At 32.4% G+C, this 72,089-nt stretch overlaps 3 protein-coding genes, 3 long non-coding RNA genes and 1 pseudogene across 11 annotated transcripts in view; 2 read left to right on the top strand and 5 right to left on the bottom strand.

Annotated features, from left to right (window-relative positions):
- LOC112791771 (uncharacterized) overlaps positions 1 to 726 on the bottom strand; it is a 2,733-nt gene extending 2,007 nt beyond the window's left edge. Inside the window, exon 1 of the long non-coding RNA XR_003197279.3 lies at positions 369 to 726. This is a non-coding gene — a long non-coding RNA (uncharacterized lncRNA). The remainder of the gene's footprint in view (positions 1 to 368) is intronic.
- Positions 727 to 15,411: 14,685 nt separating this feature from the next.
- On the top strand, positions 15,412 to 22,348 carry LOC112791749 (uncharacterized). Of its 2 annotated transcripts, XR_003197276.3 has the most exons (4): positions 15,741 to 16,359; positions 16,675 to 16,938; positions 18,863 to 19,027; positions 21,517 to 22,348. It is a non-coding gene; the product is annotated as an uncharacterized lncRNA (long non-coding RNA). The 2 variants fall into 2 exon arrangements; XR_003197277.3 differs by lacking the exon at positions 16,675 to 16,938 and having other exon boundaries at positions 15,412 to 16,359.
- Positions 22,349 to 22,907: 559 nt separating this feature from the next.
- Positions 22,908 to 28,762, bottom strand: LOC112791739 (neutral ceramidase 1). Its single transcript, XM_025834694.3, has 10 exons — positions 28,464 to 28,762; positions 27,723 to 28,147; positions 27,059 to 27,267; positions 26,552 to 26,896; positions 25,912 to 26,176; positions 25,539 to 25,806; positions 25,331 to 25,456; positions 24,081 to 24,144; positions 23,721 to 23,881; positions 22,908 to 23,584 (listed from the first exon to the last, which is right to left on the bottom strand). Exons 2-10 carry the CDS (start codon positions 28,070 to 28,072, stop codon positions 23,036 to 23,038), a joined length of 2,337 nt encoding a protein of 778 aa, XP_025690479.1. The 5' UTR covers positions 28,073 to 28,147; positions 28,464 to 28,762; the 3' UTR covers positions 22,908 to 23,035.
- A 2,200-nt stretch (positions 28,763 to 30,962) lies between these two features.
- Positions 30,963 to 31,977, bottom strand: LOC112791882 (glycine-rich RNA-binding, abscisic acid-inducible protein-like; annotated as a pseudogene).
- A 5,577-nt stretch (positions 31,978 to 37,554) lies between these two features.
- Positions 37,555 to 43,034, top strand: LOC112791717 (uncharacterized). Of its 4 annotated transcripts, none has more exons than XM_025834671.3 (9): positions 37,555 to 38,166; positions 38,726 to 39,445; positions 40,453 to 40,548; positions 40,627 to 40,710; positions 41,068 to 41,302; positions 41,383 to 41,535; positions 41,942 to 42,220; positions 42,301 to 42,481; positions 42,624 to 43,034. In XM_025834671.3, the coding sequence occupies exons 1-7, from the start codon at positions 37,843 to 37,845 to the stop codon at positions 41,968 to 41,970; spliced, it is 1,641 nt and encodes a 546-aa protein (XP_025690456.1). In that variant the 5' UTR covers positions 37,555 to 37,842; the 3' UTR covers positions 41,971 to 42,220; positions 42,301 to 42,481; positions 42,624 to 43,034. The 4 variants fall into 4 exon arrangements, with proteins under 4 accessions (XP_025690456.1, XP_025690439.1, XP_072092260.1 ...); XM_025834654.3 differs by having other exon boundaries at positions 41,383 to 41,543; XM_072236159.1 differs by having other exon boundaries at positions 37,561 to 38,166; positions 40,681 to 40,710.
- Positions 43,035 to 44,417: 1,383 nt separating this feature from the next.
- On the bottom strand, positions 44,418 to 49,480 carry LOC112791710 (chaperonin-like RbcX protein 2, chloroplastic). The gene is made up of 5 exons (XM_025834649.2): positions 48,878 to 49,480; positions 47,856 to 47,947; positions 45,679 to 45,736; positions 45,069 to 45,134; positions 44,418 to 44,795 (listed from the first exon to the last, which is right to left on the bottom strand). The coding sequence occupies exons 1-5, from the start codon at positions 49,166 to 49,168 to the stop codon at positions 44,673 to 44,675; spliced, it is 630 nt and encodes a 209-aa protein (XP_025690434.1). The 5' UTR covers positions 49,169 to 49,480; the 3' UTR covers positions 44,418 to 44,672.
- An 8,103-nt stretch (positions 49,481 to 57,583) lies between these two features.
- LOC112791699 (uncharacterized) lies at positions 57,584 to 62,237 on the bottom strand. Of its 2 annotated transcripts, none has more exons than XR_003197265.3 (7): positions 61,435 to 62,237; positions 60,702 to 61,059; positions 59,068 to 59,168; positions 58,801 to 58,853; positions 58,619 to 58,674; positions 58,475 to 58,541; positions 57,584 to 57,895 (listed from the first exon to the last, which is right to left on the bottom strand). It is a non-coding gene; the product is annotated as an uncharacterized lncRNA (long non-coding RNA). The 2 variants fall into 2 exon arrangements; XR_003197264.3 differs by having other exon boundaries at positions 60,702 to 60,970.
- Between the last annotated feature and the right edge of the window lie 9,852 nt (positions 62,238 to 72,089).

Here is a 72,089-nt window from a genome sequence, read left to right as displayed (position 1 = left end):
TAACTTACTATTCACTAGGTCTATAATAGTAAGTATTTTAGATATTATGAATTCTTAAAATCATCCTTGAACTAATCCCTCTTGGGGTTGGCAAAGCTTATGGAAGGGAAGGAAGGTTCTGAAAAAAAAAGTTAAATGGAGGGTTGGCAATGGGCAAACTATGAGGATATAGGAGGATTCTTGGATAAAAAATCAACCAGCTCTATCTGCCCAAATAGTTCCAGCCATTGACTCACAACTAATATGGGTTAATTAACTCATAACAGAAAACAAACAATGGAACCAACAACTCATAACATAACAGTTCAGTGCAAAATTTTGCAAGCCATTCTAAAGACTGAAATTGAAGAAGGAAATGATCTTGTTACCTGGCCACAGGAGAGAGGAGGAAGCTACACAGTGGCTTCAAAATATGCTTTGGCTCACTAGTTCTATCATCCTTCATTTGAACTGATTCCAATACAACGCCAACAAAAGAAGGTCTGAAAATCAATTTAAGGGTGAAATCTTCAATAGACATCGTGTTTTGGAATTGGCTAGGAAAAAGGATTCGGATTTTTAGAACTGCTGGAGATCTTAAAGAGCATTGCGAAGCAGATGGTGGAATAAAGAAGATGCTCAAAACTTTACTCTTTGCTCTTTCCTATTTTTGAAAATTTTCAATTTTTCCATTGTATGAGGTCAAATGTAGAACCAAAAATCCAATTTTCACTGAATGAAAGTCTACCTTTGTTAAAAACGATTATACTAATTAATTATTAACATGACTACAATTCAAAAAAATTAGTCTACCAATTATACTAATTATTACTAAACATAAATATGAAGTTCTATTTTAATTACTACAAAAACTTTTTTACTTTCGTACATATCATAATCATTTATGATGGCAATATATAAAACAGAAATTTTAGGCGTCCAAGCATTTTTTAAACTAAGCTTTTAACTAAGTGCTCGTGCGTTTTTTTTCTTTCGTACACGGCCAGAGGCTCTTCTTCATCTTTCTCATCCTTCGTTATCGTCTCCGTCGTCATATTCTTTTTCTTTTGCGCGCTTCTTTCTTCAATGTCGTTATCGTTGTCGTTGTCGCCATCGATATTGTTGTTGATTAATTTCTTCTTCTCTTTTCTTCCTCTCCATCCTCCTTTGTTATCATCATCTTCTTCTCTTATAAATATTCAAAAAATTAGAATACATAAATTTTAGTGTACAACATAAAAATTTTAGTATAAACACAAAAATTTTTTAAGAATCACATGTTCAAAGCATTGACACCGTGAAATATGCATAGCATATAAATTTTGGTGTACAACACAAAAATCTTGATGCATAGAACAGAAATTTTGATGTGGAGCATACAAATTTTTGGAGGATTACATACCTAAAATATTGACTCACCCAACTAGCAAAACATATTGGCAACAAAAATTTGTGTGCTATATGAAAAAATTTATGTGCTATATACAAAAATTTGCATACTGTACCAATGAAATACGCACAACATATAAATTTTGGTGTATAATACAAAAATTTTAGTGCATAACCTAGAAATTTTGATGTGCAATACAAAATTTTTTAGAGGATTATATACTTAGAACATTGCCTCAGCTAACTTACAAAATATATTTAAAATAAAATTTTGTGTGCTATGTACAAAAATTTATGTGTTATATGCAAATATTTATGTGCTATATGCAAAAAATTGTATTCTATATCATAAATTTATGTTAAGCGTAAAATTTTTTATGTTATGCTTCAAAAATTTATATGCTATATCAATAAATTTCTATATTCTCCAATAAAAATTTATGTGCTACAGAAAACACAAAAAAATGACGTATGTACATTTTTTTTTGCTAAATTTATATCAATTTAGTTGAATTTAATTACAAAAATATTCATACCGTCATACAGGGGCGGAGCTGGAGCTTAGTTAAGACAAGGAGGGCCATGACCCCCCAAACTTTTGTTAAAAAATTAGTAGTACTTCTTCAGAAAATTAGGTATTTTTTATTTATGTAATTTAATATTATTTTATATTTTACTGTTTATTTAATTTAATTTTTTATATGATAAAAATATTAGAATATTCAATAAGTATTGATATTATTGTCTTTGTATAAATTAAAAAAAATCAATAAATATTATAAATTTTAATATTTGTCTTTCTAACTTCTTTTTTAAGAAAGACTAATATTCAAGAAGGAGAATATATAACTTTTACAATATCAACACCTGGAGATAGTTTTTTTACTTTAATAAATCATGAAAAAAGTGAGATACAGCCTTCAAAAGTTCAAAGAGTTACATCTGATGAGTTTGATCTTAATTCTTTGGAACGAGATCCTAAAAAACGGCTTTAAATTTGGCAATATCACCCAAATCAGAGAGATGAGGTTAGACGAGCTTATCTTAAATGAGATTCATATCAAAAGCATCTTGACAATTATCTTATATCTGGCCTCCTAAAATTTTGTTTCAAGCTCCGCCGCTGCCGTCATACATATAATATCACTGTAGAATAAATGACCATTTGTACCCATGAGAGATGAAAACGCTGACATTTGTACCCATGAAAGCTCGAAACTAATCTTGTACCCATGATAGATGCTGTCCGTCGGACAAAAGTGCCATGGCTTGGATCTGAGCTTGGTTCGTGGGTTTCTGAACTTACGTGGCACTCCCCCCTCCCAAAAGCTCCCAGCAGCATCAGACAAGCCAAAATTTTTAAACAGCAGCATGAATCAAAACAGCAAAATTTTCAAACAGCAGCATGAATAAAAACAAATCTAAATTCACTATCCAGCTCAGATTATCTAACAACCTAAGCAACTAACATGCATTTCTAACTAACCAAATTAAGCAAAATGAACTAAAAGCAATACAATGAAAGAAACAGAACTCAACAAATGAAAATGGGAACTTGGAAAGCAGAGAATGAATAGGTGAAGGAAAGATGATGGCTGAATTGGCCGGGGCAGAAGCGACAGCCTGGTAGTGGCACTGCTTCAATTGCAGCAGCGGAGAGTGAACGCAGCCATGAAACAAAGGAAAACGGAGTGGATGGAAGACACAGGGGCTGTACCCTGTTCTGGTCGTTCCATGGGAGAACAGGAAACGGGGCTGGAATCGCGACGGTGTTAGGCTGGTTCGCGATGGTGAGACGGGATGACAAAGAAGGAAGAAGAAGAGGGGAAAGGGGCTCATCATCGGTGTCGCTGTGGCTCGTCGACAGTGCGGCGGTTCGGCCAGTGAGAGAGAGGGAGGAGAAGGTGGCCGGTTCGTTGGTGTGGCTGAGGAAGACAGAGAACACGCAAAGGGGAGAAAAGGGAAGAGGGTTGCGGTGGCTCGTAGAGGCCGACGGTGATGGTTGGCGGAGCTAGGGTTCGGACAGGGGAGTGGTGACGGGTTGGAATGCCGTAAGGACGCTGCGGAGAAGGTTGGGTGTTGCGGCTGTTTGGTGGCAGACGAGAGGAGACCCAGAAATGGAGAAGGTGGCCACTGCCGCTCTGGGCTTTGGTGGAGAGGAGGAGCTGGCGCTGTGATTTTTGGGCTCAGCGGAGGTGAGAAGAGGGGAAGAAGAAGAGAAAGGGGCGCGGCGGTGTGGGTTGTCGCCGGAGGTTGTGGTGAAGGGAGGTGGCTGTAGCGGTGCTGAAGTGATGGTGATGGAGGTTATGGTGGCTGGGAAGAGACAATGATGGATGGGAATGATGGTGAAGAAGATGAAGATGATTATGGTGAATGGTTGGCCGGAGGTTGTGGTGAAGGGAGGTGGCTATGGCAGTGCTGAGGTGATGGTGATGGAGGTTATGGTGGCTGGAAAGAGACAGTGATGAATGGGGATGATGGTAAAGAAGATGAAGATGATGATGGTGAATGGTTGGCTCAGATATGACTTTGGGGGGGTGTGGGAGTGTCACGTAGGTTTGGAAACCCACGAACCAAGTTCAGATCCAAACCAGGGCACTTTTGTCAGACGGACAGCATCTATCATGGGTACAAGATTATTTTCGAGCTTTCATGGATACAAATATCAACGTTTTCATCTCTCATGGGTACAAATGGTCATTTATTCTATCACTGTATATAAAAATCATACTAATCATGATGATTCTGATCTTAACATTTTGGAAGCAATAGAATTTAGATTTGGCATGTTCATTGATAATTTGATATGCTTGCAAAAGTTCCTTATTTATTCGCAACAAGGAAATTATATATAGCAAGTGCATTATAAGAATTTTTTTTCTCTATATATTAGAAAAAAATAAATGAAAATGATTTCTAATGTCCGAAAGTCATCATTCTTTTGTTTTTAACTCAGTCAAATAAATTTTCACAAAGGTCCCCACATAATCTTCTTATGAATATGAACTTACTTTACAAACAAATTGGATATTCTTTTAATGGGCCTGCTACACATACAAGCAATAAGGCCTTACAAGTGTTATAAGCCCCCAGCCCACAAACATTCCACACGCGCACTAATTATATTGAATGGAGCGTAACATTCACGCGCTCCCACTCAAACGGTTACGCTTCTCTTCGCGTAAACCGCCCCTTAATGGCAGACTCTTCCACTTCTTCCACTTCTCAAAGCCATTCAGAGAAAACGCAACCCTTCCATTTTCGCGCAACATTCGAAACTCAAGATATACAACTCATCGCTAACATTCGAAAACTCCATCAACACACCATAAAACTCTCGATCAAGAATCTTCAGAGAAAACAAAGCTATAATACTCAAGGTACGTTACATTACCATTCCTGTATATTTTCCAGATTTCGAACTAGGTTTTACTGTTCTTCTACGTTGTTGTACGTTTTACTGTTCTTCTTGCTCTACGTCTCATTTTACAGTTTATAATGTTCTAGGTTTTACTGTTATTCTTGCTTCTATGTTACACTATTCTTCTTCGTTCTTGTAGGTGTTACTGTTCTTGTTGTTCTAGTTCTTCTGGTAACTGATTTTTGGGGGTATATTCCGTAGTTTGGTGGGTGTATATGGAGTAATTTGTTGGGTGTATATGGCATAAAATGTTGGGTGTATATTTCTAAACTGATATACTATAATAGTCAGCACTTGCTTATATTTGCTTGTCCATGGGTGTATATTGCTTGACCTTGTAATGTTGCTTGATATTGATGCATGTTTGAGTGATACCTGACTGATATATATGGGTATATCTGAATCATATCTATGGGTGTATCTGACTGATATATATGGGTGTATCTGAATCATATCTATGGGTGTATCTTACTGTTATCAATGGGTGTATCTGACTCATATATATGGGTGTATCTTACTGATATATTTGGGTGTATTTTTCATTTCAGAGAAAATGACAGCGAGAAACCAACCTGGAAGAAATGTAAGAACAAATATATGTCTTACATGAAATCAGTTTTATATAATAGAAATATATCTGACTTTAATTTTATTTTTGTTTACAGCAAACCAAAGACCTTAAGTGTGCAACACATCTCTTAAGTGATAAATTCAGAAACATGAGTGAGGAGAAGAAAATAATTGTGAGGGATTTGGGATTCGGTGGCTTGATGCACATCCCACCACTAAGGGTGCATCACCAAGTGTTAAGGGAGCTGGCTAACAACTTCAAACTAGGGGAGAACAGACTGGAAACCGAATACAATTCTTTTAAAATAACACCAAGAAAAATAGGTCATACGCTTGGGTGATTGATACAACAAAGCGGAGATTTCATATACTTGACCCGCTACACAAGAAAGCTCCAAGCGATGAGAGAAAGCAGCTTAATAAATTTACTGTAAGTTGGCTCTGTGTTCTTTACTTTAATAGATAGGTGTATTTCAATTCAATATAAGGTGTATGTATGTTTTGCTTTGGGTCTAAGTATGTTCTCCTTTGGGTGTAATTTCTTTGTCGAATTAGGTGTATTTTGTTTATCAAGTTGGGTGTATTTCGTTTGTTGTGTTGGGTGTATATTATCCATTCAGTTGGTTGTATCTTGTGCATTCATTTGGGTGTATTTTATATCTTTAGTATGTTCTAAATAATGATTGTTTGCATTCATTTGGGTGTATTTCATTCGGGTGTATTACTGATTTGTTTTGGTATTTAAGGGATATGTAATTTCAAGAATGAGAGCATATGCCGGCGGGAAACCTCTGAAGAAAGACGAGAAGGAGAAGGAAATTAAAGCATCATACGTTAATATATCAGGCCAAAAATCAACGTATAAATTTGTGAATCTGAACATTAAACTTTCCTAAATGAGATTTGTAATTTATTTTCTTCATTTTCAGCTATGACTGCGGTATCTACGTTATGAAGTGGCTTGAGTTAATTGAGCCGGAAAACATTAAAAGGGGGAAGTATGAATGGGATAATTGGAAACAGGTAATTGTCTTTAGAACTATATAACTCTGTATTACTTTACTGAATTAATATTGCTGTTTAAACAGAATATACTTTTTAATTGTAGGACGAGGTGGACCACTATAGAGTGGAGTATGCTTCGCGGATACTATTCAGTGAAATGAATAAAGAGAGAGATCAAGCAATTAGAGCGAGTAATGCAATAAGACTGTCGAAGCCATCCTCCGTATTATTGAATCCGTTTTGTCAGATAAATTCTACTGATATAGAAATTGAGTAATCCAACTGCTAGCTAGTTTGTAAATTGAACAAATGCTGTAAAAAATTGCCATTTATAAACAACTTTTATTCAATGAAATTTTTTTCCATAGTTAAACTATATGTGCTGTTAAACTGTCTGTGCTATATTCAAAAGTTGTATTACAGGTGGTAAAATATGAAGGAGAACATCAAGGCAGATCTAAACACAAATTATAAACTTTTACACCCAACGGGAGTTTAATATACACCCAAGATTGCTTAAAATATACACCCAAACTGTCTGTTCTGTTAAACTATCTGTGCTATATTCAAAATGTATGAATTACAGGTACTAAAATATGAAGAAAAACATCAAATCAAATATACACCCATAACCTGCGATTTTTTACACCCAAATAAAGTTGAATATACACCCTGAAATCTATCCCCCCTGATGCTTTGAGACTAAAACCCTGAACCCTAAACACTTAAAACCTAAACCCTTACCCCTAACCTGTAAACCCTAAAACCCTAAACCCTAATATTATATATATGTATCTATATGTAAAATGTGAATTCACAAAAATACACCCAAAAGAACAGTGCTTTTACACCCATATTCTGTAAACTTGCAGCCTTGGCGTAGTTCCTGTAAAATTTTTCAGCATCTTCAAGGGTGGTAAAGGTCATTCCAACCTTCGGAACAAACTGGTCATCAACAACCGAGAGAGGCTGCAGAATACACCATGTCAAAAACTATAAATACACCCAATCATGTCTGATATGATACACCCGAACCGCAACAATTCAACTAAAATGACAATAAAAGCCATAAACTGTAAATACACAGGTTGCAGAATACACCATGTCAAAAACTAAAAACATATCCAATCATGTCTGATATAATACACCCGAACAACAACAACTCAGTTAAAATAACAGAAAAAGCAGTAAACTGTAAATACACCCACACTTCTAGCAAAAATACACCCAAAAAAGATCTGAGCTACACCTGAGCGTCTGCTATAAATTTCAGATAATTAATCAAAACTAATACATTGCATTTAATCCACAGATTTATCTTCATGCATTATTTTGACAATCAATGTTCACGAATTATTCACCTACACAATGCTATACAAATTACTGCAACAAAATTCATAGTAATCCTATGTAAATCAAACCTCAGGAACTTCGTTAGATTCAAATTCATAGTCCACTTCGCCTGGATTCAGTTGACAATCTGAGGTTGAATCATCCATTATCTTCAAAACGAGTTCAAACTTTGATTTCAGAAAACGAAAAATCAAATAGAAAACGAAGCTGGAGTTACAGAGAGAGGAACTAACGTAAATGACGAAGAAGAAACGAGTGAGAAAGGAGAGGAAAAGAACGATCGAAGAAACCAGGGGAAGCTTCGCGAGAAGAAGAACGAGCAAATCTGCAAATAACGAAAACGAAGAAGGAAACAAATCTTTTAAATTTGGTAGTTAGATATACGCGGGATCCCTATATAGCGCGTGTATACAACGTAACCCTTGGAGCGCGTTTTGGGGTTTTATTTGTTAATGAACTTGTAAACCATACAAGTCATTAGGGCTTGTATGCAGAGCTTTTCTGTTCTTTTAAAAAAAATATCTCACATAATCTAAAATCTTATCTAATCACATCAATTTTATTATTAATCTTAAATACATAAAAAAATTATTCTACATATTCTAACATTATAACTAATCACATAACCTTTTTATACTTAAACATATTAAAAAAATTACAACATTAATAACTAACATTTTAACTAAATTAAATTTTTAAACTATACTAATTAATATTAATAGACCAAACATAACTCTTTAAACAATATTAACCAACACTAATTAACACTAAAACTAATCATAACTAATATTAAAAAAATTACTTACATATATTAGATAATATAAAAATTTATAATATATTTTTCAGATTTAGTGAGATGACGTATCATCATTTTTATGTCTTCTTTTAATTTTTTGAGCTAGACCACAATGAAGGGAATTTTTTTTTTGTTAAACTAAGACATTAAAAATGAAAGTGAAACTTAGTTGAAGTTAAAAATGAATGAATAATTTTGTGGTTAAATTACACAGTTAGTCCCTACATTTTTAGTGAAATTACAAATTGGTCCCTACAGTTTAAAAGTTTGTAATTTGGTCCCTACCACCGTTTGATTTAACGGAATATTCGGCAGCATATTCACCCCCTTGAGCATGTGAGTTGCACGTGCAATAGCTGGAATGACAAATGACTCGTTATTTCTTTTTTCCAAATTTTGTAATGACAAAAAACCCCACTGAGACCCTTCATTATCTTCGTGCTTCATCTCTAGTAGAATATTTCTCTACTCATGCTTTCCTTCCATTGTTGGAATTGATTGTCGAGTGCGGTTCGAATTGTGTGGAGTTGCTGACTGATTGACATTGTTGACAGCTGACGAGTAAAATTTGCAAGAGAGCAACACTAAAACAGGTAAGAGTTCCTAACCCCCAGTCCATACACAGCTGTGAGTTGAATATTATGGTTTGACTCCTTTTTTTATTTTTATTTTTCCAGTGGAGGTTAGAGTATCTACTATATTTAGGATTTCTGTGATAAATCTTTTTTTTTGGTAGTGATGGGAGATTCTGTATTTACTGTTGATCTCTACCATGGTGGTCAGATGGTTAGTAGGAAAGGAGGGAAAGAATACCTTGGTGGAATGGTAGTGGAAGGGTTGCAGTTTGAGTTAGATGAGTGGTCGTTACAAGAAATTGTTGTAGCAGTGAAAGAAATTGGATACACAGGCAATGCTAAAATTTGGTGGAATGAACCTGGAGTTGCATTGAAGGATGGTCTTAGGGAGTTGAAGTCTGATGGAGATGCAATGAGAATGGGTAAGTTTGTAGTGGAACAAGAAGAAAGAGGTATCTTAGATATAATGAAGCTGACATGAGTGTTGATTATGAGTTTCAGTTGGGGACTGAGTTTAATTCTATTGCTGAGTTTAAGGAGGTTATTAAGGAACATGCATTGTTGAATGGAAGTGACATTAGACATGTTAAGAACGATCAGGTTAGATGCAGAGTCAAATGCAACAGTTTAGGAGGAGAGTGTCCATAGATGGCATTAGCAAGTGAAGTAGGAAAATCTAGTTGTGTTAGCTGAAGACATTGAAGAGCAAGCACACTTGTGGGAGGAATTACAGTGGCCGTCTTGCGTCCAGCAATTGGATTGCAAAAAAAATCACCAATAACTTAAGTAGAGGAGAAGATATGAAGCTGCGCACTGTAATTCAAACAATTCAAGATAAATACATGGCAAATATATCTGTATGGAAGGCTTATTGGGTAAGAAGAAAGGCAAGGAAAGTTGTGCATGGGAAGGTAGTGCAGCAATATGGGAGGATCAGAGACTACTGTGCAGAGGTACTGAGAGCAAACCCTGGATCGACATTGAAGCTGAAGTTGGATAGACCCTATCCAACAAAGGTTTGTGCGAATATACATGTGTCTCGATGCTGTGAAGAAAGGGTTCCTGGCTGCTTGTAGGCCTATTATAGGACTGGATGGTTGCCATCTGAAGGGTGATCATGGACAACAATTGTTGGTTGCTGTGGGTAGAGATCCTAATGATATCTACTTTCTCCTGGTAGTTGCAGTAGTAGAGGCAGAGACTAAGGATTCATGGGCCTAGTTCTTGGAGTTGCTACTTCAGGACATAGGCGACTTCACAAATAAGAAATGGGTCTTTATGTCAGACCAGCAAAAGGCAAGATAGCTAACTTTAGTTTTCTATGAATTTATTTTTATAATATTCTGTGAATTTCGTTCTTACTTCACTTGACCATTGATCTCTTGGCAGGGGCTGCTTTAAGTATTTCATGAAATGCTTCCGGGAGTGGAGCATCGGTTTTGCCTTCGACACCTATATGCCAACTGTAAGAAGGCTTTTGGGAGGGGGGTACACTTTTAAAGGACTTGATACTTTCTACTACTAAAGCGACTTATGTGGAGGAGTGAAATAGAATGATGGATCGTTTGAAAGAGGTAAATAGAGGGTGTTATGACAAGTTGGCAGCCCTGGATCCTAAGGTATGGACTAAATCTCACTTCATTCATTATGCCAAGAGTGATATGCTAATGAACAACATATCTGAGGCTTTTAATGGACGAATTTTGGAAGCTCACGACAAGCCCATTTTGACCATGTTTGAGTGGATTAGATGTTATTGAATGGGGATGTTTGCTGAAAAGAAGAAAAAGGGAGCTAAGTTCATAGGAAAAATACTGGCCAAGCCTATAAAGAGGTTAGATATCATATGTAGAAGGCCCATGAAATGGCAAGCTAGGTGGGCTGGGGATTTAAAGTATGAGGTTTCACATAAAAATAGGATGATTTAAGAGAGGTTTGTTGTAGATTTACTAGCTGGTTCATGTAGTTGTAGGTTCTGGGGACTGGCTGGCATGCCTTGTCAGCATGCTTGTTCTGTAATCTTCATGAAAGGAGACAACCCTGAGGACTACTGCAGTAACTATTACACACCAGCAGCATATCTGGCATGCTATGAGACAACACTCAATCCAATTAATGGTGAAAATATGTGGCCAAAGGTCGAACTTGACACAATTAGACCTCCAATTTTTAGGGTCAAGCCTGGAAGACCTAGGAGAGTAAGGATTAGAGAGCATGATGAGGATAGATCACAAACAAAACTGAGAAGGAGTAGAACATCAGTTACCTGCAGCAACTGTGGCCAATATGGACATAATAGTAGACATTGTCCCAATCCAGACATATTAGGTATTTGCCTTTAAATCTTGGCTTTTTCATTGTAGTTTTATACTTTATCACTTAGCCTATGTGCTCTTGTTTTTAGGAAACAACCCTGGATCTCTGAAAGTGTTGCTCTTCAGGGTAGTGCTCCTGAACCTACTCCTCATGGTAGTGCCCCTGCTCTTACTCCTGCTGAAATTTCCACTGCTCATTCTGCCACTATTAGCCAAAGAGGAAGGGGACGTGGCAGAGAAGGATCCAGATCTAGAAAGGCTAGATCTGCTACTCGTGCTGCTGCTGTTTCTCAGCTAACACCTGCACCACCTGCATTAGCTATAACAAGTTTCACAATTTCACCATTGCCTGCACCAGCTCCAAGAAGTTCCACAGCTCTACCACTACCTCTTCCAGCAGCTCCACATAACCTGCACTAGCTCCAACAAGGTCCACAGCTCCACCACTGCCTAAGACAAAAAATTTTGGTGTAAGACGCAGTGGAAGACTTAAGATAGGTGTGAGGAAGGCAAAAGCTGGACCAAGTGAAACCATAGACCTCACAGCAGATTAGTTTTTTTTTAAGTATTTAGGACTTAGTAGTATTAGTTTTTTGGCTGTGGCTGTGAACTTTATTATATCCTATGTCCATGTACTTTCAGTGGCTTATGAACCACTTTTGTCGAACACTATTTAGGATACTTGTTTTGTTTTATTGCTTTTGTTATGTTTGGCATGTGGCTTGCTGTCTTGGAGGGACCACTTTGACTATTATTTAATATGAATGTTAACTACTTTACTCTGTATTTTGTCTACTAGAACTTTTTGCAAAGGGATGATATGAATGCAAACAATTGTTCATAATCACTTATCATTGATAAAAAAAGATGATTACATCCAGTACTAAACACTATACAAATACACTGCAGATACACTTTTTTGCCTAACTCATCAAACTCAATTAAACCAATACACTGCAAATATTACCAACAACACACAAGTCAATATAATCTTCTGCAATTGTTTTTGCTTCTTCATGTCACTCTCCATTCTTCCAATTCGTTGTTGGAGCAATGTAAAATCAGAATACAATCTTCCTACACTTGCTTCCATGCCTTCTATCTCTATATTTAATCTATCTATCTTTCTTTCTTGTGCCTTTATTAGTGTGGCATTCATAGATTCATCCAACCTTACAAAATCTCTAGCATGTTTTGTTGCATTTAGATTGAGTCCCAGCCTTGTCTTCTTTATCAATTCATTCAAAAAACTTGCATTTTCTATTGGGACATGATATAAATCTTCTATTTGGATTCATCACAGTACTGAAGGTTCGAAGTGTCAGCAGATCTCCACAAAAGCAGTGAGTCCTTCTCTCCTTTCCCATCACCTTTTCCTCTCCATCAATCCACTCAAAAAAATTACACTTTGGTAATTTACAATAAGCAACAAATCTCCTACCTGGGCTGTTCATAGACGACGAGGAGAGCACCACCACCTCTTCCCCACAGAAGCATCGATGTCTTCTCTTGTTCATACTCCTGGATGTTGAGCTTCCTTCGGACAACTAGTTTGGGTCCATTATAGCTCGAAAAAATCCTTCAACCCTAACAAAGATACTGGACACAAATACTAGAGATACATTATGAGAGATTGTTATCTTCTCTTTCAAATTGACTCTTTAGAACATTGATTTGTAAGGGCATTTTGGTAAAAAAAAATAACATTTAACATTTCCATTCACGCTAAACGTTAATGGGGACCCAATTACAAATTTTAATTTTCTTCAGGGACCTAATTATAAACTTTTAAACTGTATGGACCAATTTGCAATTTCACTGAAAGTGTAGGGACTAACTGTGTAATTTAACCTAATTTCGTTGGTACGAAAGAGCCTCCACCCAAGATACGTGCATGATCGACACATGTTTGGACAGTTGAGAATTCGCCTCCAGTGCCTAACAACGCACCTCCTGCGCATTTGTTGTGATTTTATAAAAAAGCCTTTCTTCTTCTCCTTCCAATTACAGCGCTGTCTCCAGTTTTTTTCCTCCAAAATACGAAGTTGTCTCCACTTTATGGATTTGTTGGGTGGAGACAACCATTTTAGCCCAAACTTTTTTTTCTCATAATGTTGAGTTAATAAGTAGCTAACGTGAGTCACTTATTGAAAATTGGAGATTCAAATTGAGTCAATTAAAATTTTAGGAGCGAAATTGAATCTGTTTCCAAATTTTAGGGACCATTTTAAGTATTAACTCCATAATAATAGATTATTCAATTATTAATTTCATATAAAGACGAACTGCGTGTAAATTTTCACCTTAACAATTATAGTTTTGAATCATCACATAGTTTGAACCATCACATGGTTTGACTTTACATACCTTTAGATCAAGCCTCATTAATTAAAATATAATGGTTAAAACTCGACTAAATCCCTATTTTGGTCCCTAAGATTCATACGATTATCCATTTTGGTTTCTGAGATTCAAAATTACCTATAGTGGTTCTCCATATTCAGGTTCGGACACCAATTTGGTCCCTCAACCCTTTCCAGCGATGACTCAACAAACAAAGTGCTGAAGTGGCACTCTTCTTGCTACGTGGACACTGTAATGATTAGTTGACGTGACAAGATTTGTATTTTAGACTTAATTTGGTCCCTGAAACCCTAACTTCTGCATCCTCCTCCTTCCCTTTCTTCTCCTAACTTATGCTCAAACAGAGAGAAAACATTCCTAAATATTCTAGTCTGAGAATACCCCATGACCATAATATTCCAAGAAACAACATCCTTCAACTCCATCCTTTCAAAAAACCTATTTGCTTGATCCATCTTACCACACTTGGCATACATGTCAACAATAGCATTCCCTACAAAAAACATCATTCATTAACCCACTCCCAACAACAAACTCATAAACTTGTTTCCCTTGCATTGAAGAACCTACAAAAGCAGAAACAGGAAGTATGTCAACAAGGCTTATAAGATCTAGCGACAACCAATAATGAGTGGTCATTTCAACAAACAATTGATCTGTCGTATTTGTCTCAGAAGCACGAAAATAAGCTAACGCAATAAAATTTCAAGAGACCAAGTCATGAATGTCCTTTTGGCACAATTCATCAAACATGTTGCGCGCCGCCTACCGTACATGCCAACCACAGCATTACAAACGAAGACAATTAGAGTCGAAGTTAGATCATAGAACAACAGTGTAAAGAGAAGTGCGAATAGAAAAAGAGAAAATATCAGCACAAATCTTAAAGACAAAAGAAAAGACGTAGTGGTCATAGAAGTATATATATATATATTCCTTTTTTAGTATGACTTTATGTTTAAAATAACCTTAATTATTAAAGGAATCGAGGAATGATTTTTCGACAAAGAAAGATGATCCCAAAAATAAGATATCGAAATGATCCTTTTATAAGAGAAGGTGATCGATCGAAATGATCTTTCGATAAAAGAAGATAATTGTTTAAAAATATTAGATAGTAATTTAGCCAAATTTATTAAATTATCTAATAATTTTTAATCGTATACTTTACATACCACCGACGTAAATTTTTACTTTAACAATTATGTTTCTATTTTCTAAACCATCACATGGTTTGACTTTTTAAACCGTTACATCAAGCCTCATTAATTAAAATCTAATGGTTAAAACTCTGTTCAATTTTGTTTTGCGATAAAATTATCACAAGTTTCCGTCTAAACTGTTCAGTGTGATCCCAAATGATCCATTGTCCTGTTAGATTATTTAATGGTAATTACTAATTAACATGTTGTTATGATGGTTTTTCTGGATTGTTTATCCAATCTTTTACTAGTTATATGCTTGAACTAGGGGACAAGACAACTATTTTATTAATGAAAAAGACAATGTATTGAGAATGTAATGTGTGCATCTTTAAGACATGAGTGGGTGTTTAAGAATTTTCAAATGGAGAGTGAAAGTCTAGAGGTGTGGTTGATGTCAATTAATCTAATATATTTTGTAATCGAGATCTAACTTTCAAATGGAGACTGAAAGTCTGAAAGTCTAGAGGTGTGGTTGATGTCAATTAATCTATATATTTTCTAATCGAGATGTAACGGCTAAAGCATCATCTTTGTATCTGCGTGTGCCGCTAAAATGTCACTGTCACACTCACACACTGACACACACTGAGCAATGGTCAGGACAAGATGTCATTATCACAGTCTTGTTCAGAAGAGAACATCCATTAAGAAAGCGCAAGCAGCACAACAATCTCCAAGAAACTTTCCACCGTGCTGCATTTATGAAATTCCCGATATGCCCATAGTGCTTGGCTTCTATAAATATACCATCATCTGGCAATGGCATACATAATTCATATAATCCAAGTGTGCTTCTATGTGCATTTACTTTTCAAATTTAACTAAAATCTCGATTTTCTCTGCGTGCAAATGCGCTCTTCTCCGTGACCAATTCCATCCTCTCCCACCAAATCTCGTCGGGAGACGATCTCCATGCTCTTCCATTAAATTTGTCTCTGAATATGTTTTTGACTTTTCATAAAATTCGATCATATCCAGAGTGATGTTATTTGGGTGCGAACTGAAGCAACGGAGTTTTGGTAATTTAGGGTTTGTCCATAGACAGGAACCAGCCAGGTTGGTGGGCAAGTGTTGGGCAAGCTTTCGAAGATTTTAACCCTTTTAAATGAGAGTGATAGATAGCAAATTTTTGTTAACTCCACAAATCACCTTCAACTCCAATTTATTATTATTGGCCAAAATTATTCGGTTTGGCTCTTGCTTGAAGACAGATCCATCACTAAATCTTGCATTTCGACTATTTTTCTTGGAGCATTGAAGAAAACTTGTCAATAGCTGTTGCTGAGTTCATCAAATTGGCACCTACTCTTAGTTGGAGTTTTTGTGGACCTGTGATTAGCACTATGACAGACAGCAGTAGCACATACTCAACACCAGTCACAGAGAGGTAACCAAATTTACATTTAATAGAGATATAGTGTCTAATTTAATATCCAGTAACTTTTGAATTATATCAAGAATTCAAGATGTGTTTCTTTATTTATAGATTTAGCTAAAAAGTGTCATAAGGGCATTGGTGAAACAGAATTTAAGTAGAAAGTCTTGGTTAAAAAGATTATGTTTTCTATTAAAATTTTCTATTTGTGTTAGCAAGACCCTTTATTTTATTTCTTATGAGTAAATTTGCAAATTTCCTTATTCAAGAATTGATGGCAGTAACAAAGTATTTCTAATATCACTGCGGGATTAATGGCTTCTGCAGTGATGTTGTAAGTGCTACCAACAATGTATACATTTGCTTAATCACCTTGGAGTTAGGTTCCATAGCGATCAAGTATCAAGGCCTGACCAGCAATCCTTTCCAGGAACACATAGCAAGTTTGTTGATTTTCCTTGTGGCTACATTTTGCCATGTTGTTGGACTTAAAGCAACCAATAAAAACTTGCTTGCTACTATTATTAGACACTTTTCAGGTGTAATTGCGTGTGAAGCACTCCTGTTGATCCTTGTCGCTCAATTATTCAGGTGCATCATCATCAATATTCTTATTTCATTGGTAGTACTTTTGAACTACTATGAGGATGTCCGTAAACTGGTCATTGTATGTTTTGAGAGGATATTTAAATCAGAAACTTGGAGCAGGCTTAGCTGGAAAGGTTCCAATACTGCAAATCAAAGTGTTAACTCAGCTTCACAAGAAGGTTTATATGCTGAGGAAACAGAAATTCAAGAATTTGAGACCAGAGTTAGTTTAGAATGACTTATAGGATGGCAGGTCTTCATAAACCTCTTGGGATTGCTTAGACAACACTTGTAACAGTTCTATGTTATTGTCTTGATAGTATGTTCACCAAGGTAACCTGTGGTAAAATGTAGGCTTTCATTGCAAAAGTGTTCATCATAGAGTAGTCAGTAGAGTTTAAAGCTGTGAGCATACAGTAGTGATTAGTTTCTGCAAAAATTTATATTCTATCTTATTGTATAAAAGGATTTACAAGGCCACATGATACAGGCCTAGGTTCATGGTAGAGTAAAAGTTCTGTTTTGGAATTGATGAAGTATACTCCTCTTAAATATAGACAATCTCTACAAATTGAGAGAAAACAAAAATCCAAATCAGAACATTATGACCAAAAAATCAAGATATCTATCATTCCTAGATCAGATATAAGGGGTTCATAGGTTGCCTCGGAGAGGCCCTTAGTTAGGATATCTGTTTCTTTGCATGCTTGATGGATTGTATTCCAAAGTGGCAGTCCAAAGCTCTAACTTCCACATGTTTGGTCTTATCAGCACATGTGCTTTTTGCATTACTAATAGTAGCTTTGTTGTCTTAGAGAATCTACTTCAGAGGACAATATCTTTGATGGCAATGCCAAAGGGGATAATTAGTTGACCATAAGCCATCACATAAGCTTCTCTCCCCTATTTGGGTCGAGCTTGTCAGACAAACGATCGAAAAAAAACTTCATAGGACGATGTTAGATGATTTTCAGTTTACTGAGTATTCTTTGGAGTCTTTTCAGAAATGTCAGAGGACAAAGCTTTGTACTTGTCGTTGCTTCCTCTAATTACTGACTATTTCTTATTCCACCAAGGGACTAATTTCCCCGTGAATAGGAACATTATCCCATTATCAATATTCTGTCTGTAACAGACACTTCCTAATCAGTATTCACAAACACTTGAATGCCTCTGCTCAAGTGTATTCTAAAATTTAAACATCTGTTGGGCATTCCCTTCAAGTAAACTGGTTGACAAGCGTTCATGTGGTATTCAACAGGATTTTCATGTCATGGCTTGCCATACTTGCAGCAAAGCTAACTTTTGACCTATCAGGATTTAGGTAGATTAATTTTCCCACAGGGATTTGCTTCCTGGCATTGGTTGAGGGTCAGCTGGTTTACGACCAACATATTAGTTTCTCTGAGTAGGTCCAGTGTATACTTTCTTTGGGATACTAAAATTCCAGTCCTCGATTGGGCGACCTCTGTTCCTGGTAAATATATCAGTTGTACTTGATCCTTGACTTAACATAACTCAACTAAAGCCTCTTAAGCCATCCGTTTCTTCTTGATCATCCCCTATAATGATAGTATCATTAACATAGATGAAGCTATCTTGCTTTCTTTAGAGTGTTGGACTGTTGGACAAGCATGGTGTGACTAATCTTTGTGTGAAGCTGTTTCCCTTGACCATTTTTGTTTTTAGCCTCTCACCAAATTTGAGGGGATTGCTCGAAGCCATATAGAGCTGTCTGTGGTCATTGTTTCTGCTACCTGTGGATTGCAGAACTGCAATCCCATTCAATGCACCTTACTCTCTTTTCTATTTTTTTACTTTATGGTTTATTGTTTTTAACAGAATGATATTGTTTTTCACTACCCAATGTGCTAGCATCACATTGTTCAACATCAAGACAGCTGACCATAATGTTGTCTGATTTCAGGATATGCCAATGTGCGCTGTTGTTGTGGTAAACAGGGATGATTCTTGCTTTGGTGTTCAACTTATTCCTCTTTTCTGCTATGAGAGTGAAGCATATACAGCCTCAAATATTAACGGAGCTCAAACATTCAATGAACAGAGCTTATGTTGTGGAAGAAAGAAAATAGTAAGAAAACTGGGCCTAGTAAGATGTTACTGAAATTTATTCAATTAAACTTTACTTCACATGGACTACTGACCTAATTAGCAATGGTTAGAAAGCATCTAGGATCTCTGGATTATCTGCCCTGTATTCAATCAATATATGAACATCCGATTGCTGCTAAGTTTGCTATCACACTTTATGTCCTGGAAACTCATTCTATCTGAGGATGAATGAGAATCTGTTAAGAGAAGCAAAATGTGGTCTGTGGTTAAATAAAATGTTTTTGAAGTACAAAATTATGATACATCAAGGGCAAAGATCGTTTTTCTTATTTCTCTTTTATGCAATATAGCACATGTTTAATAATTTCGAATATGTTGTGATTGTCTCTTCTTTGTACTGTTATTCAATTATTTGAATAATGTTGAAGGAAAAATGCATAATTTCCTGAACTAGAAGGATTGCATTCGATTGCTATTGACTTAAATATGATTAGAAAAACGTGTATACTTCTAAATGCTATATTTATCTGAACCTAAATGAAATGTAACTAATACCAAATGTACTGCATGTTCTGACCTGAATGAATTTGTTTGACTTAACTCAGTTGTTTCGCGCTTGATAGCCACAAATGGTACATATAACTTTTATGCAACTATGAATGTCTTTATAATTTACATTGATGTCTAAATTAATATTTCTTTGTACTAGTAATTACTTTTATGTGATGTAACGACAATACAACAGCACTTGTCCCAATAGGTGGGGTTGGTTATATGAATCAAAAGATGTCATTGCGTCTTGTCATGTGTTGTAATAACAATATGTGAAAATATACCATATTTTTGAACTTCCATTCAATGTATGGTTTGGACTTCAGAGTACGTATTGGTGAATGTTTGACTATATTTCATAGACAAGTGAAATTGAAAGAAAGTGAGAAAATCTGCAAGAGTTTTCTGGAAAGGCAAATCTTGTTCTGGGAAGTACTTTGTTAGCAAGTCTGCAGGTTTATCAATTGAGGGAATATAAGATATGCGAAGTTTGTTTTATAAACTCTTTGCTTTAAGAAAAATAAGCTTAACTCCATCTGTTTTATCCTGGAGTGAAGCACTGGATTATGAATCAATTTGGTGCTTAAATTGTCACAATTATAGAATGTATGGTCACTAAATTTAAGGCTATATATAATATTGAAGGCCTTGAGTTGAGGCCACTGAGGAAGGCACTCATAAATCTGAAAAACTAACTTCAATGGGTGTTAATATTTGTTATGTTGTTATAGAAGACTTTGATGGTAGCCCACGAGTCTTGCCAAACATCATGCTTTGCAGAATTCAACAGTTTTGTTACTGAATTGAAATAGCACTGCTTAGTGATTGAAGATAGAAACATGCAGTAATATATTCTCGGACTTTAACCATTGCCACCTCCCCCGACCCTATTTTTCTCCCACAGATTCCAAGAATGTCATCTTGATGTGTGTTGAGACCTTTTTGCAGAACTGTGTCTTCTTCTTTCACTACAAGGCTTCATCCCAGATTCTGAGCTGAACTAAAATTGCCTGCTTTTAGCCTGTATTGTTGCTCCAGCCTTGTATTAGAACCATTTTTGCTGGTGCAAGTGTGTAGAGTGTATGGTCTCAAAGATCAATGGATCTCTAGTACCATGCCACAGGAAACTGATAGGTTGGAGATTAGGTTCCTAGAAACAGAGAAGAGTATGTATCTGTGTCTTGCAGTTACTAAATGCTACAGCCAAGTTTGTTGCATTTAAGCACTGATGCATGAAGCATGCCAACTAAATCTGCAATGGTTGAGCAGAGTCCAGAGGCTCTGGATCATTCTTAATCTGGCAAAAATTTCTTGATCACCATTACTCCTGGAAAAACAATTCCTGTCTCACATTTTAGGCTTGTAGTAGAAGATGCATGATAATCTAGTCAAAGAAGCAGGTTGTGGTTAAGTTAGAATGTTCTTGAATTATGAACTTAAGAAAGGATGGCCAAAAATTGTTTTGCAAATATTTTTGTGAAATTTAGCATTTGTGTGATAATTTTCAATATGTTATTTTACTTGTTTGGCCTTATTGATGGAGTGAATGATGCTGAAGTAAAAAAGTGCAGTTTTCCTGACCATTAAAGATCTATAATGGAGTGGTTGTGCCTGCAATGAGATGAAAGATTTTAAATATTTGTTCTTTTAAGTACATGATTTTCAATTGACCCTCAGTGATGCATCACTGTATTCGCCACCAGGTTTTGATATAAATAAACTTGTTCTCTCCAACTTCTTAGCTGTTTCTTACTCTTTTTTTCTTTGGATGATAAAAGAATTTCAATATGATGATGAGAAGGATAATACAAACTCGGGGTTAAGAGTTCCCCTATACAACAGCAAAATCCAAAAGCAAAAAGATATATATTGTGAGATTGTATTTCTAATGATTATTTTTTCTTCAAATGATATTTTTGAAATCTGCTGACTTACTTTTGTTTATACATGATGCAGAAATTAGAGTATTGGACTCATAGTTTTGGTTGGATGACTTCACAAACTTTCCTGGTTCATAGCATGATTCATGGCACCCTCTGGTAAATTGTATCCCAAAGCTATACTTCCATTTCATCTCTCTGGAGTTAGCTTTGGTGGCTGTTTGTGTGCCAAAATTCAGGCACCAATCCTTTTCAGGCATGGTAGTCAAGTGTGCTAGCTGTATTCATAGCTATATTTTACCATGCCATTTCACCAAAAGCAATTTCAGCTTGATAGTTGCGATTTGCTTCCTCATGCTTCTTGAATGAATGCATGTGCGACTCTTTGGATGCTTGTTAATGAACAAAAGACTTTGTCTTCAACTCGAGATCGCAGTTTTCTTTGACATGTTAGAGAAAATTTCAAATAGACGCCTAATTCAATGACATGACATGTTTTTAACTGAGAAACTTGGGCGAAAAGCAGCAGCAGATTAAGTTGTGCAGTGTCTATTATTTGCAAGGAAATCCATATTGAAGAGGCTTCGCTGAGAAGCTCTTTTTGTTCTTGATGATGTTGCTAGGTTAGAGGCAGAGCAGTAATTAGTCACTAGAACTAACAAGAGAGCCATTGATTAGTTTGTCTCTGGTTGTTGGGTCTTTATGTGACACCAAGAAGTTTTGGCTAGTACCAGTTCTCCAGAGGTTTATACATGACTTGCATGTTGATTATGCTATATTAGATGATATTCACCCCTATCTTTGTTATTTCATAGCAATTCAGGGATTGCCATTTAGAATGATGTGGTTCTTTTGTAAATCTTTATTTCTTGTCTCTCTGACAATTCAAAGAATTAAGTTACTATTCACTAGTCTGTTGCAGTACACATGCATCTTTTTAAACGTCCTATTAGATGATTTAAGAGTAATATTAACCTTTTATTTTATTTTATTTTCTTCATATTATCACAATCTTGTACGTTTTGGAAGACTCAAATTCAAGTTTAGGAGCGTATATTAATATTACCACATCTTTAAGTAATTTATGGATATTCATATTTTATGTTTATGGAATTGATTAAGAGCTAGAGAGAGAATTGTGTTGATTATGAGAAGTGTATAAAACACATCTCAACTAACTTTAGCGCTAAAAATCTACCACTTATTGTAGACGTTAAACGAGTCCAAAATGGAGTACATCCTGCTTAAGTTTTTGCTAGCGTGAGCTGAACAAAATGTCCAAATTTTCATCGTCTTTATGTTTCTAAACTAAATTGTTTATTCACAAACATTGGTGTTTTACAATTAATAAACAGCTAAAACTAGCAGCAGTTAACATTAGACAACATTTTAAAGAATCATTTGTTAGCAATATAATTCCGAAATAAAAATGGCGATGAGATGTGTTTGTAGAGTGATAGGGCTGTATAACAAATGATACACACACTGGTATCATCCTTCTATAGGGATTCATTCACCAAATAACCTCCATAGAGTTAAGCATCAAAATCACACATACAGTAAAAGTGATGAGCAATAAAACTACCTCTATGACTCTATGCTACCACAAACGCACTTGATGAACCTGTAAAGTGGTGAATTGAACCAAATAAACTCTTTGCAGCACCAAAATGTCTTATTCTATACACACCAGGATTCACATCATTTGGTATCCTCCATTCTATGGTTGCCTTACTCCTAGAACTGAGTTTAGAGGGCCTTGACCACTTGAAGCGCAAGCAAAAGTCGTCGTCATCATAAACAGGAACCCAATTATCCTCACCTTTATGAAATTCCACCAATGCGAAGGTGCCTTCGGTCATGAGGTCGTTCCTTGGGCAGGCTGACCAGAATGATGCTGTCACCATGTCACCACATTTGAAGGTGGAGTTCTGAGGCACATCAGAGCACACATCTCCGAAGTCTACTCCGTGTGGGGTTCCATCTACAACAACTGGTGGGAGGAAGCTTATTTGCTTATCCAGGAGATCAGGGGGTTGTGGACCGGGTTCTACCGGTTGGCCGCTGATGAGGGCCTTTGCAAGCTTCTTGAACTCCTGAATGTATGCGCTCAGTGTGTTCGGACCATATAGTGTGGAAGCACCCTAACAAAGTTATATGACTGAGCTTGAATAACTAACTATAAAGTTAAACTAATGTTGCATTTTGTGCTTGCTATGGAAATCAAACAAAAGTGTTTGCTGCAAGATTCATGTTATTTCAAGAAAAATTATAACTGACCTCGTATCTTTGCACCTGGTACTCTTCATATGTTGTTACATACTGCGAATAAGTATTAGTCAACCCTGCTATAACAACATGCATGTTTTTAAAGTCCTTGTCATTACTTAGCACTGTCTTAACCATATCACGAAGACGCCTACCAGCCATTGTTGAGAACTCTGTCAGAATAAAACAATATTAAACATGCATGAAGCATCTGAAGAAATATAATTTCCAAGGAAAAGAACAATAAAAATAACTATTATATACAATGCATATTCTGTCTTAGTGAAGCAGCTGTTAGAGTTTGAGGATGAGAAGAATGAAGATTCAAACAATATTATTTATAGCAAATAAGTGTAGGGGAGAAGCTAGTACCTCCTGGTACACAGAGAATCACAAACTGCCCAATTCGGAGGATCTGGATTGGAAGTATTGATGGCTGCAAAATTAACACAGAAAAGCTTTATATACAAGATTTATGTTGTTACTAACTAACAAGCACTACACTGCATGTGCGAAAACAGATGTGAGACTTCTATATCGAACTTCTGTTAAAATAACATCCTTTAGTTGTCCGACACACTAACCTTCCCTGACATACCCATTTTTGACATGAAATACCAAACATAACCCTCTCTTCTCAAACAAAGATCTCAAGGCATTTTAAATACTCTTAAAAGAATTCAAGAAGACTGAAAGTGTCTAGATAAAATAGAGCTCTTGAGTGGGAAGAAAAGCATATCACAACAGCAACAACAACAACAAAGCCTTATCTTAATAGGTAGGGTTCGTTACATGAATTAAACGACACCATGGCTTCATATTATGTGTCATGTCTTGGCGAGATCGTTTACATAGAAATCTTGCTTGACAACTTCATGCAGAGTCCTTTTAGGTCTTTTTCTACCTCTAACCACTGGTCTATCTTCCATTTGATCTATCCTTCTCACTGGATGCTCTACCGACCTTCTCTCCTAATAGAGTGAGCTGAGTAAATAATCTAGAAGGGTCTAGAAGCTAGAGTAGATTCCACCATCTTTTCTGTTAATCCAACTTTCTCTCATCCTTATTTCTTATTCTGTCCATACTCATGATGTCTCATCCATCGAAACATCCTCATTTCACCCATGTTGAACTTATGTCTGTGTTCAACTTTTTCCACCCAACACTCCATCCCATACTATATAGCTGGTCTCATAACAGTGCAAGAATGTACTCTTAAGTTTCAAAGATATTTTTTTGCTGTATATAAAATACAAAACACTTTGTTATTTTGACCAACCTACTTGAACCTTATGGTTTACGTCGTCCTCTATTCCTTCGTTATCTTTAATAATACAACCAAGATACTTATATCTCTTCACTTGTGGTATAACATCTCCAATTTTCACTTCTGTGTTAAACTTGCATTCCATATAGCCTTTCTCATCTGCTGCTAAACTTGCATTCCATATACATGTGTGTGACTTGTGCACAAACTATGTACCGCCAAAAACTTGTCTCCAGAAATCTAACTTCACAGTGTTAAAATCTACTAGTGTTAAAGAGACTCCTTATAGAAGAAAGCATCACTAAACCAAGGGACTACAAAATCAAAATATTCAGGATGAACGAGTGTAACTTACAGCCCAATCATAAGGTTTCTTCATTTCACCAGTATCAAGCAAAATCGGCTTTGGATGCTGACAATCTATTTGCTCCTTGCTTGGTGTTTTAAGTAAGTCACGAACCATTTTCCAAAAAGGATTGCCCTGCCATACAACATCATGACAAATATTTAAGAATTCAAACCTACGAAAATGGTTGCCACAAGCAAAGTGGATAGATGATTACCTTATCATCACCTTGCTTGAAATCAAAAGCTCCAGGTCCATCAGTTGTACCAGCAGCAAATGCAAACCCCATTGCAGCAGGGCATGTCCTTACGACCTTGGAAGCTCCACGTTTGTGAATAGTAACTTCAAGCGTGGATAAATCTATATAGGCATGTCTATAATCAACATCCCCTTCAATTTCATCCTTTGCTTCATTGAAAAGTTCCACTGCTTTTCTAAATTGCCTTTCCCCTATGATGCGTGTACTTTCGAATTCATCTGGGTAGCTGTCACATTACATTGAGGATGAAATTTACTAATTTAGTAACTATTACAGGTCTAGCAACATTTGCAAGCACTTGTGAAAATTAAAACATGCTAGAAATAATTACCCAGGTCCTTGGCCATAGCACAACTCATTCTTTCCTCCACATGTACTATGATTGAAGTCACAAGGTAGACCAGTGTCTATACAGAAAGCTCCAAGCACGTTTGGAGTAACATCGCCACAATTTGATTGGCAAAATGCTGATACGAATTCAGGCTTGCCAGCCTGCCTACGTGCACTTCTCACTCGTCTTGCAACGCTCGAATTTTTGGTTGCTGATCTACTGGGAAGTGATTGAAAGTTGGCAGAAATTTCCAGTAATTCATGATCTGCACTTAGATTTTAATCAGAATATACATAGGAAAAAAGCTAAATAGTACAAAACTTATGGCACGAAACGACATGTGAATATGAAAGTGAGCTGTGTTTTTTAGTTGCACATTATTTTTTTTTCTCTCATCTTACACTCCAATCAATGCCTAATCGGTTATCAGAGCGTATATAACACTGGTACGAAACCTGATTCATACTGTGTAGCAGCTCTCAAATAAATATAATGACCTGAAATTCACATATAGAAGTAGACACTCTGATGCTAATAACTTAAGACACTTATCTTGTATATCAAACATGTTCTGGAAAATATGCTAATAATTTCAGTAGAGATGAATTACAGGACAAAAAGAAAAGGCTAAGTAATTTACGGTTATCAAGAAGACCAGGAATTATATTTGAGACTCTTCGTGGCAAGCGATCATTCTTCAATCCAACAGAATAATTTCTTTCAGAACTTTCTTTCTCAAACCAGTTTTCCATAAACCGTGCAGCAGCACCTTTATTATCCCCACTAATCAATGAATTTGTGCGGCTCATTGAAGTCCCATGTGTCGCAAACCAATTGAAGCTTCCAACAGGTCCAAAGTCATCATCAACAAACTTTAAAAGTGTCATCTCTTTATCAACATCATACTTGTATTTCTTTCGCTCTGCAGCAGGATTGTTGAGATAAGCACTGGGACTGCGATTTATACTGGCATCTAGGAGTTCTCCTGCAAGTTAAAGATAACTTTCATATGACTAATGAATCATAAATAAAATGACATAATAGCTAACAGTTATCTCTGTTGGATCAGATGCTAGCACCTATGTATGGAATATTGCCTAAGGCCTAAGGTGGATGGAAGGAAAAGTCCTAAGATAATTTCTCTCACCCTTATTGACAAGTATTGATCCGGGGCGGAGATTTTCATGGGCCTGGACAATACTCTTCTCAATTCCATCAACAAGGACATCAAATGACTGGCGCACAAATCCAAGAGATGTTACAATATACACAATATATTGGAGATAACCTCCAGGGCCAGCATGCGTGTGAATTCCACTTATAGCTACATTCTCTTCAGTATACAGATCACCATACCTGCCCAAAAAAATGAAGCAAAACTTCAGCACAATAAACATCAGTTATTACGAGCATCGATCAAAAGAAAATTTTTTCCATGTGGTCAAGCTAATTTAGAAACTTAAAGAATTGAGCTCATTCATGAATTGGAATTCATTTCCTTGAATTTGAAACTAAATAATAGCATAGATTTGAACTCTTTCAAAGACCTCAAAAGTAAATCATATTCATTCGGGGTATAGTTTCCAAATCAATTCTTGATGGATTTCAGCCCAAAACCTGAAACCAAAAATGCCCAATTCAAAACAATTCTTTATGTATTTCAATACAAGTGAAAAATTGTTAACACATTTTAATTCATTTCATGCTTATTCCACATCACATAATTTGATTTCAATTATGTAATTTCCTAATTCATTATGAACATCATAAGTCAATTCTATCAAAGCACTGACACTAGCCAACTTGGGTACCTTGCTTTGAGCCTCTCAATTACTTTGATAGTCACAATCTGTGAAGCCATGCAAGCATCAAGATTCACAAACACCACCCTCTTACCGTCTTCATCGGCAACAATGAAAGCGCGTGCCCTCAGCCTGAAGTGAATCCCAGATGCAATTTGTTGTGTGTTAGCATACCCCATCATGTTAACATCAGCTGCAGGTCCAGTAATGTCATAGCTTCCAAGACCAATCAAGTAATCAGAATCAGAATACACACCACCACTCTTCAGCAGCAGAAGCATGAGCAAGAAAATGGTCCAAATTTGAATATCTCCACATGTTCTCCAAAGACTCAAATAATGAAAGAAAGGGAACTCCATCACACACACCCAAGTTCAAAGCAGAAAATAAGGAACTTGTTTTTTCAACCTTAGCTAATTCTTCTTCTCATTTCCCTTCACCAAAAATCCAAAACACGAAGCTTTCAGTTACTCATAAAACAAATTAACCAAAAAAGAAACGCAGAATTGAAATTTCAAAAGTACAAGTGCGATCATCACTGATCAGAATTCAGAAATCATATTGGGGGAAAAGTAAGAAAAATTATAAATCCTCCTAATCCAAAACCTTACACATGTTGAGTTGTGTTGAATATTAAATATTGCATAAAAAATATAAGCGATGCCATGAGTGAAATTTTGAATTATAAGAGTGTTAAGAACACCAATAATAGTTAAGCCCATTAATCGGTAAAATAATCAGTTTTCTCACCACCCAAATGAAGAAAGTTGCGAACTTTACATGAAGCTTCAGTTCAGTTAAACTCTTGAGTTGACTGTCCGAGAGAGAGAGAGAGAGAGAGAGAGAGAGAGAGAGAGAGAGAATAAAAGAAGGAGTATATAGGAACTAAAAAGTGGGAAGAAGTGCAAACAAGAAAGGAAAGAAACAATGAATGGTTTGGGTGAAGAAAATCAGGAATGAGAGCATTCACTTCGTTGGTTTCTATTAGAAGCTTCCCCTTTTGGCATCATTGTTTCTCACTTCTCAGTCATCCAAGGAGGCAAGGAGCCAAGGAACTAATTTAAAAAAAAAATGGCTAATAAAATAAGACATATGTTAATATTATTTTAATTAAACTTTTTTATAAAAAAATATAAAAGATTATAAATTTTAATATATTTATTAACAAAATAAATTTCTACTATTGATAATTTTGACATATTAAAAATCTTAACCTGCATTTTGAAAACTAAATCCTTTAATAGAATTAACATGGCAACCATTGAGGCTATTCAGGATAAAAATAACTATAATGTTTTAGGCAATAAATATTTTTAAAATGTATTAAAATTTTGAATTTTTAGTTTTTTAATATAATTTTTCACATTAATAATTTTAACAAATGGGCCTGAAATCTGAATATATTATTAACGACAAAAATTTGCACCAAGTTTTTAATTAAGCCACGATATAGCATGTATGAATGTGTAGTATAGATGTATTGTGTAGTACTGACACAAAAAAAAAATTAAGTGACAAAAACAATTTTTTTTGGATCTTTTCTCTACTTTCTTCAATAAAACTAACATAAAACGTTTTTTGGAAGAGCAATGCTAAAGAACCAAAAGAGTATTAGTCAAAAATCAACCAAATATCTCTGGCTGAATCCAAAATCTCTATGAATTAATATACATAGATGTTGCTTCTGCTAAATATCAGAATATTTCTTTTTCATACTAAATGGATGTTCTTTTATATATTTTTCGAAATTTTTTTATTACAAATGTGAATGTCTCTATTTCTTTAAGAATTTCATTTTTTTATTTTATAGATATTTAATTATTTTTGCTAAAATATAACTGGATATTTCTTTTGTTAAGTATTAGGATGTTTTTTTCATATTAAGTGAATATTTTTTTATATTTTTGTAATTGTTCAAAAACTCCTTTTGACTAAAATCAAGTGTGTACTTTGCAGTTTCTTTAATCATCAAAACGGCATCTAATATCCCAAAACGCACATGTCGGTGATAGAAGACATGTGCATGTGTTGGAAAGGTTGCTGAGCCAAACTTTGTTGAACTGGTTACAGGGTAGGACGGTGGTTAATTGGGCCAGGTTGTTGATTGGGATTATAAACCGACTGCTATTGGATAGGAGGGGTACCTTGGCCTTGAACAGGTGAAGCCATATGCAGTCTCTGTAATTACTTCCGGTCGAAGGAGCTAGTGGAGGTGACGAAGATGTGTAGGGAGATGAAGAGGATGGTGCCGGAGATATTAGAGGTGGAGGTTGATTCGAAGGGAGGGCCGGGGATAGTGGAGGCCGCGATGAGGGTTTATGCAGAAAAGGAGAGTGTGGTGGAGGTGTTGCAAGCGATGCAAGGAATAAAGGCGGCGATGAAGAGATTCTTCTTCGGTTACAAGCAGGTTGTGGCGGCGGTGATGGAGAGTGCAGAGGTTGGTGGGAACCGAGTTGGTTCCGGCAACTTGCTGATAGAAAAGGAGTGGGTCGCGGTGGGAGGGGGAGAGGGCCTGACGGTGAGAGAGAGGTCTGTGTGTGTGATTGTTGGAGGTGAGTAGGTTAATATGAAAGAGAAGAGGAACGTTTTTATAGGTTTTTATAGGTTTGAATTAGGTTTACTTAATTTTTTAAATTTTTTAAATTTTAAAAATTTAAAATTAATTAATTATTAATATAAATTAATGTGATTTTGTTTAATTTTTGTTGATAACTTTTTTGATTCCATATACTTTTCCTTTTTAAAATAATACATCAATTTTTTAAAGAGTAACATAAATTTTGACGAATAATACACTATTAAATAACATAAGAAGTCAGTGATAACAACCTTCAGATATGAAAAAAAAAATATTATTTTCTCCCATAATAGAAATATTATGTGCACTTTATCGAAGAGTGAGTGGAAGCTGATAGCTTTAGATAAGTAAAGATTCAGATAACCTCATCTTAAGCATAGGAATTTGATTAAAGTGGGTGTAGGAACAAATGATGTTTAATTATAGGATAGAAGTAGAAGTGGCTAAGACCTGTGAGGGAAGAGAAAACGAATCAGCAGGAATAATATAGAATAACCATGTAAAGATATGAATACAGTAATTGATTTGGATGATTAATCTATCAATTCTGGAAGAGGAAGTGATAACGTCATAAAGGAGCAACCAAATGAAGAGGAATCAAAAGTTCTAGAACAAGAGCAACCTAACTATTTAAACTTGCTTTGAGTAGATGGTCAACCAGGATCTTGCCGTCACATAGGCTGCATAGGTACGGAACATTGAAACAAGGATAGAAACACAAAATTATATTTATGTAAAGACTTTGTCTTAAGTGGGAAAAGTATATTCAATTCTTGATGATCTTAAAAGAAAAAATTATAAATAAATTACATAAATGTCCTTATCTTCTTTCTTTTTTTCCATCTTCCTCTTCTTCTCACATTTTTTTTTCCGTAACCACCGCTGTCACCATCGTTTCTGTTGTATCCACCTTCATGACGGTCCCACTTCTGTATCCACCACCACCGCCCTGGTGGCTAAATCCGCCACCACCATATCCACCGCCGCCTCCGCTTCTGAAGCCACCTCCGCCACCTTCACGGAATTGAGTCTCGTTGACGGTGATGTTACGAGCCTCGTTGACAGTGATGTTACGAACGTCAAGGCTGGAACCGTTCATGTCATCAATCGCATTCCTCATGGCTTGCTCAGAAGCAAAGGTCACAAATCTGAAACCTCTGGATCTTTCAATTTCGCGATCGTTGATGACTTGAACACAACCACGAGAATTCACATCAGATCTGAGTAAGAACAAAGATAATTAACAGATTCGAGAACCGAATAGAAACTGATCGATCTTCGCCTTTGAATCAAAGATGAAGAAGGAACGTACCTATTGGCGGATAATAAGAATCATAATAGTAACAAAAGTAACACAGAGATCAAGTAATGGAAAACAGATCAGAGAGATCCTAGCGGTAACAAATCCAAATCCGAATTGGTGTTCAGATCCCGATCGATGAAGCCTGCAATAAACGGACCTTTGATTCAACGATTTCTCCGTAGGCAGAGAAGGCTTTCTCTAGAGCTTCGTTATCAGTAGCCCATGTAAGCCCACCAACGAAGCACCAGAACTCAACATCTGCGGCAGCCATTGAAATATCTAGATAACGACGACGGCGGCTCGGTGATGGCAAGACGCGAATGAACGACGGTGAGGACGGTGCACGCAGAAGCAGTCCAAGAAGATGACAACGACGACGACTCCTCGTGGCGGCTCTTCATGGTGGCTGTGCTCCTCCTTTCAGCGACGTCACCGGCAAGAGGGGTGATGGAAAAAAGATGAAAAGAAAGGACAAAAATGTAATTTTAAAATAGAAGTATTTATAACAATATTTAAACATATATATAATTATTATATTATTAATAAAAATTTTAAATCTGAGCCATTGATTCAAAAATTTAATGGTCATGATTTATAGAGAATCTTGGACCATAAAGGTTTTGAAAATACTTTTTCACTGAAGAAAGCTCCTTATGTGAGACAGAAATAAAGATATTATATTCAAAGAGAGCTAAAGAATTTAAATATGAAAAGAATGTGTATTTTTTCAGAAAATGAACATTTTTGATATATATATATATATATACAGGAAGGTGGATGTAGCAGAGGTACAGGAACAAAACGCAGGTAACATGCTGACTCAGCACGCAACCCACGTGTTGAACACTTGTCAAAATCTGGAACAACACGCAAGTTCCGTGTTGACCACGTGTCAGTCATCCGTCAACACGCATGATGCGTGATTCCAACGTGGCAGCAACACACATGTTGCGTGTTGCCACGTGGTGGACGTTGGTTGGACGGTCTCGCAACACGTTGCCTGCGAAGAGAGTCTTCCGTCTATAAAAGCAATGCTCGTAAGCATGTTGCTTCATTCTGAGAGAAGTATTTTCCTCCAAGGTCGGTACGATGGAGGGGACTAACAACATAGTGGTTTACCACAGCGGTGAGGTCGTACGAAATATGTATGAGGGTGTGAGTTTTGCATGTGAGAATATATTTTTGTTAGTGGTTTCGTGCACTATAACGTTCGTAGAACTACAATACGGGCTCTGTCAAAGCATAGCGGCTGATATTGTGAAGAGGGTGACCAACATTCTCTACACGAGTCTGGTTGTCGTATTTGGCGGCCTGATGCAATCAGAAGTTATGCCAATCATCGACGAAACAAGTATTCAGCGAATGTGTCGTATTCACCAGCAAACTCAGGTGCAACACCCGAGGATTGAGTTATATGTTGAGTTTGAGCATATTGTTACAGATGAAGTTCAACATGACCCAGATGTACAAGATGATAGATGTGAGGCGTACTTGGAATTGAGCAATGATAGCGATGAAGAGTTCAAAGCTACGTACGAAGCCGGTGATGAGGACAATGATGGCGATGTGGTAGGTGAGGCAGTGGCAGAAACTTTAGTGGTTCCAGCAGTAGTTAGTCAACCGATGGGCATTCCACCCTTTATTCATAGTTTGGATCTTGACGCCATGCATGCACTGGAGTTTTCCGATCATGCAAACATAGGTACGTGAGCAGTGAATAATATGTTTACTTGATTTTGTTTTAGCGGATCAATGAACGACAAATATATTTTCTTATAGGTGTCGCTGATCTTGAGGATGGGGAGTTTAGGATCGGAATGGAATACGGTTCAAGAAAATCAGTCATTGCGGCAATTCGGAGTTACACTATCTCCAGAGGAGTCGATTACCTTGTTTATGAATCCGAGCCACAGACGTTCCATGCAAAGTGCAAGAATTACGGACGTGGGTGCGACTGGCTTATCCAAGCCAGCTTGATACAGAAGAAAGCCTGTTGGGAGATTCAAAGATACAACGAGAGGCACACGTGTTCCATGGGAACGATCTTACAGGATCACTCGAAGTTAGACTCGGACATGATTGCTGAGGCTATGAAGCCATTGGTTGAGTCTGACCCATCCATAAAGGTCAAATCTATAATTGCAGAGGTTTAGGAAAGATTCAACTACACTATTAGTTACCGGAAGGCTTGACTGGCAAAGCAGAAGTCGATAGCCAAGGTTTTTAGTGGATGGGAAGAATTTTACCAAACTTTGCCATTGTGGTTCTTGGCGATGGTTCAGAAGATGCCTGTTTCACAAGTTCAAGAAACTGCTCACTTGGGGTTCGCTGTCGAAAATCGCGAGACTCTGGATGACCAAGTTATCGGTCCAACTAGTCACAACCTCTCCGTCGATCAGTAGGCCGAATAAGTGTAACACGTCCTCCAGTGTCACTGTAACCTCACCCACTGGCATCACAAAAGTATGTGTCTCCGGCCGCCACCTTTTCACAAAAGCAGCTAGCATCGCGGAATTCTCTCTGATCACTCCAACTCTCGAGAGCTGATAGAACCCGGTGGTTTGTAAGACTTCCTCAACCGTTGGATGCCACGTTTCTGGTTGGTCAAGCTTACGGGGCAAAAAATTTCTATTAGCCTGATAAAGTTCAATAAAAAATATTAATTTAATAAATAACAAAAAATTAAATTAATAATTTTTTATTATTTACATTACGCCATTCTCTTAATTAAATCATAAAATAAAATAACAAAAATATTAAACACAAAATAACATACAATAGCCAGTTTTATTAATTTATTTTACTAAACAATGAACCATACATAACGAAAGAAATAATAATAATAACAACTAGATTCAAATTAATAAATTAGATAAATTAATAAATTTGTGTTAATAATAATAATAATAATAATAATAATAATAATAAAAGCATAATATTTAAGATATATAAATTTGTTAAAAATATATAATAAATTTGTTATCAATTTAAATTTATTATCTTATATTCTTGTTTAGCTAAGATTTATATTTAAGATGTAATATTTTATTATTCAATTAATTATATATTCTATCAAAAAATATAGAAACAAAACTATATCATAATCATACAAACTATTAAACTAATATGAATCAAGTAAATACTAATAAATTAATACAAAATAATAAACTTATATAATTAGAATACCCAGATGATTGATAACATGATTTTCAAGAGACGTATAATCACGTACCATTATAAATATATTAATCTAATTCTCAATTTTAAAATTAATTTAAAACATTCCTAAACCCCAAACCCCATCACTCCTTTGTCCCTCTCAAAGAAAACAATGAAAACTATCACAACTCCACCACCATTTTATAATACATCCGCTGCCAACCCCCAACGTCCAACATTAATAGCTGCTGTTCCTGGTGCGGGGCCTCCCTCTTACGACACGACACGTGGATTGCGTACTGCACAGGATGCTGACACGTGGACGGCTGAGACTAATACGCAGCTTGCGTGCTACATGGATATTGGACACATGGCTGGACTAGGCTTATACGCAGCCTGCGTGTTGAGTTGGCATTGCACGTTACGTTTGCATTTTTGGTGAACACGTCAACACGTTACCTACGTGTTGATCAACACATTATCTATGTGTTAGATTCCTTTTTTGACAAATCCATAATTCTATAAAATACCTCAAACAACTATATTCAAATAAAACACCACTCATTTTTCTATATGTAAAATAATTTCTGTCCAAAGAAATTGACTAGTATATTTTGTATTTGTTTTGATAAAAAAGACATAAAAATATTAATAAAAAATATATTTTATTTTTTATTTTTTTAATTATTTTATTAATTTTGTTAATTATATTTTTTATTATTTTTTTGCTTTCTAAATTTTTTAAATAATAAAAATAAAAATAAATTAATTTTTTATAATTTATTTTAATTTATTATTAAACAAAATAATAAAAACACTAAATTTTGTGTCTTTTTATCGGTTATATCTCGTTTTCCGTTATCTTGCATTGTTTTATCTATTCTTGGAACTAAACATAGCCATAAAGCTTACAAATAAGCCAGATAACTCAAGATATTATTAGGGAATAAAATGGAAGATAAGGGTGATAAACTAAATATTTCTTTTAACAAGAAATATATGAAGAGAGGTGGTCGAACCCAACTACTTTCAGAACCATAGTGAAATTGATGAGCCAAAAAGCCCTTTAAAAATAAGTGATGATGTGGTGAATCCTAATGTAACTTAAGTGATAGAGAAATATGAAGAACATGATCTAAACTGCCATCCAAATGAAGCAGTCTAATTATGAAAAGGAAAATATGTGGTTGCTTTAAGAATAAGGAAGCGATAAATCACGTATTTAAGTTATGTTGAGGTAATTTGCCTTTTTTGTCAAAGTAAAGTAGAAACAGTAAATCATGTATTCTTCTTTTATCAAAACCCTGGGTATATGTGAATCAAAACCATGGGTGAGATACAGAATTGATAGTATATGTTCTTGACTTCGCTTACTTGCTCTTGATAGCGTTGCTGAAGGGGTAGTAAGTATAACTTGTGGCTATATGTGGATTAATTCTATCTTAGAACCTAGAAAGTATAGTTCTATTTTGTCAAGAACCTTTAGAAATTGAGATCTTATTTTATGCTTATTAGTTGTGGTATTAGAATGTATTTAGTTATGGGTAAAAATGAGGATCTTGTTCTATGCTCTTGAGACATGGTAGTTGTGGTGTTGGAATGTACATGGTTATATATGTTTTTTTTTAAGTACATAGTTATATATGGTTGATCTTTTGTATAAGGTGTTTATTTAACCATTGATTTATAAATTTTATAGTTCAATGTGTGAAAACAGAGTCGAATTTTTTTGTTTGAAAGCAAACACAACGTACTAAAAGATGGAAGAGTCTTAAAGTGATGGAACTTTGTAAAATTTGTTCATGAATCAATTTATATGAAGTTGATGTTTATCAATTTGATGAATATCAAATGGAAGACTCGTAAAGCATTATGGCATGGTGATTTATATACCACTTGTATGATAAAATTTCTAGTCAAGGAATAATGTTACATTTTGGTCAACTTAAAAGATGATATAAGTTTTGGCATATAAAAGCTTCATTTTGGTTAAATCATATGATTACTAAACATACAACTTGATAAGTGTAGAAAAAACAAGTTAATAAGATATGATTTGGATAAATAAGCTAGTTAAGTTATAATTTTTTATTTGATTAAAATTGGATGAGTTAGCTTAGTTTAAATTTTTGATTTGGTCAAAAAACAAATTATTAACTAATTATGTATTAAAAATAAGTTGTAGATGATGATAAAATTAAATTGATATTTATCAACTTGATAAAGTTATACAAAATGATAAGTTAATAAGATTAAATTCATATTATCAACTTGATAAAGATTGAATAAGTAGTAATTTATTTATTTCTCGTATTACTACTTTGAACAAACTATATATAGGTGGTTAATATAATTTATTAATACATGTCAATTTTTAGATAGAATTAACGAGTGAAAATAATATGAGCGAAAATTAGTAAAATTTTTTATATATCTAATTCTGTTACATAAATTTCTATAATATGTAATAAAATATTATAGATTGTTTTATGTCTTTTTAGACATTCTAATTTTACAACTTAATCATATTATTTCTATTATTATTGCATAAACTATTTAGTTCAATTTTATTTATTTTTATCTGTAAATTATAATTGTGTTATTTTGTCTCATTAATTCTCATAACCTAACACAATGTAATTTGTAAGAATTCCCTTAATAATATTTTATATTTTATAACGAAAAAACAAATAATTAATTCTTTTGTCCCGATTAATAATGAAAAATAGAATTCTAACTAATTGGAATTAAAAAAAAAAAAAACAGAAGTAGAAAATTCTAACTTCTAACTTTAACTAACGTGCTTCAAACATTATGCTGCGAGCCTGCGACCACTGAAATGTCCCCCCTCAATCCATTGTTTGTTTCTTTGTATCATATGGATTATGGAAAATGGAAAATAATAAATATACATTTTGTTTTTGTTTTCTGATAACATATTAATATATATATAGAAAAATAAAAAATAATAAACCTCTTTCTCTCTCTTTCTGCCATCATTGTTTCTTGGCTGTCGAAAGCGCAGAGCCACCACTTCCAACTCCTCCCCCGTGCATGAGCTTCCGCCACCGACCTCCGCCACAGCTTCCATGCCAACTGCATCCGCTTCCTCGTCCGATCACATTCTAGACCGCCTGGCCTCCTCCGATGGAGAGGTGAAGCTTAAGGCCGTCAGAGAGGTGAAGAACCAGATCATCGGAAACCGCACCAAGAAGCTCTCGTACATCAAGCTCGGTGCAGTCCCCGCCGTCACCGCTGCCATCGCCGACGCCGACTCCGATGACAGCCTTATCGTCCAGTCCGCCGCAGCGCTTGGCAGCTTCGCCTGCGGCGTCGACGCCGGCGTCCGCGCTGTCCTCGACGCCGGAGCTTTTCCTCATTTGATCAGGCTCCTCTCCGCTTCGGATGTGAAGGTCAATTCCGATGATCGGAACGGTTATTTTTTCAATTTTATTTTTATTTTTATTTTTATTCATGAATTGGATTGTTTCATCCGCAATTTGTTCGATCACTATATTTCGTTTCATTCCAATTTTTCAGTCATTTAAGCTCTCTGCCAGAATTACTTATTTAAATTGCAATTTCCTTTTCTGGAGTCAATTATGATTTTGGGAATGTAATTAATGCTTCCTAATTCTTCTTGAGTGGTAGAATATATTTTTGGAATTATTTCTCTATTGTGACTGTTTTTCTCTTCCTAATTGTGTGGAGTTGGGCTTTAAAAGCTTGTTATTTGTCACTATCATTTTGTTAGTATATTCTCGGATCAATTAAATGCTTGTTAGTGTTGCCACAGTGAAAATTTGTCTTTCTTGGTTAGGGGATGGTAGTTTAGAGTGACAACGGAAAGGGAGTGAAAATGGAAGGCAATTAAGTGATTCCAGTGCTTTGGGTTGAAAGATAAAAACAGGAAATGCTTGTGGCTTATTGATTGTTGATTTTCTCTTAATAGCCTTTTCCCTCCTGTTTCAGGTTGTAGATGCTGCTGCCAGATCTTTACGAATGATTTATCAATCAAAACTAGCTCCGAAGTATGAATTTTTTAAAGAGGAGAACATTGACTTTCTTCGTTCACTGTTGAAGAGTGAGAATGAAAATCTTACCGTACTTGGTGCAGGCATTGTTATTCATTCTTGTGAGACAAATGATGAACAAAATAAATTATGTTGTGCTGGCATTTTGGAGAAGCTTATTAGCCTTCTTGATGGCTCTCTGAGTCAACGAGACGCTAGTTTAGAGTCCTTAGCTGCAATCATTAAAAACGACCCAGAAGTTATCTCAAAGTTTGTTGACCTTCATAGTGGAAGAGCATTAAGTTCTGTAATTGAATTAACTAAGGACAGATTTCCTCGGACAAGGTTATTAGCTTGCTTGTGTTTGATTTGTGTAAAGAATTCTTCTTCCTGCTATCTCCAAGACATAGGAACCAAAACCAAATTAGTGTACATTTTGCTCGAGCTCCTTGATGACTCTGGTCAAGTAGGAGATGAAGCTTCTTTTGCTTTCTCAAGTTTGATTGCAGATAAAGAAGATATGCATAAGTTAGCATTTGAGGCAAATGCTATTGATAAGTTCTGCAGTACCTTGCAAAAGCATCCTTTACCTCCAAAGCGCCTTGAAGGTGTATTTCTGGCCTTGGGTAATCTTTGCTCAAAATTAGAGTGTTGCAGGTCAAGTTTTATTTCATTGCAGGTAAGTTGTTTCATTGACACTATTAAGAAAATCTCTTATATTCATTGCTAGTCCCCATTTCCTTTTCTTGCAATTTTTTGTTATCTGCACACATGCATAAATGCCTTTGCTGCTGCAAAAGCAAAACTTTAGTTACAATGCTTCTGCTAGCAGTTTCCATAGGAACTTGTTTGTCATGTTACTGGTTTGTTCAGAATAATGGGGTCAGAAGCAAATTATTTTTCCAGAAAATGATGTTATTTTTCCTTTATGCACTCCTTTTCCCATGGCATCATTTCATCTTGGAATATGTCACTGTGATATCTATATTTTGTATGTAAGGTGATTAAGATATCTCTATCTTTTTCATTTTTGGTGCCATGCATTTTCATCCATGTATATATTTTTTATTTGGGTGACTTTTCATCCATGTATATGTGTACTGCATTTTTTTTCCCAGAACTATTTTTGTACAATGGAAATCATTTTTAAATTTAATTAGCTCATATTATTTTCGTTTTAGCAATAATTGCTTAGGTTATGTATATTAGAGTTTAGATATAAAGTGGTAGTAGTTGTTGTTGTTTTTAGTTTCTATGTTTTTTACTTCTTTTTTTAAATTTTTGTTTAAAAAATATTTCTGGCATTGTTGCTGCCTTGCTGGTAAAGACTAGAGAAACTTTTACCCCATTGAGTTAACTACCTTGCAACCATTTTTGGCAAAATACAGTGAAGTCTAACATAAAGATTGGATCTTTTGCATCTTTTAGACAAACTGATGAATTTAATTATTTAGAAGTGATAGTGAGTCTGTATACTTATACTGTTGACGTAATATTTTATACCATCCCAAGCTCCCATCTATTTTCTACTAGAACCAATTTTGACGTTTCTTCTCAGGCCATAATAGATGAAGTTATAATGCAGCTTTCACTAGTTAACTGTTTATTCATATATTAAGTACACATTTTTAATCATCTTTTTCTTTCTTTTTCATTTTTATTTTTTTAAAACAAATCTGAATATAGGTATTGGATCTAGTAGTCGATGCCTTAACCCATGATGACACCATTGTACGTGCTGCAGCTTGTGTTTGCTTAAGAAGTGTCTCTCGTTCAATCAAGGTCTGTAAATGAGATAACATTTGGTACTTGAAGTCTTTTATGCTATGTAAAGCTCAAGTCTCATAAAATTTTATTCAGACTCTGAGTGCAGGTCATTTTTTGACTGAAAAGGCTGCCATTTCTCTATTTCAGCTTCTCTCTGATCATTCTACTAATGTCCAGGTATCCTGTTGTATCTATAATGTTTGTTTTTGTATCTAGGTTAAACTGAATGTTCATCTATTGCTCATTAATCAATATGTGACAGTGTATGCTGTTCTGATGATAATTCAGGTGTTATTTTATTTTGGTTTTAAGTATGTCAAATACACATTGTATATGTTATCCTGTGACAGTATGACCTATTATTAACCATAAATAGGCGTTTGCCTTTAATTAGACTCAAGGTGTCATGTTCTTTTTCACAATCCCTGTTCTTTGAAGAGAAAAATTGTTCTCATTTCCCATAACAAAACACATATAGCCTCATTAATGTTGTTTAAGCCCATCAAGGTGGAACATTTCCTTTCTTATCTCCAGGTTGCAGCCCTTGGTGTCATCAGTAACATAGCGATTGGCTTTTCATTGCATAAGTCAGTATTCATGCAATATGGAGGCATTAAAGAGCTTGTGCAATTGACAAAGTCTATGGATTCATCTCTAAGGCTAAATGCTATATGGGCCTTGAGGAACATGGTATTCCACGCAGATAAAATATGCAAGGAAGTAATTTTTGTGGAATTGACAGCATCAGCAATCGCTAGCCTTATCTGTGGTATTGACACTCAAGGTCTTCTTTTTCTGATTAATTCATATCGACCGAGTAAGTTGTCCTTGATTATGTGTATTCTGCAGATCCTGAGCCTTCTGTTCAAGAACAAACTATGGGCCTTGTCCGCAATTTTGTTCACGGATGTATATACTCTGTTGAATATGCTTTTGCTGAAGATGGTATCATACTAGATGCTATTTTAAGGCAATTACAAAAATCTTCAAAAGTTGAAATTGGTATACAGGTTGGAGTATCTTTTGTACCTAATTATTTTTGTATAGAGTAGAAGATGTAAATTTCCAGATTCTCTTAATATCACTGTGTAGCAATCCACTTAATGGGATAAGGCTGTTTTTGTTATACTGATATCATTATACTGTAATATTTCAAATATTTTATATCTATACCTTAAGGATTGGGGTTGTGGTCAATTTAGTTACTAGCTTGTTATCTGTAATTTGTCATTCTTTCCTAAATGGCATTGTCATTTAATGTCAATACTGTTACAGAATAACACATCAATATGATAACTAAGCACAACAAAGAATTTCTATTTATTAAAATAACAGGTATGGACTAATTTTATTGAATGGTTCTTCTCCTTTAAGCTGATTATTATGTCTTGGTTCTTTTTCCTTGTAGGGGATGTATGTATTCGTCAATATTGCTAGCGGAAATGAGTTTCATAAGGAATCTGTAATGCAGCTACTTTTTCCTCAAGCAGAGAATGAGTCTCACTCTTTTTTCAACCAGTTTCTGCAGAGCAATAACTGGCATTTACGCTCAGCTTCTATTTGGGTTATAGTTAATCTCACTCTTCCTGAAAGTCCCAATGCATTTGGTCGAATTATGATTTTGCGTAGGCTTGGCATAGTTTCTCAAATACAGAGGATGGTCAATGATTTTCACATGGATGTGAAGGTTCTTTTATTCTTCATCCCAAACTAAATTCGTTTTACACTTTTGTTAAGTATTATGTTAATTTTCTTCTATTGCTGCAGCTTCGTGCGAGACATGCACTTGGGCAGATTATTACTTTTGGTGATAGCTAAATCTAATCAAATCCTTGGATACAATCCCTTTGGCACAGGCAAAGATGGGAGATTTCAGTAGAAATTGTTTTCTTTTGTATTCACATCTTATGTATGTTGCATCCTGCATTCAAAATCAGCTTTCAATATGGTATGCTAATTTTTTTCAGCAGATGATGTTTAATAGGGCACTCTGTTTACTGATTATGGGTGTCCTGAGAAGTTTCCTTAGAAGATACTAGTTTTCTATTATGTCATATATCTGATTGCTTCTTTAATGTTTCCCTTTCCAGGTGTATCAAGTTGCATTAGTTTTTCTTTTTTAACCAGTCAGAGCAGTGTGAAAGCTTTCTGATTCCATAAGCACTCCTGATCAGGTTACTTTCAGAATCTCATTTTCTTAACTGCACACAATATTATGTGCTACTTTTTGTAAATCAGAGGATCAATGTAGATTTACAGGCTTAGTGTTGTAAGATATGAGTAGTAAATGTATAGTTTAGAACTCAGCTTCAACTTCATTCTGGTTTAGGCATACTGACAATTAAGGGAATACTGTATATGTAAGCACCATATAAAGGGTAGGGGTTGGGATATTTCTGGCAGTGATGGATGCCTTGTAAACTTCTGTCTTTCTGATTCTTAAATTATTTGAGCTCTGATCCAAAAGCTGGAAAAGCCCTGAGCCCACTTGGTTTCAACAATGCTTCTTAGTTGTTTCTCATGAATGCTATATTCCAAATAATTTGTTAGGCAATGTTTTGAGAAAGGAAGCATAGTCTTTTTTTATGTTTTATTTTTTTTATCAAAATTCTTGGTCAATTTAAATAGAAACGGTTATAAACATATTTGGGAGGACGATCATGACTGATACTGGTGGTGATTGTGGTGAAGAGCCTACTGAAGGGATAAATACATGTAGGGTAAGTATTTTAGTTATTGTGCTATGTTATTCTTCTAAGCTATTCTTGATAATTAGGACATATTGCTCATATTCTCTTATAAACTATAAGACTTTTCATGTCTTTCTGTAAATAAATTTCCACTATTTCTATGTTATACATATCTTGATCAACTGCAATCACGTACATAAAAATTATTGATTAGAAAACCGTTCATTCAGTTTCTGTCTTGCTTTGCATTGATCTTGTACACTTTACACCAATTAGAACAGAGACTTAATTTAGTTTCTGTCTCCCAGTTTGAATCTCTCAGTCTCATTCTCTCTTCTAAACGTAGCCATAAATACTTAAATCTAGCTTCCTGAGGTTGAAAAGAAAATTTATGTGACGTTTAGGTAAAAATGGAATTGTATAAGGTGTACGTTTCTTATTAATATTCAATCCATAGACCGGGCTCAATGTGGAAAGCTTCCATATTGATAATGGATTATTTTACATGAAAATTTGTTTCAACAATTTCATGTGAAGAGAAGTTCAGAAGAATAAATAAAGTTGAAATTAATTTAGATATTTTGGCACATATATAATATTTTAGTTCCTTATTGTGAAGAGTGTTAGGCAAGCCCAGAGATTTTTCTGAGATTTTGGCACATACAATTTGCTTTATATGAGAGATTTTTTTCACTTTGTATTTTTAATTTTAGTTAATGGCATGCTGAAATGACATGGTTGTTTAATTATCAGCATCTGTGGTAGAAGCACATCACATTAGATTGTTCAGTTTGATTCTATTTTTTTTATCTCTACATTGGTTTTAGTTTTATAATTATGTCATTCCTAGTGTAAAAAATATTAGAATTAACTGAAGATTTTTTTACAAATTGAAAATATTCATAATTAAAAATCTAATTAGATGTTTGACCGCATGTATTTTGAGAGAAATATTCTGTTAATTTTTATTTTTTGATATAAAAATAATTTAATTATAAAATTAAAAAAGTGTAAAAATTCAATTGAAAAAAAAATATAAGAATTTAATTGAAAATTTGGTAAAACTATAAGGACCGACCGAATAATTAAACCTAAAATAATCTAACATAATCGGATGCTGAAAGTGGCGTATGATCCGGAAATGGCTGCAATGTTTTGATTTTTTTTTGTTTGATGAATCATTTGCAAACACTCTTCACAAAATGCATATATTTTTAAGCCATTCGTAAATCCTCCTCAAAGTGTCTAAGTAATGGTTTGCATATTAAAATGCATATATATTTATATATACACAATTTACAGAACGTATAACTCCAATAATCCTATTCTGCGAAAATAATGTAACGGTCACATTTGGTATTAAAACAATAGTTATACCTAGGCTAATAAAGAAGCTTAAAAGTTAAAACAGAAATGAAAACTGAAGACTGAGATAATAAAAAAAGGTTATCAGCCAATCTTTTCTGTGTTTGAGTCATCTGAGGGCCATATTACTGTCTCCATGAGCCGTTCCCTCATCAACTCTAGATTTTCATCAGAGATTTCTTGATATATCTCGGCATGATTACATTTCTGCATATACCATCAAGGTAGATAAATTTCATAAATATAATTTCATCAATCCATATTCCATAACTTAAAGATTGCCAAAAGAAACTCTCAATCTCATCCCTGACAAAAAAGTTGGAGGATAAAGTTGCTGTCGCTAAGATTTTAAAATGAAAACTTGTTCCTCCCCATTTGAAAAAGATTACTTTATTGTTTTTGTGCCAAGGATGAAATTGATATTTTACTCCATTTTTAATATGTTTATGAATGTTTGGGAGTATTTTTTTATTCCATTACCTTGACCCATTTACCATAGAGGTGAAGCCTAGTAACCATCACTCTTTCAGCAAGATCTTGTTGCTCCTATCAATTGTGACAAAACGATATAAGGCATCATTTACAATTTATTGTAACGTGAAATATTTCATGCAAATCATATGTAGACATGGTGGTAGGAATCAACGAAGTTGTAGAGAGTCAGATCCTTGAGTATGAAATACATGATATAATTGCTAAAGAAATTATTAGCTCATTTTTATTGTCAATGTTTTCGGTATCAAGAGAAGAGCATATAATGTTTTAATCATGTTATACGTATATAAAAAATTAATTATTAAATCAGTTTTTATATAAAATATGTATTAAAATATATATTAGAAGTATATAAAATAATATATGTATTATATACAAATACATGAAACTATTTTGGTAATTGATTTTTACATGGCCTTTTTAATAACTTTTAGAAGAATATTTTGAGCAAAAGAAGATTAAAAAATCTTTTATATAATACATGGTACATTTTCATTTTTAATATACTTGGAATCTAAACACAAAAGCCACTAATCAATCACATAAATTTTTATTAATTCTCTACGAATGAAATGCTATGGATGCTGAAAAGTACCTTTCCGAGGATTCGAATAAAACGTTTTCCATCTCCCGGTTTGTTCGATGCAACAAAACTGCCAATATAGAAATTTTCAGTTAGCATGGCGATTAGTGTATGACTTTATAAATCAATTAAACGTTGTATGTATTATCTTCTCATAACTTCAATAGAGTATGTAATTTTGTCCACTTTGCTCTTGCTATACCAATCAACTTGTAACTACACATCCACAACCACCTTTTACAATTTCTATAACATTCATTTCATCATTCTAAAGTTGGCCAATTATATGCTTCTATCACTTTAATATCAAATTTTTGTGAACTTATCTTTTATAGCAAATAAAATTTATATTTAAAAATATTTATTCTTTTAAATTAAATATTAATTATTTACTTATTTTTGGTGATTAGACACTAAACTTTTAGGTACCATAATAAATACCTCTAAAGTTTTATTAGATTTATGATTTATTGAGTGAAAAATACCTTTTATAAAAAAATAAAATATTTTTATTAAATTTTAAATATGTTTAGATATATTTTTAAAAAAAAATACTTTTATTAAAAAAATAAATTATTTATCTTTTATAAAAGCCAACAATACCTCGTTTAAAAAAAAAACATAGAAGCAAACACTACAATATTTTGAGTATATAGTTACGGTTTTTTTTTTTTGTCACGATTTTCACAAAAGGATGACCGTAGACTAAATTATTATCACGATTTTAAAGTAGGGTGACTATAGATATTTATGGTCACGTAAAACCGTGACTATAGATTAGGCTATGGTCACGGTATAAAATAAGGGTGATCATAGAATAAGCTATAGTCACAATTTTACAAAAGAGTAGTTATGGTTACGTTAAAACCGTGACCATACCGTGATCATAGATTAGGCTATGGTCACAGTTTTAATAAAGGAGTGACTATAGAGTAACCTATGATCACAATAAAAGAACCTGGCCTAAAGTGCCAGAATCTGATCACTGCAACCGTGACCATAAGTCTATAACCACGACAGAATAGGCCACGGTGAAAATATTGTGACAATAGACTTATAATCACCCTTTTCACTAATTATGGTCACGATTTTTTACCATGACCATAGACCTTTTTAAAAAGTCAATACAAATATAAAATAGTTTTTATCTATTAAAAAATCTTAAAAAAATAAAACTACTTAATTAGATGTGACATTGACACTACTGAATTATATTTTGTAAATTATAAAACTCATCTCTTTTACTCCTAGTAAGGCTAGTATAAACATGATAAATCAAACTATCAAATAGATATCATGTAACTTGAGGTTGAGGGAATATCAGTCTAATTTACCATTATTTAAATTGACACAAAAGACAGGTGCAATGAAATTTTAGCTGACTTGAACTATATTTAGCAGTGTAATGGATCTAATTATGAGATAGTTTTTATTGAGTTAGCAGGTTCAAGTTCAATAATCATACCGAACACTGATTAATTGATCAGGTCACCTACTAGCGGTACAAAATTAATCATTGCTAACAATTTGTATACATAATAGATTAGTATGTATGATAAATTTTCTATTAAGGGTATCATCAATAATAACTAGGAGGCATCGAAGTTTTGGTTGAAATAATCGATCGACTAAACCCTAAACCCTTCAAATTTGCGGATTTTCATTATTTTAGTTTTTTAAATCCAAAATTTATTGTATTGGTCCTCAAGATTCAGTTTTAAATATCATATTAGTTTTTAAACTTTTTTTAGCATTGAGTTAGCAAACGAAGTGCTGAACTTATTCTAATTTACCATCTTAAATATAGTACTAAACGGTATTGTCTCATTTTAATGTTTAAACAAGACAAAACAAAAATACGTACAAAAAAGAGTTTATATATGTGCAAACTATTTTATCTTTTTTTATTTTTCAAAATAATCTCATTTATGTCTTATTTAAACGTCAAAACGAACAAACATTATTTATTCTTGTATCTATTGTGATAAAGCAAGTTTGGCATTCCGTTATTTAGACTCAGAGTATTAGAAAAGGTCCCAAGACTAATATAGTATCTAGAACTGAATCTCGAGATCAGTAAATTTTAAATTTAAAAAATTAAAATAATAAAAAACGTGAATCTCACAGACCAGGCCACTACAGGATTAGTCTGAAATAATCTATGTATGAACAATAAAAATTGAACTTACTTGTAGAACCAGGTATATTGAGGGGGGTTCATCTCATACAACTGCTGAAGAACTGTTCTCACAGCCTTATACGTGAAATAGTTGAGCATTTGCTGTGTCCAAAAAAATGTAACTATCAATTAGATCACAAACAACATTTCGTTTATTTAATTCAACTTTTTGAGTTGTTTAATTTTAATTTCTGTGCTACCATTAAGTCATTAACTACTCATTTGGTGTCAACATGCTCTGCCTACTCACTACAAAATCATTCATGTATGCTTCTCTCTATCGCTTAATGTTTCAAAATTTAATTTTTATGTACTATTAATATAAAAGTTTTACTTTGAAAATTAGTTGTTTATTTTCATGAGTAAAAATAATTAATTTTCAAAGACATTAATTAAAATATCATCAGAGCACATGAAAAATTTAATTTGATCATCGTGTTACACTATAATTACATCAAAATTAGGGTAATATTGTTTACCCTTTAAATTTATGCAACTGCATTATTTTAAATATGAAGACACAAATACATTATTTTATATATCTATAGAAACCGCTATAGCCAACTGCGAATTACATGTAAATGAAAAAACACAGAAACCGTTAGAGACTGTCGTAGTTTCTATTTATTGATGCTTGGCCAGCAATAACTGTTTATGTGTGTGGGGAAGTGCGCATAAACCGTTGGAAGTAGTAACAGATTATGTGTTTTCGTAAACCACTACTGTAATTGCGTAAATTTAAAGGACAAACAATTTATTTATGTAAATTACCCTCAAAATTAAATTTAACTTTTTAACCCAAAAAAATTTTAACAAATAAAACTAAGAAAAAACAGTAAATTATATTACAATATTAAATAAATTTCTACTTGAATAAAGTGAGTTTTCAAAAAAGTATCAAAATAGTATTTAAAAAATAAAATACTAATTTGATTATCAGATGGAACAACAACAATAATGTAAGTAAATAAATAAAATTTAAACTCTTAATTAATTTAAACACAAAATAAATAATTTGTATATGTTAATTACCGTTTTAACATCATCAAAAGTTTCCTCATATTGACCACCAAGTTCGTTGAGAATGTTGAATCTCCTATAATGGTTTCGCTGCTGCTTCTTGCAACTTCTTCTACTAAGACATAGCCTCCATTCTCTCATTGGATCAATGAAGGAGCTTCTCAACTCCATAACATTATTATTGCTTCCACCACCATTCTTTAGACTCACACTTGTTGCATGTGCATGATGATCCACACACAAACACGGACCTGTGTGTGATTCCATCACTGACGAACCCACCACAGATAAAGCACCCATCATCTTAATTAATAACACTACTTTTGCCAAATCAAAGATATTGATATTATTATTAATGTAGAGTTTCAAAGAGAATTGGAGATATGTAATAAGTATAGCAAGGAAAATAAAGAACACAAATTGAAGGGTAATATAATAGTTGGGTGTTCCAAGGAACTTGGGAAAATTTAGGGAAGTTGTATAGTCAAAGACGCATGTAGTTGTTGAATGAAGGTTGAAGAGGAAAAAGAGAGAAAGAAAGAAAGAAAGGAATTGGCTTTTGGGTGCAAGATAGGAAGGTGGGTGGATTTTTTGAAGGGTGTGTGTGAACCTTAACCAGACAACACTTTGAGGTCCTAAATTGTCCAACAAATATATAAAACATTGGAATACCGAAGGGAATTTTTTTAATAAATAATTTAATAATTTTAATTACCGAAATATGTAATTTGTAGTGTATTTATCAATTTATATCGTGTTGATTTATCTCATTTACACTGTAAACGATATAATTATGAATGTGTAAACGAAATATATAAAATTTAAAAATTACACTGTAAAGTATTTGTAAATATAAAAATATAATTTTTAAAAATAATAAAAAATATTAATAATTTAAATTGGACCAACCTCTAATATATTTATGTTAATTTTTTTGTGAAAAATTCTCTTATATTTGTATAAAAAAATTATTTTTTATCTCATTTTTATTAATTACTTTTATTACAAAAATAAAAATATAAAAAATACAAAAATATAAATGCCTGGAAATATAAATATTATTTTTCTTTTATAATATAAATTATGAACATACAATACTTCAGATTTAATTTTAATATGCTATTCTTTTTTAGCAAAGCTAGTAGGAAATTAGGAATGTAGGATGAGAGTTGATAACCAGATTTTAGACCTAAAGTGGAAATACAACAAATAACTATATTTTAAAATATTCAAGGTTTAAACTCATCATCAGTCCTCATATTTTGTATAAAATAATAGTATAATATATTAATTCTTAACAAGTCCAAATTGATCTAACAAACCTAAACCTGACATAAAACGAAATAATTTAAACTAATAAATAAAGAGTTTGAACTAGATTAAAACTCTGAAAAGTCAGGTCTCGATCTCCTAATTCCTAAGAAAGAAAAAAGAACAAGGTATTATATACGTGGTCTGTGGCCGCCTAATAATATAGGAAAAATAATTTTTAGAAAAATAATTATATATATATATATATATTTGTTTATCAGTTAATTTTTTAATAAGTAATTTTATAGTATAATATTAGAATTTTTTTAAGTTTAAATTATGAATTTAAGGTTTAGAGATGAATCTGTGGCCACGTGGGTGTGAATCTTTGTCATGTTACACAAGAACATGAAGGGACATACCCTACGAGAAACGTGTATAAAGTTTCGTGTGTAATCATGTATGTGTATTAATGAATGAATGTGTGAGATGTATTTGGCAAAGAATTCATGAGAGATTAGAGGGGTCCCCTCAAAATTAAAAACATTTCACATTTGAAGACATCGATCTTCACACGTGTTTTGTTCTTTTCTCGCTCGGGTCTCCTTTACCTAACATAGATTGCGTCAACTAACCTTGTTGGGTTATATTCACTCACGTTCTTTATTATTTGTTCTTATTATGTACGTTAATTAATAAGTTTAAGCAGTATTTACTAATAATAACTCTGTAAAATTATTTTTTCTTATTATGTACATTAATTCTTTACAAGGCATGCATTAATCGTCAAGACAAGATCATTTTGTTTTTGTTTTGGACTCAGATTTTAGCCCAATGTTAGATATAGAAGATTGATATAACAAGAAAAAAAAATAATTATTCTGATAATCTCTATAATTTTACTAAATTTGTAATTAGAGTTAATTAAATATTTTTTTGCAAATCGAAGATATTCATAAATAAAAATTTAATTAATTAAAATTTTGACCGCATGTATTTTAAGAGAAATATTCTGTTAATTTTAATATTTTTGATATAAAAATGATCTAATTACAAAATTAAAAACAGTATAACGATCCAATTAAAAAAAATAGAAATTTAATTAAAAATTTGGCGAAATTATAAAGACTTGAGTAATTAAACAAAAAAAATACAAAATTTTTCATACAACCACTATCTATATGATAAACAAAATAAAATTGAAAAAAAAAAGGGCAACTGAATAAGGAAGAATGCATTAACAAAATTCCAAGGAGAGTTATTTAGAATATGAACGAAAAACTATCGAAAAGCATTTCAAATGAGGAAGTAAAGAAGGTTGTGTTTAGTAGGGAAAGTTTTCAAGTGTCGATGATAGATGGATCACTGAATGGATTATTCTGCCGAAAAAAGGAGCTTTCCACCAAAGATTAATGAGTGAAGATCAAGTAGTGCTCACTCCCAAAATCAAACAATCAGAATCATTTGAGTGAAGGTCGCAAATACTTGGTACGAGAAGGGGCCTTGACTCATACAAGGCAAATTCATTTTGAAGTGAGAAAACTTTGGATGCTTATCAAGTTATTATATGATAGATTATGAGATCCTCGAAGAACTTCAAATTCAGTCAATGAAGAGTTTGAGGTATTAGCATATCGAGACTAAACATAACTGTACAATTCTTAACTAAAATAATGTAAAGCATAAAATAGGCGTTAGAAGTTCAAAAGAAATACACAAATAAAGTTGTATATTCGTTCAGCTAAAATGTTTATATTAGTCTTTAAGAATACTTTAGAATTTCACTTTATTTGTATTAAATCTTTTTAAGCTACTACTTTAACTCATGTTATGGTGAATCACAATCTAAGAATTTTAGATATTATTTCTTTAAGTTTTTATAGGATTATGATAAAGTAACTTGATTCGATACGATACCAACCAAGAATAATTTTATATATTTCACTAACTTTCTCAAAAAAAGATTTAGATTGGATACTCCACGCTAACTTAAAATTAAAACATTAGATCTTATTGCCTCAAATTTTCTTAGGATAAGATGTGATTTAATTAGATATTTCACCAATCAAGAATTTTAGATATTCTCTTAACTTTTTTCAGACAAAATTTAAATTGTATATCCACCAATTTAAGAATATTAGATATTATTGTCTCAAGCATTTTTAGACTAAGAAATGACTTAATTGGATACCCCACCGCCAACTAAAACTCTTATATATTCTCCTGACATTCTTAAAAAAAACTCAAATCAAACTGCAGCTTAACCTAAGAATCTTAGATATTTTTTTTAAAGTAAAAGATGTAGCAAAAAATTATGATAGCATTATTTCATAGCACGCTAGTAACTGAGATGAAACAAACCAAGAATAACAAGGAATTAGAGAGAATTTTTTGACAAAGAAAAAATTGAGAGTAGAAATAGAGGACAATGAAAATATTTCTTATTTGTTTTACCATCGAATGAGATACACGCATCCCATATATATACATACTAACTCTACAACAAAAATGTTGACTAACTAAACTATGTTAGTTCCAAAGTTTTTTCCTTGACTCCAACTCACTCTTATCCCTTATACCCCTCCCCCTCAAACTAAGGTATGGACATGAGAATAGCTTTAGTTTGCGCTTGAATCTATTAAATAAGTGCTGGAATAGAGGCTTAGTTAGACAATTAGCAACTTGATCAGGGAATGGAATATGTGTCACAAAAAAAGATTTTTTATTGATTAGATCTCTGATAAAATGAAGATCCAACTCTAGGTGCTTGCATCTATTGTGCAGTATGAGATTAGTAGCTAGAAGACAAACACTCTAATTATCACAGTATATGGTAGGTGGTGTAGGCTGTGGTATATGTAATTCACTCAAGAGTTGCTGGACTGAGATGATTTCAGTTTGTGCTGCACACATAGCTCGGTATTTGGCCTCTATACCACTTTTACTGACTTTTGTATGCTTGCTACTCTTCCATGATATCAGGTTATTGCCCAGGAAAATACAAAACCCAGTAATGGAGTTTCGATCCTCTAAATTGTCTCCCTTGAAATCAGTGAATTCGGTAAACACAATTTTATGTTCTACTGTACTTTACACATAACGAAGTATTCTCTTCACACTTTTCTAATGTTTAAGGGTTGGATTATGAACAAACTGAGACTCCCGGTTCACTGCAAAAGTAATATCTGGTTTGGTCATTGTTAAATACTATAAGGCTCCAACTATAGATCTGTTCTTTGTTGAATTTTTGAATGGTTCTGAATCAGAGGAGTAGAGCTTCGAATCTGTCAACATTGGCGTTAGCAAAGACTTTGAATTATTCATTCCAGCTTTGAGTAACAGTTCCTTAGCATACTTTATTTGAGATTTCAAAAGATCTCCATGAGAAAGATAAGTAGTTTCAAGACCTAAAATATAGTTAAATCTGTCAAGATCTTTTAAATTTTTTTATGTAATTGAGATATTAAAGTTTTAATTTCCTGTGAATTGTTCCCTATGACTATAATGTCATCTACATACACTAACAAATAAGTCACATTAGAAGAATTATGTCTAACAAATAATGACATCCGATTTAGTACTCTTAAAACTAAATTTATAGAGAGTATCTGCCAATGTCTTGAACCAAGTTCTAGGTGCTTGCTTCAAGCCATATATAACTTTATTTAGCTTGCAAACTAACGAATTGTTATGATGAAGATACCCTTAAGGCTGAACCATGTAGACATTCTCTTCGAGTGTACCATTTAAGAAGGTATTGTCAAAGTCAAATTGTCTTAATAACCACCCAAAAAAAATGCAATGGTTAACATAACTCTTACTGTGGTTGGTCGAATTACTGGTAAGTAGATCTATTCATAGTCTACACATTCCTTTTGATGAAAACCCTTACCAATCAGCCTAGCTTTAAACTTAAGAATACCTCTATTTTGATTTTTCTTAATTGCAAAAGCCCATTTGCTTCCTATTACTGTTGCATTAGCTGGTGGCTCTGTAAGGATCCAGGTATTACACTCTCTAGAGCCTGAATTTCTGTGTCCATTGCTTTCTTCCAATGAGAGTAATTAAGAGCCTACTTGACTGTAGTTGAGATATTGTAAATAAGACCAATCATTTGTGTATTAAAGGCGTTTGGCTTGTGTATTCCAGATTTGGCCCATGTCATCATGGAATAGGTGTTTGTAGGTGTAATGGAGGGTAAATCTCTTTCTAAGCCGCTAACAGGGATAGGTGAATGAGGTTGAAGAAAAGGTGGGGGATCTGATGTTTGTGAAATTGAAGGTCTAATGTAAATAGGAAAATTATTAGAGGTGGTGTCTGTAGAGGTGTGTGGTGGTTCTGACAGTACAGAAAATGCTGGGAGAGGAAGATTTTTTGTAAAAGAGGGTGAGGATAAGGGCATTTGTATCTTAAACTTGGTGGATTCAAGAATATGATCTTGTGTATCTACGGTAGACTTGATTGCAGAATTAGAAAACATAGAATGATAGAAAAATAGAGTTTCAATAAAGTTAACATGCCTTGCAAGGTAAATCTTACCATTCTTTGTCATGCACTTATAACCTTTATGATCAGGTTCATAGCCAAAGAAAAGACAAATCTCATATTTATAGTCAAATTTAACATTTTTATATGGTCTTAAGAAAGGAAAGCATGCATATCCAATACTTTAAAGAAAGTGAAATCTGGTGTATCATAAAATAGTTTCATAAAGATTTTTATTTTGCAACACACTAGTGGGTAATTTATTAATGATGTAAACAGATATAACAAACGCATCTTCCCAAAATTTCATAGGAAGCGATGCTGTAGCTAATAGGAAAAGTCTCATTTCTATAATATGCCTATACTTATTTTCAACACTACCTTGTTGGTGATGTGTGTAAGGATATGACATTCTATGTTGGGTACCCTTAGTAGCAAAAAAGCTAGCAAAATGTTTAGAAAGAAACTCACTTTCCTTATCTATTTGTAGAGATTTAATGTTGTGACCAGTTTATTTTTTCATCAGTTTCTTATAATTTTGAAAGGCTAATAAGTTTGAGATTTATTCTGTAAAAGAAAAATAATAGTGAATTTTGAAAAGTCATCAACAAAATAGGCATAATATTTATAACCATTTCAAGAAGCCACATGGGATGGTCCTCAGAGATCAGCAAAAACACACTGCAATGGTGTACTATACACAGTTTCAGTTTGGTCAAAGTGCAATCTATGCATCTTTACCAGAGAACAAATTTCACACTTATATGGTAAAGAAGATGCAGAATTTGTAATACAAATAGAGCATGTATTTATGATGGTAAGCACAGTTTTCATGAGACAATGGTCAAGTTTTTTGTGCTGTAGAACAGTATTACTATTCTCGTTACATTGAGTATTGAAAGCAATAAAATCAGTATCGTTGGTGACAATAAAATTACAAAGAACTGAATTGAAATTGTCTAAATCAGGAACAATACCATGATAAAAATTAGAATTACAGTCTAAAGCAGTGTCCTGAGTACTAGGCTTAGAAACTTTGAGAGTGTCAAAGGAGTAAACTCCATTTCTAGCTACGCCATATAGGAGAGAGTCCCTAATAGCCTGATAACGTATAATACAAAAATCAGGCCAAAATTCAAAGAAAACTCCATTTTCAACTGTAAATCTGGATACACCTAGTAAATTCTAGGTAATTTGAGAGACATGAAGCAAATTTTTTAGACAGAAAAAGATATTAGCATATTTATCATAAAAAATAGACGAGCTAGAATTTTTTATTGCAATACCTATATCATTATCTACAAAGACTTGATTTGCGTCTGTGTTGCTTGTAAAAGAAGAAAAAAGATTTGAAGGGTCTGGTGTGAGATGGTGGCTGGCATTAGAATTTGTAAGCCAGGATGCATCACTCGATGATGAGGATGGAACAGTAAGAAAGGTGAGGGTTCTATCATGTTGGCACCAATTCTTGAACTCTCTTTAAATTTGGTGACTGTTTTCTTGGTGGCATCTGATGTGAATTGTTCTGGAACTTTTAATAGATTAAGGTGAGTTTCGAGTCCCAAACTTTTAATGGTAAGAATTGCAAAATACCTCCAAACTGAGTATTTGTCTTCATTGAGTTTTTCAGTAATAGGTGAAAAGGTCTTCTTTATTGAATCTGATAGTATAATTTTCATTGTGGATCTAATGATGAAATGGTGACTTTGATACTATAAAAAATGCAGCAAAAACTATGATAGCATTATTTGATAACACGCTAGTAATTGAGATGAAACAAACCAAGAATAACAAGGAGTCAAAGAGAATTTTTTTGACAGAAAAAAAGTTGAGAGTAGTAATAGAAAACAATGAAAATATTTTCTATTTTTTCACCATTAAATGAGATACACGCATTCTATATATATACATACTAACTCAACAATAAAAATACTAACTAACTAAACTATGTTAACTTTTGAGTTTTTTTCCTGACTCCAACTAACTTTTATCCTTTATACAAAAATAATGCAAATTAATAGAAAGACATTCTCAATTTTTACAACTTAATTAGTTGGTGAATTTTTATTAGATTTTTTTGAGACATTTCTAAAATTTTATATAAGAGAGATCAACATATCTCTCGGGAGTACTCACATACTAATGAGTAATGATACTAGTGGTATTTCATGACTATTATGAAAAATTTTTGCACGAGTCCTATTCTATTATGAGGAGTAGCCTAGCCAATTTTCTTTATCCAATAAGGTTTTCTCATTTCTACATACATGTAATCTATATTAGATAAAGAGTGATAACCAAAAAATAATTACAATATAAGAATATTATATAAAAATTTCTATTTTTTTGATAAGCAAGTAACATATAATTTCTTATCACTTATCTTTTTATCACCTACTATTTTGCTGTATGCACTACAAGAAAAACACCCATTCAGGTACACTTGAAAAGTGTAGCCAAAAGTGAAAAAAATGATGCCTTAGGCTACGGCTACGCTTTTTGGGCTACGGCTACGCTTTTTGGGGTGATTCCTATTCAGCCGTTGCCTATTCTCAAAGGCTACGCTTTTCTGCACCAAGGGCTACGCTTTTGGCGTTTGGGAATAGGCTACGCTTTTCAAGTGATGCTGTCCAGGACCAAAGGCTACGCTTTTCAGCACTAATAATTACCAGAATTCAAAAGAATAGGCTACACTTTTCAAGACTACTGCATCACTTTATAAACGTAACAAATAGTATACTTATAGCTACTCTATATAAGTGTTGCCTTAGGTCCCTCATTATTTTTTTTTTAATTTTTGATATATATATATATATATATATATATTCCAATAATCTTTTGTACAATATAATACTTAATAATATAATTACATATATAATTTTGTATTTTTAGTTAAATGAATTAAATAAAATAAAATAAAAATAAATATAAAATTATACTAAATTTATTTAAATAATAAAAATTATCTGTAAACAAAATATATTTATAAAGAACCAAAAATATTAAAATGAAATTAATTTTGAATATTCATACATCTCACACCAAATTAAGCATAGTCATATCAAAATAAGCAAGAGACCACTTAGAATTTACTACTAATACTCTACAAAAAACTAAAATATTATATCTTACATAAGTATTTTCTAATAACTAAACCATATTCCACAATCCATGAATCTCTTCCTCTTGTTGCTACTGTTTGGCCTTCATGTCTCCAAGTTCATCTTTTAAAGTTGTCGCTTTTTCTTTGAGCTGTTGCTTTAAAATGTGGTGACCACAGAAAATAACTCAAATCTGCAATCAATTCCAGCAACCAAGTGAATCCTTTTTTAACTTATAAAGTCTAAAGGCAGCAACTTTGACAGGCAACAACAAAAGAATCACCCCATCAATAAAAGAATAACCTATAACTCATCAAATCCCAAATGCCAATATCTCTTACAAGCATTGTTTATAGCATTCATAGCCATCCTAAAAGGCATAAAGATATAGCAGTGAAAGCTTACCAAACCTACTACTCTTTTTATTAACCTCCTAATATGTACGCTCAACTTCACATTAATATATATACACACATATATATCCATTGGAATTTAGTTAAATTTAGTTAAATTCATACATTTATTGTCAATTGTGCCAACAAGTGTTGTTTTAGACAAAAAAAATTCATAAGACAAAAATATATAAGTGGAAAATTAAAAGATAACAGTCAAATAGCAATCACAAAGAGCAGAACCATTTGTCCTAATTGGCTTTTGAAACTAACAGTTTAAAACTACATTATGCACATAACTCTGACTAAGCCAATTAGATTCCAGCCACAATACAATTCTACAAAATTTAATCAGAATGTAGCACATAACATTAACATACCTTAACTGCAAGTTCTCCAATAGCCCAGCATGCATTATTTGCTATTGAAATAGCCTGATAAACCAGGCTGCAAAACAAGGAAAGAAGCAGTTCATATGGAAATTCATTAGACACAAAAGAGCACAATCGGTTTTATCATTCTACCTGCCCCAGTTTCGGACATCTGTCCCTCCTCCGAGTCCAAGTCCTTCCCATACTAACTACAACAACACAAGCACCATCATGTCAGTAAACAAAATAACTATATATTCTTAATCAACTGAGGAATTTTGTAGAAGAAAAATTCTACAGATCGATGCAAAGTGAAGAAAACACAAGTCCTCAACCTGAGCCATTACTTGAGCAGCATCCTATCTTTTCCAATAGTCTTCGGTACTACCTATACCACAAAAGAAAACCAGTTTATATTAAGCTATTCAACAACAAAGTGTTTTCATAAGTCATAACCAAATCAAATAACTCCTAAGCGATTTCGTAAATTTTGTATTAGGTCTTCTCTCTTTAAAGCCAAGATAAATCCAAGATAAATCCTAAAAAGTTAAAACCCCAACACCAACAAGCATGGTTAATGAAATTGCATAATAAAATCATACATCTGAAGAGCTAACATGGCGAGGGGTGATGGAGCCTCCAATCTGCACCAGTCCATCAGCGGTGAACAATGTAATTCTATCCTCATGAACCCATTGAATTTCTGAGAAATCATTGAAACAAATTAGCAATATAGTACTTAGCAAAAAAATTACACCTGTAACAATCCAAATGAATACCATCTATCGTACATTCTTATTCATTTCTTAGCTTGTTTAGCCTAATACCCTTTTGGCGACCGGTTTTCTATCTAACGATTAATATCACAAACGAACTCGGACTCACACAAATTTCATGTCCACATGTTCGTATTAAACTCAAGTTTCTAAAGGTCTAGAAATCATATTTTTCTGGGCAGTCTATCTCCAGCTATTGAGGAAAAACCGAGACTGTTATTCTAGGTTTGTAGGAACAGCACCTTGCTGTCTTGTTATGTGGTTTTTATGTTGTGAAAGCCTACGCACGGACTATCTCTCTTATCAAAGTAACTCTAGAGATCCTAACCTTTACTTTGAATTATATTTTACTACATTTGGACCAGAATTGAATTTTATACAAGGTTTTAAAATTCTGCTACTGCACTTGTAAAGATTCAGAAAAACAGCAAGCAGCAGCGTTTTTATAAAATCCATAATAATTTCAATTCTAATCCGCTGCTTCTAAATTTTGGGTAGATTACACTCAACTTTCCTAAGTTTCAAAACAAACAAGTTTTAAGTTCATATCACTTCATTTGATTAATTAATTCTCCATTGGAAGTAATGCCCTGTTTTCATAAATCAGTTTAGAATTTCCAGCAAGCAACCCAGCTTCCAAGTGACTTAATTAAGTCTACAAAATAGATATGAACATGAAATTTGTACTCAATTAAAGTGAAGATGCAGATCTTCAAAACCCCTTTGGTGGCAACTTAAAATGTTACGTAAAACAAAAGTTCCAGTGGTTTGAAATCAATGTTGCAGAACCAGAAAACCAGAAAAATTCTGCAGCAGCTACTGTTTTCAAAAATTCATATCTTTTAAACCACTTGGCCAAATCCCTTGAAATTTTTATGGCACATTCAAGACACACCTGAGTTTTACAGAAAAATAATTTTATCCAAAAAGGTGGTCTGGACTATTACCAGAATTTATTTTAAGTCACTGCCAAATATGCAGAAATTCTGCATCAAGTAATTCCAACAACCTCACATACCAAATCTTATATTTAAGCCAAAAACTCCCCTAAAACCATAATTCCAACTTTCTTGTGACTAACCAAAGTTGCTAGAGTGATTAGCGCAGTCCCAAAAATCCAGAGTCAATATTTTCCAAGTTTTCAAGTGCTTATACACAAGTGAACATTCATTTTTCTGCATCATGTTAAAAACAGAATTTTCACATGTACTTTCTATCATTCATTCACATAATAAATCATCATTCATCATCATCCAACTGGGTTTAGTTATAACAGAACCCATCTCAAGCACAACAACTTATACTACCAACTAATTCAATCATAAAACATGGCCTTTAGCCTTCAAGTAAATTCTGCACATAGCAACTTAAAACCCCAAATAACATTATCAAACCTACAATTCACCAACAGCACCATCAATCAGTCACAAACATATCCTTCTAAACACTCAAACCCTTACCTCTTTTGAAGTTCAAAATTCTGTTTGTGCTTCTTCCTTGAATTAAAAATCCTAGCCACACAAAATTGAAGTTTCGGTCACTCCTCCCTTCTCCCTCAACTCCGTTTCATTCTTTTCTTTCTTCTATTTGTGTGTGTCTGTGATGACCCAGATGAAGCAAGCACTCATATAAGTAGAAGAAGAAGTGGAGGAACTTGTCCTGTCTCTCCTTCTTTCCGTCTTGGTTCTGCTCTCTTTCTCCCTCTCTTTGCTGCCTTCTGTTTCTTACTCTGATGAAGGCAATCTCAGTTATCGATCAATTAAAACTTAAAAAGTACCAAATGCCATGAATCCAAAAAGCACTGCACCCTTCAATAACCTAAAAATCCTCTGAAAGTTTATAAATTATACTTGAAGAATACCTAACTCAACTAAAGCAGCAAAATCACTAGGCCTTGAAGAAACAAAATAACCATAACTTAGAGCACATAAACATCGAAAAGAAGAAGCAAAAGCTCCACCATTTCATTTCAACAAAAACTAATTTTAATTTTCAATATTTCAGCTCAAATATTCTAAAAAAGCACACACATTTGAATATTATATATACAAAAATATGTTTCACAACTTGCACAATCACAACTAGCGCTGCAGAATCAAATTCCGCAATTGAAATGAACTTCAATTACAACAATTAGTGAAAGAAAAATCCAGCTACTTGAATGAAATTTCAGGAAAAAGAAGGAAAGATTACCAGAGTCGGATTGGAACCACGGGAAAGATCGAAAAGGATCATCACCGGATAGGTTGGAAGAGTCATCGGTGGCTTTGACCACGATATGATGGCGAGAAGAACGAGATGATGAGAAATTTAATGAGGATCTGAAAAGCGGGGAGAGAGGAGATGATAGCGTGGAACGAGAAATTGATGCAAGAGAAGAAGGGAATCTGAATCTTGAGGAGATGATAGCGATGGAAGAAGCCCTAGCAATGGCGGTGGAGTTTCAGCGGCGACTAAGCACCCCTTTCTTCTCTCCTCCATCGCGTTTTCTCTCTCCCTCGAGCTCTCTTTCACTGGCGCTCGACAGCGGTGGAGCCATATGCGGCGTCGTCGTTTCTTTCCTTCCTTCCCCTCTCCTCTCTTCTTCTCTTCTTCTTCCTGTGCTCCCCTTTTCTGATTTCTTCTCTTTCGTGTGTGTGAGTTGAGGGAGGATGAGAGTGCGTGAGTGAGGCTGAATGGATACGAAAAGGGGGGGAAATTTTACCTAATGTGAGAGCGCAGCGAACAGAAGCGACGATGAAGACTAGTGATGGCGTGGTGAGTGGTGAGTGACGAATATGAGTGACTGGTGGAAATGGTGAGTGGTGAGTGGTGAGTGTTGAGTAGTGATGGCGATCCCTTTCTCTGATTTGGGGGTGATGAGTGGCGCGAAGAATTGAAAAGCTAAGGGTAGTAATGATCGAGTGTTATGTTTTCAGTGGCTAAGGGTTATGTTTTCTGATTTGGCTAAGTGTTTGTACGCATGTATCATTTGGGGAAAATTCAAAAAATTTTCTAAGTGTTATTGGACATTTCACTTAGATATATTAGGCAATACTTTTAAGGGAGCTACTCAAATGAAGATGCAAAAAACATCTTTTTATGAAGATGCTTTGTATAAAAGTGTGATTTATTGATTTGGCCACACTTCAAATAAAAACAACACTTTTATAACATATCAAAATCTAACCCTACACTCCATCATCTAAGGGTCAAAAAGAAAAATCATCACATGAAGACAATTATAATATCTTCATGGGAGTACCCACCTACTTTTAAAGTGCACCTAAAACTTAATAAATAGGCTACTCTTAAAAAGCGCTCTTTTTGATATAAAAGTGTACCCATAGATATTAACATACGGCTACGCTTTATAAGTGATTTCTATAATATCTAAGGCTACACTTTTTAAATGATGCCAGAATTGTGTTTCCTTTTCTCTAAAAAACAGGCAACACTGAGAAAAGCGTAGCCTATTCTATGAATAGGCTACGCTTTTCAAATGTAGCTTAAAAAAAGTGTGGCTGAATGGGTATTTTTCTTGTAGTGATGTTTGGAGTCATTAATATTCTTTCCAAAATTAATTTCAGTTTCTTCCAAATTAAATTTCTAACATCTCTCAATCACATTATTAACCATTAAAATGCAATAATTCTCTGCAAAAAATATGGAAATTAAATTAAAAAGTTTTAACAACTTCTACTATATAACTTATATTTTACTTATAGACTATTAAAAAATAAAATATAAAATATAAAATATAAAATAGAAACAAAAATTAAAAAATAATTTTTTAAAAATAATTATTAACTTGTCATATTAAAATCAATAAATAAACATACATATGAATATTAAATAAAAATATTAAAATAATTAAAATTATGGTCTATTAGTGCACATATAAGATAATTTAAAAAATATAATAAGACATATAGTTTAAAATTTGATAATATTAATTATAAACATTATAGGTATGAAATTATAAATATTATGAATACAAATTATGGATGTTATTAACATGAAATTATGGATGTTATGTGTATGAATTTATAGATGTTATTTGTAAATTTATCAATTGAATAAATTAATTTAAGAATTTGATATTTTTTTAAATTCAATTATGATAAAATTTAAAAAATATCTGTGTTAACTTTATATTTAAGTATGCAACAACTAAAAAATGATGTGTATGGATGTAATATCTAATAAACATGAATTTAATTTTTAGATGTTAGTTGTATGTAATTATGGATGTTATGTATATATACGTATAAATGTTATATGTATGAACTTAGTTAGTATACAATATAATTATAAATGCACATAAAAGCACAAAAAAAAATTAAATCAGTTTATTACCATACCTCATCAAAACTAGTGTGGCTTTTCATATTCTCGAGAATTGGTTGACTGACAACAATCTCGTCGGGTGAGTCCGTCTATTGTTCAAATTCTTCATCAGCACCTTCTACCATAAGTACGGTATTAAGGTCGAATTCAAATGTCATACTATTTGCAACGATAAACGCGACTTCTTGTAAAATTTCTTGACTTGTACACTATTCTGCTTACAATGATATTATAGTCATGATTTTTAAATGATCATAATTAAATTAGTGAAAAGTATATATTACAAAGAATCAAGTGCAACTAAATGTCTTAACGGAAACAAAGAATTAATGATTTTTTCGTATTTCTATTGATTGATATTAAATGCCTTAAAGGAAACAAAGAATCAAATGTAATTAACTCAATTAATGTATATTATCATTATCGTCCATTCTTATTATTATTATTATTATTATTATTAATATTTAATGTATTCTTAAATATAAAAATTAAATTATAAAAGGAATATTAAGTATTGATTACAAGAATACCTACTAGCAAGGAATATGATATTATAATTATCATTAATAAGTAGAATTGATAAGAATATGATAAGTGAAATGATAAGAGAGTGAGATAAAAAATAAAATTGTTATTAAGTGATATAAATGAAGTAAATTATAGAAACTTTTAGTTAATTATGGCTGAAAATTTTTTGTTACCAAACTTTTTTCTAGATAAACTATATAAAATCTAGATTTCGAATGTGTTTTTTAATCCTTCATAAGTTTAAAATTTATGACGTGAAGATGAGATGTTGCTCTAAAAATATATTTTTCAATATATAATTTTCTTAAAAATTTTTATTGTCATATAGAGGCCAATTCCAAATCTCTATTGATATACTCTTGAAGTGAAAAGATTATAAATATAGATTTAAAATTAATGACAATCAATCTAAAAAAGTCAACTACTAAAGTATATATTATTTATACAACGCATTAATTTTAATTTAACAAATTAGTATATATGTATTCGCATTCTCTATGAGATAATATATAAAAATATATAATATATTTTTTATTTTTTAAATGAAAATACGCATATTTATTTTTGTTATAAAAATTTTATAAAATTAATTAATTTTAAATTTAAATTATTTTTAATATTAAAAAATAAAAATAATGAGAAATAATTTTACTTGTTTTTAAAGGATAACAATTATTAATTAATAGTATTATATAGTTTGTGATTAAGAACTTATTTATATGAGTTTTTATGAAAACATTTTTTTAATGATTTTGTTTTTAAAGATTTTTAAAGATATTTTGTTTAACAATTATGTTGGGTATAACAATATAAAAGTATTATTTATTTATTTATTATATTAAAAATATATTTTTTAAATAAATTTTTTTAAAAAAATATGTAAATTTTAGTTTTTAAAAAGATTATTTTTTTCTCGTGCTTTTATTTTTAGTACTAAAATTTTGCTAAATACACTAAAAGATAATAAAAATATTTTTATATTAAAAAAATATTTTTTTAATAATTTAATGTATCCAAACAAGCACTAAATTAAAATATCTATATTAGAATTATATCTTTTCAAAGATTTCTCTTTAAATAATATTAGTAGTTGAATTTGTAGATATTTTTTAAAAATTTATGAGTAAAATTTTTAAACCTTTTTACTCTTATGTTAAACCAATTTGAGCAAGTACAATCTAACATTAGATAAATTAAATTCAATTTGTCCTTGAATTACCTTCTTTACTACCATAGTTAAAAAAAAAAAACTATTATAGAGAACTATTTTTGTTAAAAAATATTTAGAATTGTTTTATATTCTAGTATCATATTCATTCTTAGAATCAAAGTAATATGACTTATTAAAACTTACCAACATATTTCTGTCTATTCTTGAGTTGAATTAGTTGTATTTGTACTTAAAAATAATTTCATATTATTTTTGTTAGTTTAAACATCTACTAAAAATACTAAAAATAAGATGAATACACAATTAAATGCACAATATCTTGTCTTAACTCTTGTGAAATGATAAAAGAGAAAGAGTACAATAATTAACAATATTTTATAATTTATAAAAAAAATCAAAGAGTAACAATAATGTATTATAAGAGAAAAAAAATTACTGATAGAAGAACAATTGATAAAAAAAAATAAAATTCTCTTTTAACATATATGAATTTTTTATAGTGAATAAGTTATAAAATACAAAAATAGGTCAAATAAAAAAAATTGTATTTTTTAATAAATTAAAAAATATTAATTCACGACCATATAATTAATAGTGTACATAAAACTATTAGACAATAAATAGCAAAAAAAATAATAAAAATATTTGATTTGATATTAAAATATAAAAAGAAATATTAATAACAAATAAAAATCTAAAAAAAATTAAAATAAAATTATTTAAGACAAAAAAAAATAAAAAAAATTGGTAAACAATGACCCAAATATTAACGTGACAATAAATTAAGTCAAATAATATATATGTATTAATTAAATTAAATAATTGATATAATAAATTAATTATAATTATTTGGCTCAATAAAATAAGTTAAAAATAAAAAATATATTATAAATATGTCATGTAAAAATTATAATACTTTTAAAATTATTAATCAAAATACAGGAGATAAAAAAATTAATACAAATTAAAACAGAATCAATTCATTTATTTTAATCAAATCAAATAATTAATATAATTAATTAATTATAGATAATGTAGTCAAATAAATTATTGAATAATTTAATATTTATTTCAATCAAATTAAATAAATAATTAATTAACGCATTTAGATGAATCAAATAAAATAAAATAAATTAAAAAAATCTTAAAAACATGTCCCGTTAGCTATGATATTAATTAAAAAATTTTATTTGATAATAAATAATAGTTAATAGATTAAAATTTGCAAATTCCAATTTGATTACTTTCTTAACAAATGTTTTTCCAAAATTAATAATCTATGATAATCTATGATTTTTATTATTGTATTTCAACCATGTTATATATATAAAAAAAATCAACTATCATATCTACTATGTATATAATTGTCATGAATTATTTTTTTTTAAAAAGTTTAAGTTGATAGGAGGAGACAATATGAATGATTATATATCTAATACATCTTTTTAAATAAGAGCGTCTTTGGGTTTGATTAATTTTTGTATATACATTCTTTTTTTTATTTTATTTGTTTTATACTATTTTTTTCTTTTCGAGATCACTAAAGATCGAATTTTAAATCTTTTAAACATAGAATTTTAATACTATACTATAAAATCACTTCTTCCAAAATCTTAGTCTGACAAAAAAAAGACTATATATCTAATAATAATAATAACATATATTAAAATATAAAATATATATTAAAAATTAACTAAATCATATATATTTATATATAAATATATGGTAACTGAATTATTAATTTAATTTATTTTAAATATGTATATACTACATAATATTTTTGTTGATATTTTATATTGTGATTAATTTCTTATATCCTATATATTACAATCTAAGATTAGAGTTGATAATGAGTAAAATAAAATAAAATTTAGACCCAATCTTAACTCTATTTCTGGGTTATATTATTTTACTAAAATTCAATCATATCTTATTCGCAAGTTTATAACATAATAATTTTAACCTTATTTGTTTTTACAGTGGATTTTTAATCCTATCGATAAATCATAAAAAAAATACAATATTCAATAATCTGATAAAATCTTGAGGTTGTAATTTAGTATTTATATACCACTAAATAAATTTATCTTTTATATAAACCAAATAAATGATAAAATTTTAATTGAAGATTTTTTTTAAATAGTTAAAGATTTTTTTACATATAAATGAAAGAATTTTCCTTCTAGAGTCGCTCTTAATATATTTTTAATGGATCCTGCTAGGAAGACAATGGACTATTTGTACAATATGTACAATGGACTATTGAGTTACAAAATGAACATCCTTCATACTATCTAGAATAACCATTCGAGTACCAGGGATAATAAACATCTTTCCAAAAACTTAAACTGGTTTTGGGGTTCACCAAGGATCAAACTCTTGACCTTTTGGATCTAGCGCTCTAATATCATGTCATGATACCACTCATCCCAAAAGGTTCAACTGATGGGAAAAGATAACACTAATAGTTATATCTCTAATATTCTATAAACCTCTATTATACACATTGTACAAATATTCCATTGGCTTCTCATACTTTCCCATTTTGAATATAATATAGGGTAGTGCTAGGGAGCCAATGGCCTAAGCGTACAATGTGTACAATGAGCTAAATCTTTGGTTCATAAATAAAATGAACATCACCCATACTATCCAGAATAACCATCCGGATACCAAGGATAATAAACATCTTATGTCATAAAGACACTTATACCAAAAATTTAAACTAATTTTGAAATTCACGATGGATCGAACTCTTGACCTTTCGGACTTAGAACTCTAATACCATATCTGAAACCACTCATCCCAAAAACGTAACCTGACAGGACAATGTAACACTAATGGTCATATCTCTAATACTTCCTAAATCTCTATTATACACATTATACGCTTAGGCCATTGGCTCCTTATACTTTCTCTATAATATAACATATATACATAGGGTGCGGATTCCTATCTATCAAAGATAATTAAGACAATGAAATTCTTGCTGTGTAATGTCCAAGCCAACATAAAATACGCGTTTATGACACACATTAAAAATCCCTTTAATTTGTCTCCATAAATACACTCATCATTTCAAGTAGCACTACCAAACACACATAAATACCAATATAACATAAACCAAGAAGATGAGAGAATCGAATATGGTTGGTTCTGATGAATCCAAATCCAAATATTCCATAGTTTGTTGGTTGATCTTGATGGGAATGGTTATTGCAACAACATTTACAGCAGCAGAGGATTGTGAAACCGATCTTCGTGGGCTTGAAATAGAGTGCTTGTATTACATGCATAAAGGAGAGCCTTCAACACTTATGAACCCTAATAAACGCTGCTGTGACGTCATTCAACAAGCCAACCTTCCATGCTGCTGCGCTAATCTCAATCGCAAATTATGTCTGTAACCATTCTCTTCTTTTTAGTTTACTTTCTTTAATTACTCATCTTTTCTTCTCTTTCTTCTTTTTATTGAATTTAACCAACTTCAAATGAAAAAATTTAAAAATTTTTATAGACTTTTAAAGGTGGTTAATTCAATATTAAATTTTAAATTTTTTTATGAGGTTGTAAAAGTGGTTGATTCAATACTTTTATTTCTTCATTTGATTGCATATCTCTTAGTTTTTGTGGTGTGCCATTGCAATTTAGTTGTGGCATCTTTTTCATTAGATTATATAAGCTCTTCATCCACATTGAAAAAAAAAAAAAAGAATCATTTATATATATAGGGTTTCACTATATATGGAGATGATCATCTAGTAAAATATTTGTTCTTATTATATATATAGCTTTTAAAATAGTAAATAATTAAGTCGACTAATTTAATTTTGTTGATTTGAAAATATATGAGTGACTTACTGACTTTTGTTTTGGTCCGGGAGATAATTTTTTATGTAGAAAAAGGAGCTAATTTAATAGCAACTCCTCGTTTGTAACAAGATATATATGTAGATGAAAGCAGGCAAGTTGGTTCATGGTAATTAAATTAAAGGAGCACATAATTATCTGTTTTAATTTCTTTGCTTTCTGAGTGTTGATAACCCGCTAACAAAAATTGTCTTTCACCTAACTGACAATAACTTATCTCTAATCTCAAAAACACAAGTGAAAATGTATATAATGATGACTCTGTGATTTTTTCACAAAAAAAAAAAAAGAAAATTGTGATTAAAATAAATTACTCATCAAATTTAACTAATTAATAAGTTACTTTTTTGAATATTTTATACGGAAAGGGTCAAGTTTTTATTGTTGCAAAATCAACCGTTGATGATAGCTTACTAATTCCAAAGGTTTTTTTTTTTTTACATAATAATTGATATTTTTTGGTAAATAATTAATAGATAAAAATTCACGTACAGTTGTATTTATGTGAAGTTGATTGCTGATAACTGTTAGATAATAATTTAGTCAAATATATCAAATTATTTATCGATTCTCAACTATTAATTTCACTTGACGACACCTGCATATGAGTCTTCATCTAATTAATAATTGATAATTATTCTGTGTGTGTGGAGATGCTTTAATATGTTTATTTTTTGTATATATATATATATATATAGCTTACCCGCCTGGGTTTACAATTGAAGATTTGCTTGATTGGGGGAAAGTGTTGCACACCTTGAACTTTTGTGGCAAACCTCTTGCTGTTGGTACCAAGTGTGGAAGTGAGTTACTCATAATTTTTTATATAAAATATATTATATTTATATATATATACTAAAAATTAATTATTGAATTAGTCATTATGTATATATTAAAAATAATATAAATTTATATATATTGATCACAAACTTTTTTAATTAAATAATCATTTATCAGAATGATCAAACTTTTTAAAATAGTATAATAATTTTTTATGAGATGTTAATATGTATTTTTATATGTGGTGATTAATTAATGATTGATTTTAGTATATACATAATATAATTATTTTATATATAATAATTAATAACTCAACCTTATATTATTTTCATTTTATATATTAAGTGATTTCTAAAATATTAGAACTTTTTTCCTGGTTTCAGTGTTCCACCAGGTCCACCACCATAAAAGTAATGGTAGATGGCGTGGCTAGCTATAAAGTGTATGTTCCTTCATTCTAGGAAGAGATACATAAAGAGTTTCAAGGTTATGAATTGTGTTTGATAATAATAAAGTGTTTATTAGTTCTGGAATATATTCCGTTATTTGAAGATTTAGAAATAAAAAAAGCAATGCTACAAGTGAGTATAACTTTTTGTTTTTTTATTAATAGTTAACTAACAATATTTGAAAGTGTTAGTTAAAAGTTTAATGTTAGATTGTTAAACTAAAAGTATTGGATTGTTAGCCAAAAATACTGTCCAATATAAATTAATTAAAATTTTTATTAACTAAAAAATTAGTAAAAAATAGTCTTAATTTATCTTATTTAATATTTATTAATTATTATATCAATTAAATATGAATGCTCATCTTCAAAGTTTTCTTAATAAAAAATACTAATAATGAATTTCATCACAGTTAAAGTCAAGTTAATTTGTCATAACAGTAATGACATATGTACATCATCAATCCCAACATTTGCAAGCTTGAAGGCAGCATTCTACTGTATTTGTTGAATATAATAATTTGTAAAGAATATATATATATATATATATATATATATATATATATATATATATATATATATATATATATGAACCTTTTTATAGTGCAGAATGTCTAAAATTTTAGCAGCTGCTGAAATGAATTGTCATGATAGAAAGAAGAATGTCTGTGGTGTTAGGTGCAACACACACAGACAGGAACTGATTCCTGTGTAGAATTGACAGGATGTTGCTTAAATTAAATGAATGATTGTGTTAACTATAAACTATGATTAATGATAATTACTGATAGACTTCGGGTTCATTGTAAAGAAAAAAAAAATAAAACAACTTTTAAAGGAGGTTGGACTGTAATGTTTAGTCATTGTAATGGGTTAAACCAAAAAGATAAAACAACATGCTTTTGAATGATATTTCATCAATATTAATTCAAATAATAATGCAATAGCATGAATCTCGAAAAAAAATAAAAATACATAAACATTAAGAGTAATAATATCATGGACCCAAACAGTATTTTCTATAGTAATATATTATTTTTGATAATATTAAATAATAATAAATCTAATATAATACAACTGAAATAAATTCTTTATAATTATCTAACAATTAAGACAGTCAAAACGATACTAACCTAAAAAATATAATAATACAAATATGTCATTTTATTTGTTATTTGGGTTTCATTATAGTAGTTTTATTATTATTTATTACCAACATAAAGTACTATAATATTAAATATAAAAAATTAAATATTTTATTTACTATTAGTACAGTAGCATAATAGATTCTTTATTATTTATTATTAAGATAAAAAAAACATATCATATATTATTTATCTTTTGTATAGTGTCACATTAGTTTTATTATTTATTGTTAACAAAAAATATCTAATATTAATAAAATATTTTTTATAATATTATTGACATGTACATTGTATTACAGTAGATTTATTATTATTTAATATTATAAAAAACAATATACTACTACAGAGAATATCGTTTGGTTCTATGATATTATTACTCTTAATGTTTATGCATTTTCATTTTCTTTCAAGACCCATACTATTGCATTATTATTTGAACTAGCAGGATACTCGCGCGATGCGCGGGCGACACATATATGCAGATTAAAATAATGTAAATGTAAAGAATTGTTAGTTATTTTATTTGATATTAGAAAAAAAACTATGATCTTTATAATTGTAAAAGTATTTGTAAAAT

The sequence above is a fragment of the Arachis hypogaea genome, chromosome 1 (assembly GCF_003086295.3).
Source record: "Arachis hypogaea cultivar Tifrunner chromosome 1, arahy.Tifrunner.gnm2.J5K5, whole genome shotgun sequence".
Taxonomy (NCBI): domain Eukaryota; kingdom Viridiplantae; phylum Streptophyta; class Magnoliopsida; order Fabales; family Fabaceae; genus Arachis; species Arachis hypogaea.
Note: the sequence above shows the minus strand (reverse complement) of the source record. Positions and strands in the feature narration are given on the sequence as shown.

Excerpts from the sequence above, each read along its gene's own strand:
- LOC112791717 (XM_025834654.3), top strand. The coding sequence starts at position 37,843 with ATGCCAACTGCATCCGCTTCCTCGTCCGATCACATTCTAGACCGCCTG. Across the intron at positions 39,446-40,452 it reads CAAGTTTTATTTCATTGCAG|GTATTGGATCTAGTAGTCGA; the intron begins GTAAGTTGTTTC and ends ATCTGAATATAG. Across the intron at positions 42,221-42,300 it reads ATTTTCACATGGATGTGAAG|CTTCGTGCGAGACATGCACT; the intron begins GTTCTTTTATTC and ends CTATTGCTGCAG.
- LOC112791739 (XM_025834694.3), bottom strand. The coding sequence starts at position 28,072 with ATGGAGTTCCCTTTCTTTCATTATTTGAGTCTTTGGAGAACATGTGGA. Across the intron at positions 26,897-27,058 it reads ATCAATACTTGTCAATAAGG|GAGAACTCCTAGATGCCAGT; the intron begins GTGAGAGAAATT and ends TTTAACTTGCAG. Across the intron at positions 25,457-25,538 it reads TCAAGCAAGGTGATGATAAG|GGCAATCCTTTTTGGAAAAT; the intron begins GTAATCATCTAT and ends GTTGTATGGCAG.
- LOC112791710 (XM_025834649.2), bottom strand. The coding sequence starts at position 49,168 with ATGATGGGTGCTTTATCTGTGGTGGGTTCGTCAGTGATGGAATCACAC. Across the intron at positions 47,948-48,877 it reads CTTTTGATGATGTTAAAACG|CAAATGCTCAACTATTTCAC; the intron begins GTAATTAACATA and ends TTTTGGACACAG. Across the intron at positions 45,135-45,678 it reads TTATTCGAATCCTCGGAAAG|GAGCAACAAGATCTTGCTGA; the intron begins GTACTTTTCAGC and ends CACAATTGATAG.